This window comes from Nanorana parkeri, unplaced genomic scaffold (genome assembly GCF_000935625.1).
Source record: "Nanorana parkeri isolate BGI_ZX_2015 unplaced genomic scaffold, ASM93562v1 scaffold23, whole genome shotgun sequence".
NCBI lineage: Eukaryota > Metazoa > Chordata > Amphibia > Anura > Dicroglossidae > Nanorana > Nanorana parkeri.
In genome coordinates, this window is record NW_017306291.1 from 2,995,798 (window position 1) to 3,048,978 (window position 53,181).

The 53,181-nt window shown below is 45.1% G+C and overlaps 2 protein-coding genes across 4 annotated transcripts; both read right to left on the reverse strand.

The window, feature by feature from the left end:
- Positions 1-14,961: 14,961 nt before the first annotated feature.
- Positions 14,962-36,433, reverse strand: LOC108793292 (vimentin-4). 3 transcript variants are annotated; one of them, XM_018564211.1, is made up of 10 exons: positions 36,241-36,433; positions 35,770-36,180; positions 31,756-31,816; positions 20,771-20,866; positions 19,836-19,997; positions 18,224-18,349; positions 17,392-17,612; positions 15,988-16,031; positions 15,732-15,814; positions 14,962-15,450 (listed from the first exon to the last, which is right to left on the reverse strand). In XM_018564211.1, exons 1-10 carry the CDS (start codon positions 36,330-36,332, stop codon positions 15,406-15,408), a joined length of 1,341 nt encoding a protein of 446 aa, XP_018419713.1. In that variant the 5' UTR covers positions 36,333-36,433; the 3' UTR covers positions 14,962-15,405. The 3 variants fall into 3 exon arrangements, with proteins under 3 accessions (XP_018419713.1, XP_018419706.1, XP_018419722.1); XM_018564204.1 differs by having other exon boundaries at positions 35,770-36,432; XM_018564220.1 differs by lacking the exon at positions 15,732-15,814 and having other exon boundaries at positions 35,770-36,433.
- Positions 36,434-37,496: 1,063 nt separating this feature from the next.
- Positions 37,497-44,163, reverse strand: LOC108793074 (vimentin-4-like). The gene is made up of 3 exons (XM_018564008.1): positions 43,504-44,163; positions 39,387-39,550; positions 37,497-37,633 (listed from the first exon to the last, which is right to left on the reverse strand). The coding sequence occupies exons 1-3, from the start codon at positions 44,064-44,066 to the stop codon at positions 37,497-37,499; spliced, it is 864 nt and encodes a 287-aa protein (XP_018419510.1). The 5' UTR covers positions 44,067-44,163.
- Positions 44,164-53,181: the final 9,018 nt, after the last annotated feature.

The window sequence follows — 53,181 nt, forward strand, 5'->3', positions numbered from 1 at the left end:
AATCAGATCACTTGTATCAAATCAAGCGGCGGAGGCGATCGTATCTGGGCCCTCCCCCGCCGTGGTTTTCGAGGTCCCCCGCTCCTCTGGGGGAACTGTGACCACAGCGTAGGAGCTCACCATAGAGCCCGTAGAGCAGACGAATAACGACCGTTCTTCTTCTTCTCTGTGTGATCACTGAGACCGTGGAGCTGTAAGCACAGCGCCACCTGTCTCAGCTGTCACTAACTGCAGCTGTCACAGAACCCTCCCTGTGTCCTATGGCCAGGTGCCTTATTGAGCGCAAAATACGATACTTTTTTTTCTATTAAATAAACAGTATGTATCAAAATCAGGTTGTTTTTTTTTTGGGGGGGGGCCTTAATGGTTTCTTGCACCGGGCCCCTGGGGTTTCTAGTTACGCCACTGACACTACCATTACATGGATGGTAAAAGTGTTAGGTAGTGGCAGAGGGAGAGGCAGAGCGGGAGGGGGTCCAAGTCGCTGCACCGTGGGCCTCTGGGCTGTACTTGCCCCCTGGGCTAAAAGTTGCCAGTCAGCCCCTGGTTTGGACATCACCTGTGTGATGATCTGAAAGGCTCAGGTGGAAGTGTTGAATGCTGTGCCTGGCACTTGGAAGCTTCTCTGCCGCTGATTCCCCTTTACTGTGTCAACATTGGAGCCTCCTGAACACATTCTGCAGCTCGGCTGTAAGCCTCTTCAAATTCTAAAAGTCATTTAAAAAACAAAACACTTTTGAAAAGGTCTTTTGAAAGGGGCATGCTGTGAAATTAATGCTTTTGATCTTCTCTTTTGGCAATCACTACGTGGGCACTAAGGGTACTTGGGTACGACAGCAATTATTACAACGCTTGTCACTTTTTTTCTCTTCAAAGAAACATTTTGAGGTTGCAACGCAGTGGAGTTCTGCCGCCCCCCGCAGGAAATAACCGGATAATACATATTTGTGTTACCGTTATCTTGTAACAATTGAAGAACAAATAACATAAACATGACGGTGCTAGATAAATAACTATATATTGAGGCAATTTACAGTACTGTGCAAAAGTTTTATCAAGGATGCTTTAAAAATAATACATTGAATAGCTTGACAGCCGACAAAGTGCAAAAACTGAAGAAAACCTAAATCAAATCAATATTTGGTATGTTCTTCCTGTGAGCCAGCATCAATTCTAATGGGTGCATTTGCAGACAGGCTTTTCAGGAACCCAGAAAGTAGGTTGTTCTAAACATCTAAGAGAACTAACCACAGTTCTCCTGTGGATTTAAAGGATAAGTTCACCTTTTGCAAAAATTTAAAAAATGCATAATTAATAATATATAATAAATATGCATTTCTTTAGTGTTGTCATCACTGGGTCTGTTTGCTGCTCTTTGGTCAGAGGAGTCTGTAGGGCACTATAAATATCAGAGCATTCTGCCTCGGATCTTCTTTCAAAAGTGTTATCTGAAATAACACATCCCCGGCTTCCCTTTAGATGTGCTCGCTCCTCCCTTCTGGCCATAGGGTGCTGCACACTTTAGCTGTTCATTTCTGCTGATTGGTTGACTGGTTGAAAGCACATTTAAAGTGGCCCACGGGATGTGTTCTTTCATATAATGCTCAAGAACAAATTAATTGATGGCAGAGAAATAAATTAACTGTGAGAGGGGGGCCAATGACAGTGAAGATCAGGGGAAGAGGGGATTGATGAATGATGGAAATCATTCAGGCAGAAAATGAAGGTGGGGTTCACAGGGTTATATTGCAGCAATTCAAGATAGCAGGGGTGTCCTTACAATTTGCTGGGGGTGTGCGTTACCTGGGGGGGTGTTTGCGGTGCACCTTACTGAAGGCGGGTTGCATGATACCTCTGTCCAGCGTCCTCCTGCCCAGCTCATTAACATCACTGGTTGCCAGGAGCTGGGCATCCCTGCTCAACTCCTGGCAACCAGTGATGTCAGTGATTTGGGTGGGATGCCAGCTGGAGCATCACAGGTTGCTAAGAGCTGTTAACAACATGGGGTGCTCTGGCCAGAAAGGGGGGCAGCAGGCACACATGCCACCCCACTTGACCCACTGAGATACCACCTGAGGCAACCACCTCAAGCTGCCTCATTATTGGGATGGCCCTTGAATTAGGAGTAATCTGTTTCAACAGGACTACAGAAGTGTGGGATATAAAAGGTAAGACTGGAGTTCAGATTTAAGTGGATTGCATTCACATGTCCTGTAAATGTTACATACATAGTTACATAGTATTTGGGGTTGAATAAAGACATACGTCCATCAAGTCCAACCCATATAGGTCCACGCATCATCTCATTCTTAGGGATACTGGTATCCCTGGATATTACGGTCCCTCAAGAAATTGTCCAAACGTTTCTTGAACAAATCTACACTCTTGGCTGAAATCACTGCCGATGGCAGTGAGTTCCAGACCTTAAAGTGACATTAAACCCTCAGATTTTTTTACATAAACCAATACTGTAATGTGTGCCTTACTGTAATCCATGGTAGTTTCCCTTCTCTTTGCTGCTCTTCCTTTTAAATCCTCATGTCTTCTCATGCTGGGGAGAACTTCCCTTTGCAGCTCAGGGCCTCTTCCTGTAGTGCTGGCTCAGGTTACAAGCCTATACAAACGGATACACAGACACCGTGTATCCATTCCTGAGACAAGGCAGTCTGCTGCAAAACAGAAGTTCTGCCCAGCATGAGAACAGATACAGATTTAAAAGGAAGAGCAGCAAAGAGAAGGGAAACTACCATGGATTACAGTAAGGCGCACATTACAGTATTGGTTTATGTTAAAAAATCTGAGGGTTTAATGTCACTTTAACCGCTCTTACTGTAAAGAACTGTCACCATTGTTGCTGTCACCATTGAACATCTTGTACATGAAAATCATATCCCCCCTTAATCTCCTTAATTCCAGCGTAAACATGTTTAAGGTCAGAAGCCTAGTCTCATAGCTCTGGTCCTCCATTCCCCTAATGTATATTTCCCTTTTTATTTGCTCAGAAAGTACGGACGCTCGTTGAAAACCCCGACCCTGAGCTTCAGGGAAGTCAAAAATCGCCTAGATGATATATTGGTGAACGAGAAACTGACGGCGGTTCTGTCCGACACCCATGACCGCTTCCTACTGATTTGGCAACTAGTATTTTTAGAAGACGAGGTCCACAGTTGGTGCCTCCATGTCTCTCTGTAAAATGCAATATTCATTCCCCACCACGTGGTGGCAGTGTGTCCTAACTTTATCATTATAATAATTATAACAATAATATTTGCTCTCATTTTAATTCAGAAATGTAAAAAGAAGAGGCTCCACTTCCTAATCTAATGGAATTTGGTACTTTACTGGTTAGCAAAACTTTTCAAGACATTTATTATATCTTTGCTAAGATTTAACAGTTTTGTTCTCCCTGTGCTGGTGTGGGTTTCCTCCAGATACTCTAGTTTCCTCCCAAACCCCAAAGACATACTGGAAGGTTAATTGTCTCCTGTCTAAATTGGCCCTGTATGCGTGTACAGTAGGGACCTTAGATTGTAAGCTCCTTGAGGGCAGGGACTGATGTAATTGTGCACTATGTAAAGCGCTGGGGAATAAATAAATAAGTCCAGCTTTCCACTTAAAGCTGAACTTTACCCATAGCTTTAAAATAACAGCAAACACAACTTTAGAAATGTTTAGTAATGACAATCTACACACACATACTTCTAGATAATTGCCGGCTTTGCATTATTTCTCTTTTCTTCCCCAGTTTTCTGACAGCGGCCATGTTTACTAAGGGCAGATTACTAGCTCTCCTTTTGCTTCCTGGATTTCTGGCACATGTGACTAGGACATGTGACCATGCACATCATCTCAGGGGAGGAAATGCCTTTGCCAGAGATCTCGTGAGATTACAGATGAGATTTCCTCAGCTCTGCTGATGACAAGGCAATCCCAGTTTGCAGGGCTTTGGCAAACTGAAGTAATATGCCCTTTCAAAGCAGGAAGTGAATGCTCTGCAAGTGTAAGTATTTCATAATCACAGCATTTTACACCTGACTTGTCTATGTTATCATTAATCATCATACATAGAGGGATGCATTGGTAGAATTCGATTTTTGAGTGCAAAGATCCGCTTTAAACATAGATGCATCACATGTGCTCAAACAAGTAATTTAAAGCAAAAGTGTGGTATTTGTACATTTACATAACATCCCCGCTCCCCCAATCCCTCTCCTACCATGCAGTCTCACTTTCTCCTGCTGCATCCTAAACTCGTATCTTTTTTTTTTCAGGGCATGCTATGCATTCATGAAAAACATAATGAAATGTATATTCAGCCACTTGAGGGCCATGGCCATTCGGGGTATGCCCTGAAATAAAAAAGATACGAGTTTAGGATGAAAGTGAGACTGCATGGTAGGGGAGGGATTGGGGGAGCAGGGATGTTATGTCAATGAGCTTACATTAAGTTAAAAGAAATAAGTAAAGGAGTTGGCCCTGCGGAGTCCATCTGTAAATTAAATATTATTTTTATAGGGAAGCGACTCATTTAAATACTGCTTAATGTTATCAGTTGGATCTGACTGTCACCTCGAATTTAGAAAGTGGAGCACATGCCTTGGAGCTTCGCCAGCACTCTTTATCAGCCAGTAACAGATGGACTGGCAGGAATGTTTCTCCATCAGTAATAGTCGGTTTAGCGGGTTTGTTGAATTGGCAGAAAGCAGTTGTTTTATAAACTTTTTACACATACGCAGCCAGATGCTAAATGGCCAATGATGAACGCGAAACAGAATATCGAGTCTGACGTGCAAGAAAAACAAAGGCGAGCTCCAACCAGAACCAATGCTACAGTTACGTGTAGTTGCTTGCATACTGGCATTGCATACTGGCCTGACTCTTTCCAGCAACTACTGTTGTAAAACTGAATTATCTCCTTGGGGTCTATTTATAAACAATTTGCAGAGCCATTTTCTCTGTGAATGTTCTTTCTGTGCAAATTGGTGTACAAAACAACACCATCGGTGTTCTTATTTTTCTTATCTTTAAGAAAATTGGTTCTTATTTTTTCTTTTTAAGTTGAATGTATTTTAGAATGTCTTGTAATACTGCATTGTGGCCACTAGATGAAGCTGAAGAGCACAGGAAATACATACGTATTTCCTATGTTCCTCAGATCTAGTGGCCATAATGGGGACCCTCTAGTGGCCATTATGGACACTAGATAAAACGGAGACACTTCGGCAATAAATATTAATTTTCTATGCGCCTCAGCTCCATCTATTGGTCATAATGCAGTATTACAAAATGACATTCAAACATAAATTTGACTTAAAATATAACAAGAACATTTCTTTTGTGCTTCCATTCGCACAAAATAAACATCCCTGATCTAGATGACAATATTATATTCTCCTAGACCTTTGAAGCCCACCAACTGCATTTAGATCAAAATACAGAAAAAATAGAAAAAGATATAATTTTTTCTGTATTTTTTCTCTATTTTTTCTGTATTTTGGTTTCTGATTTTTTCATATATCCTAGCGCAACTACCTTGGTCACCATTTGCATTTAGATCAAGTCTTTACTCCACTGACTCAGTACAGACCTAAACTTAAGCCTAATAAAAGAATGAAGACATGGATACAGTACATAGAGCATGCGGTCTAAGCGTAGGGGGTATCCCCTGATTCTGCAAAGACTCAGGCTGCACAAAATTGGTCAACTTCTAAAACAGTGACTGAGCTGCGTGAATACAAAACAAGGCCTTTTGCCTTATCCATGTGTTGGGACTACATTGGCCAACACAGTATAACACATGTGGTGTGAACAAGAACTTAATATGGGCCTTCTGTATAGGGCTCGCAGAGGTTCAGGGCGGCATTTGAAAAATAACAGCCATATTGCAGGAAGTTTCCATATGAACCTCCAGAAGAGACTGAGGCCTCAGCTTCTGCAAGCTGACCATACAGCCAACATGGTTGTCAATTCCTGGATAATCTTATTGTTGACAAGAGTATCTCCATACTTGAGTTCTCAGGTCCATACAGCTGCTAAGGCAGGTATAAGAGAGTTACACTCTCCCTGTTGTATTCTAACTTATTTTATATGGATAAAACAACACCTATTTGGTAACAGGAAAGGTAAGACCCCAAAGTGGTTGAAGCAGTGGCGGAACTACCGCCGGTGCGGGCGGTGCGGGACGGTAGAAGGATATTACATGTATATAGGAATACAGCATTGTGCAGGAAACATATAGATAGGAAAACCTCCTGTGTATCATAGATAAGCATGCATATAGTGAGACTAACATTGCACTACACTGCCAACTACAGCTCAAAAGACATATTGCAGTCAGTACATTAGAATATGCTGTTTTTCCAATAGGGTCTACCTTGCGGGGACACAGACAACATTAAACAAATAACAGGGGTCTAATCTTTCCCTACACTATCCAAAACTAATTAAAAACAGCTTTACATACACTTTAAATGGTAGCACGTGTAAAGTCAAGATGGCACCATATGGATACTGTGTGTCTAATTACTAATGTGCCCATTGCATTACTTTAGTATTCATAATACGTCCATTTATATGAGAAGACCAGTAGAAGGACATCACTGACACATATCATGAAAGACATTTATTTCAGAGAATCTCACCCAGAGGCACTATCCCATACATTTTCCAAAGTGAGTTGGTGTGGAAGTGATGTATTGGAAATGACAAAATGTGACATGGAAAAAAGATCTTAAGAGTCATAGCATGCCTATCCGCTGAGAAATAAGAGAATAAACATGTGGGAAGAAGCATGACTATATCTGTGCACACCGAAGATCGAGATCCAGGGGACATCCAGCTCCTGTGAGAAAATCTCAGAGTTCCCAGGGCACAGCATGGTAATGCCAATATAGAGGGACTGCCAGTACCAGACTGGGAATATATGTCAGCACTGGTATACAGTATACAACTCACTACAATGACCCACATTTCTACCTTCATAATAAGCAAACTGTTAAAACGTGAACTCCGGCCTTACCTTCAGTCTTGCTCAGTTGTACAAGCTCCTCTCCTGTACTGAAATTGCTCACTTTTTTTCCACTACAAACTGTAAGCAACAAATGGAGGATGTCCAGGATCATCTAGTCGCAACACTTCTTAAAACTCAATCTTTCAAAAACTGAGCTCGTGATATTTCCTCCTGCCTGTGCACCTTCCCCCAACTTTTCCCTTGAGATTGATAACACAACTATCCAGCCCTCCCCCCATGCCAAGGTGCTAGGTGTCATCCGTGACTCGGACCTCACCTTTCTTCCCAACGTCCAATCACTATCCAAATCCTCCCGCCTTCACCTTCGTAACATCTACAAAATACGCCCCTTCCTCACCAATAACACCGCAAAATTACTCATACACTCACTTGTTATCTCTCGTCTTGACTAATGCAACTCCCTCCTCATTGGCCTTCCACTACACAGACTATCCCCCCTTCAGTCTATCATGAATGCACCTGCCAGACTCCTCCACCTAACCAACCGCTCAGTGTCTGCAACCCCCCTCTGCTAATCCCTGCACTGGCTTCCAATAGTCCAAAGGATAAAATTAAAAATATTAACAATCGGTTACAAAGACGTCCACAACTCCGCCCCCGGCTATATCTCCAACCTGGTCTCAAAGTATCACCCTACCCGTCGGCTCCGCTCATCCCAAGACCTCCTGCTTTCCAGCTCCCTTGTCAACTTCTCCCATGCTCGCCTCCAGGACTTCTCTAGAGTCTCTCCCATCCTCTGGAATTCTTTACCCCAACCTGTCTGTCGCCCACCTTGACTGCCTTTAGGCGATCCCTAAAGACTCCTCTCTTCAGGGAAGCCTATCCCACCTCAACCTAACCGCTCAACCATCACGTTCTCACACAATTCATCCCCACATAGCTCCCTCCTCATGTATCACTTCCCCCTCCCTTTTAGATAGTAAGCCCTCAGGGGCAGGGCCCTCCTTACCATCTTGTCTTAAATTGTATTGTGATTGTAATGTCCTCTTTATATTGTAAAGCACTGGGCAAACTGTTGGCGCTATATAAATCCTGTATAATAATAATAATCTAGCTCTTTCCTCCCCTTTCTAACTGTCCCTGGCCCACCCCTTTCATTCATTGGATTTCAGTTCTTTCAATCATTAAGGCTCAGCATCCGATGCGGGGGCTATCTAGGGTGGTCTCTGGACCTCTATAATTAGTGCAATACTTAACTACCAAAAGTATTACAATACACTAAGGGCTTAATTTATAAAGTTCTTACACTTGTTAGTAGGGATGCACAGATACCGTTTTTTTGGTATCGAGTACCGATATTTTGCTTTCAGTGCTCGGCGATACTACAAGGTCCACATAACTTGGGCCGTGGCCTTTGGCTATACATTTGTGCTGAAGGGTGTCCTTCTTTCCCATCTATGAAAGTTGAAAGGGATATCATTGCTTTGGACCAGCTCCCCGATAGTGACAATGGTGGACCATCTCTGTACAGTGTAAATTGTCAAGACCACTTGTAGTTTTAAACAATAGTACATGTGACAGGGTGCCACAGCTAGAGAGCAATCAACAGACAGTTGTCACCCCATAAGAAAAAAAGTTCCTGAAAAAGGACCCTTTGTGGCAGATTCATCAGATAATCTTTTAATGAAAGCTGAAAATGTAAAATGATTGAAAACTAATTTTGGGATAACATTAAGATGGCAACACCTGTATGAGATTTTAAAGATTATATTTACTGATACTGCAACTGAATGGTCACAGGACAAAACCACAAATTTACTGTATTCACGGTTCAAAGTGGTCTTTTGGGGTCATGCTCATGGGTGTAATGAGTGTACTCTAGATCTAGATTCTAGATCTACCTTCCAGTAGTTGGAGAAAAAATTCAGCATAAAAAAAATGGATGTAATGGCGTGTAAAATACTCGCACCTATGTGCAAAAAAAAAATATATATATAGCATTCAGAAGCATACATTTTTTTTTTTTAAATTAGAATAAATGTACTTACATATGCATGCATTTCTACGTGTATTTTACACTGGAATACTCATTCTGGAGGATGGGGATTTTTTTCATGCCACTGAATGCTGATCCAGCTCAGTGCAGTTGTGTGTACGGACACATGGCATATAATACAGTAGTATTCTTTCGGATATTGATCTAAATGCGGCACTTTTTGTGCCCATGTGATACCTAAAATATTATTGATGTGCAAAAAGCATATTTTAGGTATCAAAACGATTGTAGATGATTTTTTTTCTTCCTTATTGGATGCCTTCTGCTATTTTTAAAGCGAAGTCCAAACAGTATATGGACAATAGAAAAATGTCACCAGCACACCATAAGTTGAAAAAGCAAAATATTTTATTGCCAATAGCTGTATCTCATTGGCAAGCGCTTTCGGGGCCTCACAGGGTCCACTTCATCAGGCTTAGAGATAACAGTGAAGTGAAAGACATACAACAATATATACCAGTGTTGGTATTGGTATTTCTATTGTTCATGTGTGGCGGTGCCATCCGCAGTCATTTCGAGCACCCATCTTCATCAAGTGGGAATCCCGGTAAGGAGTGCGGTATGGTTCCAGTTTCTGTTCAAACAGTATATGGGGCGCTCCAAAAACCAAGGTTTAAAGGAAAACCGTACAAAATGGCAAAAAAAAAGAAGAAACTCAAAACTGCTGGAACAGAAACACCTCACCCCGGGGTGGGGAAGAGGGACAAGGTAGGTTATGTTAAGGTGCCCATACACTAGCCGAATTTCGGCCGGTTTTTATTGTACCGGCCGAAATTCGCACAGTGTGTGGGGCTGTCGCCTCCCTTTCAGCCAGTTTTCCTTAATCAGCTGATCGAAGGAGCCGGAAAATCTTCGTACTATCAGAGCCGGCAGCCAATGAGCTGCCTGCTCCTATCCGGTATTGGCACCTGTCAGAATACAACACAAACAGCGGCGATTCCTTTATCGACACACTGTTTGTGTTAATGGAGGAATCATGTCAATTTTTTTCGTTCAGCCCGCGGATTGCACGAAAATAATTGATAGGTGTAGTGCCGGTGAAGGCTTCATTCACATGAGAAACGTCTGGCACGTACAGCTCCGCGCTGGGTGCACGGCTGTATCGGGCAGCTCCTGAGAACAACAGGTGCTGCGTGTGATTAGTGCAGCCCCTGTCCTTCTATATGGGACTTCACCGCCGTACGCCGGCCTACACTCACCCGCCCTGCACGTCCGTCTGCGTCCGAGCCAGGAAACACGCACCCGTACGAACCTGCACTTGAGGTGAGCGTAGGGCGGCGTACTCCCTTAGAGAAAGACAGGGGCTGTGTACTAATCACACGCAGCAACTGTCCTTCCTTGCTTGCACTGACAAGCACTGGAGTGTGTAAGTCAAGCCTACAGATCAGTAGCCCAGAGACAGCGTCTGTGGCCCTCGGCCACCGGTCCAGTCCACAGCTGATGGAAAGGGACACTGCGGTATGTATTCCATTTGGCCAGTGGGGCTCGACTCCTCCACCGTCATGACATTGAGAAGTTCTCCTGATGGGATAGAGGGCCCAGCTGCAGGACTATGATGTAGAGCCTTGGTTCTCTACTGGTGGGTGGTGACCCAAAAGTGGGTCGCGACCCCGTTTCAGTGGGTCGCCGAATGCCCTTCACTTTTCTATGTGAGAGGCTCCTCAGCCTCCCCCTAGCATAGCAATATCAGTTCTTGCACTAATCAGCCATTCAGAATATGCTGCCTGGCACCAAGTGTCGGCTTGAGGTGGGGTGCTCGAGCAATGGCCGCGAGGGAGCTTTATCCATACATTAATTGCTTACAGCTCCCTCACGTGACCTGTAGAGGTGCCTGGATCGGAGTGACGTCACATTCTGGCTCCTAGCACCTCTACAGGGCGCAAGAGAGTTGTACAAGCAATGTATGTATGGATGGAGCTCTGTCACAGCACAGCAGCCCAGCACTGGACCCCAAGCTGAGGATCGCACGGTTCGCTCACACCGGAACCCATGGTACCGCAATGCCGTGCTTTCCATTGCACTGGGACTTGGGTGGCCACTTAATGTCCAGGGACAAATGTGGGTCCTGAGGTTACATAGGTTGAGAACCACTGATGTAGGGGGTTGGAGATAGGAACCAGTGCACAATGAGGAACACATGTATCCAACAATCCCAGCAGCATCAAAGACTGGCTTACAGTAGATTAATGGTTTGGTTTATTTAATAATACAATAAACTCCCCGTTATCCGGCATCCACAGGGATTGGTAGATTCCGGATAAATGTAGTTTCTGGTTGCTTCAGCGTTACTACTAAAAATAGGTCTAACTAATGCCGTACCCCATACTATACCATAAACTCTGTATTGACTTCATATTAATATTGAAATACAGCAATCAAAAACAAATTAAGACAAGTAGACACACGATCATTTCCAGGATAATACATGCCGCAGATCAGCAAAAAAGTGAGTACACAGGGGATTTTTTTTTCTGGTTAGATGAGAGTTCTGATTTGTTGAATTCCGGATAACAGGGAGTTTACTATACATAATATCTTAACTTCTTTTTTGTGCTTTCTATCCCTTTTCACTCTTTATGTTTTTTCCTCTGATCTTTTATAATGCTGGGAGAAAAATCAAATGTGGAAAAAGTAATGTTTAGGGGGCTGTAGGGAGCACAAATGTAGAAGCATTAAATTGTAAAGGAGCTGTAAAAGGAATGATCTCTAGCAGTCTGATGTAGTGCGTCTCCAGTCTATGGCTGTGTTTTGGAGACTTTCCCCAGTCTCCAACAACTCCTATATCATGTTTACATTCGCTGACCACCTCATGGAGCATACCTGCATTCTCTAACCAGATGCTGTAGCATACCTGCAGTCTCTGACCACCCCCTGTAGCATACCTGCAGTCTTTGACCACCTGCTGTAGCATACCTGCAGTCTCTGACCATCTCCTGTAGCATACCAGCAGTCTCTGACCATCTCCTGTAGCATGCCTGCAGTCTATGACCACCTCCTGTAGCATACCTGCAGTCTCTGACCATCTCCTGTAGCATACCTGCAGTCCCTGACCATCTCCTGTTCCATGTCTGTAGTCTCTGAATTATTTTTCTGTAACATTACATCACTGAATATTATGTGTGGCCCTATGGTGATGTCAGGGGTCGCACATGAGGCCCACTACTTCAAGGAAGTTCACCACCACTAGCATATGCTGTCTTCTACTGTAAGGACCTTCCGGATTTTAGAGACCTGACAGAGTCTCCTTAACTGTACAGAATGAACTAAGAGCCTCTTGGGAAGACACAAAAAAGAACGATGAATGCTCAGTAGTTCAGTAGTGTATTCCATACACAATGTGAGCGCACCTCGGGGAGATAGAGGGAGTGATGACTATGCTGGGCCTCATAACTCTATGGGCCCTGTCATAGTTGAACTCTTTTCACCCACTGTAATCAGAGAAATATGATGACCTCACCAGTCCCCAGGGCCATTTACTCAACGTCTTTATTAACTCAGCATCATGGGGTATGACATCATTCTATACATGATCCTTAACCGGAGCTATGACATCACTGACGCCTGTTATTCCATTACAGTGCAACAAAGCGTACACATACTCATAAAACAGACTGGAAAATATCAGGCCGACATATGTCCATCATTCCACAGGCATGGATTGTTTTTGGGAAATGGACTGGAAAACGCATAGCTTATATGGAAACTCTGGCACCTTGGATGTGTTAGTTTTAAGTTATACAGTGTATGAGGAAACTCGGCTAGTAAATTCTGGAAAGAATGACTGCAATATGATGTCAATATTCAGATCTGCTGTTCACCAGGCTATAAGCACGTATTTTCAGGGTCTCCATCTGGCACCAAAACTAGATGGAATCCACTAAATGAGAGCCATCAACCTGCGAGATGGAAAATGTCCATCATATTCAGTTTTTTAATCTGCTCTGATTCAGGGCAATTTGTATCTGTATTATGCAGAACGTAAAATATACATTGAAGCTGCTTGTGCTTAACACACAGTATTCCCAGGCTGTGCATTTGAATATGGACCCATGCAATTGATTTATGGGTATGTATTAACCAGATTCCTCGTTTTCTTTGAAAAACCTGATTGGTTATTGTGGACAGATGTTACTCTTTTGCTTCAGTCTTCCTTTTTATTATTATTATTATACAGGATTTATATAGCGCCAACAATTTGTGCAGCACTTCTTCAGTCCATGTTTTGGAATTCAGTCCCACCATGTCGTTGATTTATCATTGCTGGATGGATTCCAAATGCCCTAATGAAGGCACAACCAGTGATTGGTATGAGATGCATCCAAGGATCGTCCTAGGTCACATGACAAACTGCATAGAATTTTAGGGCAAAAAACTGAGTATTTCATGCTCCTCTCACCTCCCTTGCCACCGGAGTTGTCAAGGTAGATGGCACTGTGCATGGTACTCCTCCCCGACTTATTGTATCCTAATTACATTTTACATTATTTCCACTTTAATTGTATTTTAAAAAGTGGAGAGAGGATGGAGGGAGGTAACAGATATCCTCTTTTAAAATCTGGTAAGTCAATGCAGGTAGTATAAAGTGTAGGACTCCCCAGACATGGGGGCATTTGGCGCATATGGTGAGCATACAAATTTCCACCAAAATACAATTTGATCATCGAACAGTAAGGCTGATAACAGCTGCACTGGTAAATAATGTTTTGTCTCTGGACAACTCATGTCCCATACAGTTGCACCAGAACAACCGATTTTGGAGAAAGAAGTGATCACCTGGGAGAAAAACTGCCTCGCTATATACAAATGTGTTCAAAAGACAAGGCCAGCACCAGGGGTGTCATGTTGTTCCTGTGTGTACCTTAAAGGAGAACTATGAAGTGAGTGCTTTTCACTCACCTCATAGTTCTACCCGACAATGAGACTGTCACAGGTCGGCTCAGTAGATCGGGAGGTGAGCGAACACATACCGGCGTTCGCTCACCTCTCGATCCTGTCAAGGCTGGATTCCTCCCTCCCGCCATCGCTGACTGGCGAAACGGACGGGGGAGGGGGCGGGTACAGCTGGCTCTGCCTCTAGATAGGCAGAGCCAGCTGTCAGTCACGCAGCTGGGCGGATCCCGGCATATTTGTCGGGATCCGCTTCTGCTGCGCCGTCTCAGTATACCGCGAGCAGCAGCTCGTGGTATACTGCGGTGTCTCAGTATACCGCAAGCTACAGCTCGCGGTATACTGATCCTAGGGTGACGGGAGGACGCTAGTTTGTGTCCTCCCGTTACCCTAAGGAGAACTATGGTTAAAAGCCTTAACCCCATAGTTCTCCTTTAAAGACAATTCCAGCGCAATGGTTTATTTTGTTTTATATAGAGCGAGGGATGGTTAGAAATTCTGTTGGGTTTTTATTGCTCTTTGTGTCCCTATTGGGGAGATTTCCCCAAATACCTTTCAAAACAGGGAGTAATAGGAATTATCTCCAATGGGGATACAGACAAAAACATATTTTTGTAGAGTGGGTAAGAGTTAGAACACCTGCAAATGTTTATATTGCTATCTGTGCCTTTCTTTACCGCTGACAACTCTTGGACGATTTCCTTGGAGACCATAACATACAGGGGTACAGGTACTGCTAAGAACAAAATCACACATGGACTCATACACACGCACACACCAGCTCAACCATAAATGCATACACGCAATAGGTTGGACTTGATGGACTTGTGTCTTTATTCAACCTCAAATACTATGTAACTATGTAACTGCACCCTCCATTTCTAAGGGTCTCACAGGGGCAGGAAGTGACAGAAAATCTCTTGAATGACACTTCAATATAAAGAAAACTGTCAGATATTTACCTCTTCCCTACCCTTTCCAATACTAGGAAAACATTTGCTGGATTAAAGCATTAGACGTATTGTGATCAAATAAAGAGCAAAAACAGTTTATTCCTAAAGATTTATTAAAGCACTGACAGGTTGCTCGTAAGTAAAAAGCTTTCTTGGCACTTTTAAAAACAGTATTGCAGCACAACATATTGCTTTGATATTGTCTGTAAGCTAGACCACTGTCATTTAACATGGACTCCACTGTCTGGAAATACAGTGGCTAATTATTCTCTACAGCAGGCCGTGAAGACCTGCGGATCTCAAGGTGTGGTGAAACATTGAGTCCCAGAATGCACTTCCAGCCAGAGGCATGCTGGGACAATAAGTTCCTCCACAGCTGGAGAGTTTGCACTCTGCCAACCTCTGATCTACAGGATGTCTATCTCCTGCTCTTGAATTATCAGCAAAAGGCACTTGAAAGCTGGTTTTCTTCAAGGTTTAAACACAAGGGACAAGGATATGTTGCTGGTCACGGATTGCTAGGGTTCAAAAGGACGTCTTCACTCCTGATAGTCATCGTGGTGCTGGGAGCTCTCGTTAATAACCTGGCAAAATAAATTTACATCATTAGTAGGTATTTAATGGGAGATCTGTGTGTATTTCTAAAGTTACCTCTACTCAAAAGGTGAGGCTTGCCACCGTTATTAATGGCCAGAGCCCCATAGTTTATAAATCTATTATAAACCTTGAAATGTACTTTTAGTTTGTAAGAAGGGTAGGGAAGGCCATTGCTCTTGTTTTTGGTCAGTTATAAAGGATCTGGGGTGTTTTGGACGGATGAGTTGTATTTTTATCAGTAGCCCAATGCTACATTAACACCACCAACCTGTCCATCTCTGGTCTCCACAGTCTTGATCAGAAGTGTTCTTTTGGAATGGGATTCTACTGGGTGAGAGTCGAGGTTTGTTTCTGAAAGATACAAATATATTGTTTTAGAAAAATACATAGAAACATCGACACACATGAACTCTGATGCAGGTTTATGGGCATGTGCCCTTGGGAAAGCCCTCGTCATAAAGCACCCTGAGGATCCTTGATACCTTGATTTACAAATGTGTAAATTAATAAAATATGATATCTACCTCTCAAGCTCATGGTGGAAAAGGTGTTGACCGGGATGGTAATTCTGAAAACAAACAGAGAAATGTCATTTAGGTTAATCGAGCAATCATGATTGTTATCCCTGGCAATTTTGATGTTCTACACACACATTTTAAATGGTGGGCACAGACTGCAAGCAAGTTCCTCTTTTGGCAGCCAAAGGAGTGGATTGAGTCAAACAGCGTGCATCATAATAGTGTATTAGCAAAGTGAGCACTCGAAAAGTGTTTTTAATACTGCAGGACCCTTCAGGTTGCTTTCCCCAGCAGACTCCCCCTCTCACTTCTCTCGTGCACTAGCATGTGTGTATAAGAGAGCTGCAATATCATGTCTGGCAGATGCTGATGTTATTTATCAGAGATCATCAGGCTTTCATTAAAATGTTAATCACACATGCCAACAAGTAATAAAGATAAACATGCAGCGAAGCTGTCCAATTAACTGTTTCAAACCTTACTCTTTTTCTTCTGTTTTGCAACTTCGGTGTGTCAAGCAACACGGTCTCTGCAACTCACAGTTCCTCTACCCTACAGCATTCTCTTGCACTCTGCAAAACTCCTTCCCCAGCATTCTTTAAAAAACAGCATAGTTCCTCCCCTATAGCATTCTCTCACATATGAAAAAGCTCCTTCCCCATGCAATAGTGTCTCACACACAGCAGATCTCCCTCATGCGTCATGCTCTTGGAAATAGTATAGCTCCTCCCTCAAGCAACATTCTCTTGAAATCTGGACAGCACCTCCCCTGAGCAACATGCTCTTAAAAGCAGTATGGCACCTCCCCTAAGCATCATTCTCTTAAAAGCAGTATAGCACCTCACATGAGCAACATGCTCTTGAAAGCAGTATAGAACCTCCCCTAAGCAACATTCTCTTGAAAGCAGTATAGCACCTCCCCTGAGCAACATTTTCATGAAAGCAGTATAGAACCTCCCTCTTGCAGCTTTTTGACACACACAGAGAAGTTACTCCCACAGGCAGCATTCTCTCACACAACAAAGACCATTGCCCACACAACATTCTCTTGAAAAACAGCATAGCTCCCACCCCTGAAGCATTATTTTACACACATATCACAGCTCCTGCAACATGCAACTTTCTAACCTATGCAGCAAAGCTCCTCCCGCAAGCACAATTCTCTTGAAAACAGCATAGCTCCCCCTTGCCCCTGCAACACTCTCTAACACACAGCACCTCCCCAAAACATGAGCAGGAATTGAGCAGGAATCAGCTGAAATTCGACCTGTTTTTGGCCAGCTTACGTATCCTTATCTGGGTGTGTTAGCTTTGTAAATTGAGCCTATTGTCTTTATCATCATCTTATGTCACAGCCTGACAAATGGCAGATTTTGTGTTTGAGAAACAGACCAGCACTGCATCTCTTACCTGCTCTCTTCTCCCTCCAGCAATTTCCTGTAAGTGGCGATTTCAATGTCAAGAGCCATCTTTACGTTGAGCAGATCCTGGTACTCGCGCAGATGGCGGGACATCTCCTCCTTCATGTTTTGGACCTCTTCCTGGAGGCGGTTAATAGTGTCCTGGTAGTTAGCAGCTTCAATGGTGAAGTTCTCTTCCATCTCGCGCATCTGGCGGTCGTAAGACTCGTTCTGCAGGAGAGGACAATTCACTTGTAGATGGCAGTAGTGTTCAGGACATTAAACTAATATAACCAACAATTTAAGTCAAATGATATAATAAATAGATACATATGATCACTCTTGTTCGTGCACACAAGCTTCTCCACAGGATTCAGTTATAGAGTAAGCAAAAGATTGCCAAAGTTTGTACGCAGGACACAACCTTTCTTTACTTTCTTTTAGTGACCAAATGGAGCAACGCAGGAGCGAAGGTAAGTGCCAGGGGCTGCCATTAAAGGGCAAGTACAAGGTACATGTTCCCTTTAAGGCTAGCCCAGTGAACAATTAAAAGAAGGAGCTTACAGATCCACTTGTTGGGGGGAAATAGTAAATATTAAATATTTATATACAATATGTTATATTTAGCTAAAACAATGGAACATTTTTTTTTACTTTAGGTAATACCCAAAAACATATTGCACCTCCCAAGATAAGAAAAGGGACAATGAATGTAGGCAATAAACACAACCCATGTATGCATGCATGCGTGTATGCACATGTAGCAATGCCCTACACACAGATACACACACACGATTTATAAAGTATACCCAAGGCCCAAGGATATATCTGGTTTTACTTACAGATCCTTTCATTGCATCCACCTCACAGGTGAGAGCCTGGATCTGCCGGCGGTAGTCATTGGTCTCTTGCTTAGCCTGACGCAAGGCGTCATTGTTGCGGGTAGCAGCTTCAGACAGATCGGCAAACTGGAGAAAAACAGATGACTTAGCATACATAGTGACAGTCTACACAAGTTTCAAATAATAAGAAAAGATTGGGAAACCCAAAACTGATCCACCAGTTTTTGGTAAATACCAAACATGCAAACTATCTATCAGTTCTGGACACAGAAATAAATCATTTATTAGATCTACTCTTATTAAAGCCACCCTTTCCTTTATTAATGTTTATGGAAATCGCTGCCAAATTTTAACTATACATCTTACACGCAAATCACCGGTGTATAATCAATCAGTAAAAACTCTGCCCCAGTCTACCCCCCTTGAATTACATCCCTCATTGGATGCTACCATCTTGCCACAAAAAGGAGGTGAAACCAGGAACACTCACAAGTCAAAGACGCCTCTGCCCTTTTTGAAACAATAACATGTTGCTGATCTCTGCCTGCAAGCCATTGACTGGGGGAATGGTCAGAGATGGAGGTGAGGGCTTAGCTACGGACTGTTCACAAAAAGTTAAAATTTGCATACCCTTAACAGCGCGGTTTAGGCTGCACATTTTGGTGAAGAGGGGTGCATTGCAAACAGCTAATTGAGTAGATTATGAGAGCAGCACTATCTTTACATGCTCGGTAAGTGGAAAGGTTCCCTTTAAGCCGGCTAGATGTGCTTCAATTAGCAATTAAGAAACATGGAGCAGCTCCACCATCTTGTCTCCAATCCCGCTGCTTGAACCTCAGTGCCTGATAAAGCTTCCGCTACAGCTTTCACGCAGCCAGGGACGGTGCTGCCACTAGGCAAACTAGGCAGCTGCCTAGGGTGCACTGCTGCCTAGGGCGCAGCCTCGACCACTCACTCCCCCACGTTAAACCCCCCCCTGTCTATTTCAAATTGCAAACACCAATAGCAGGCTGGCTATTGCACCCTCCCACTAAGCAGATGAGTGGAACTGAGAGACAACTTTCTCTCTCAGGTCCACTCCCCCCCTGCTCAGTGGGTGGGGCTTCAATTGCCAGTCTGCTATTGGATATTTCAAATTAAAATAGTCAATAGCAGTCTAGCTTTTGCTCCCGGCTGCTTACATCCACCTTGCGTAAGCTAGCCGGCAAGAGAATGGGGCCGGGGGGGGGATTGGGGGTTACGCCACAGGCAGGGGGCAGGGGGGGGCAAGTAGCTTTTCTTGCCTCGGGTGCAAAACAGTCTAGCACCAGCCCTGCACGGAGCAATAGGTAAAAACCTATGTGTTTCAATAAGCTCGGGGTAAAGTTAGCTACACCCCTCTTTGCATTCTAGAAACCAAAAAAGTACACAAGCCCAGCCTTTTTAATTTCAGTTTTGGCCCTTTCACTGACAGGGTCCTCAACACTCCTGATAAATTTGGGATCTTTGGCAAGTCTACTGAAGATCATAATCATGTCTCGGATAAAAGTGAAACCAACAAGACACATGGTACAAATAATATGTTCTGCTGCTGTCTTCTTCTGCCTCATTGCTGTGCAGCCTAATGACGTACCTTAGACTTGTACCACTCCTCAGCATCCTGCAGGTTCTTAGAGGCAACATTTTCGTACTGCTGACGGACATCGCGCAGGGCTGCTGTGAGGTCGGGCTTGGCCACATCCATGTCTATATGAACGTGTTGTTCTTGGATTTGGGCTTGAAGTTCACGGATTTCCTATAAAAAAAAATACATTTAAGAATACGCAATTAAAACAGAACATGCATCAAAATACTATTATCTGGTAGACTGCAGCAATCAATCATATATTAGGACAGCTGAGTTGTAGGATGAGATGATGAACAATGGCAATCAGTTACATTTGTTCATAGTTTAGTGTTTTTTGCATACTGCATTCATAAAGTAAAACTAAGGCTTCCCCAAAATAATAATAATAATACAGTTTATGCTGCATCACTTAATATTTAGTGCACTTACAGCTTTCTCTTAGCCTCCCTGCAAAGTTTCACAAAATTGATCCTGCCAGTGAAGTCTCCCTCTTCCAGAGTGCTGTGATGGGGTGACAATGCTACTGTACTGATCCTGAATTCAGAGCAGCATTGTCACCCTCATGTAGTCTGCCCCTTCTTGCACTAAAGTGGGATGTAAAGATGTGCAACACTACCCCCTATGAATACATTTGCCCCTTGTGAATACTGGATGAACCCCACAAATTGGGTGCAGGAACGGTGTGCAGAGCCACTACTGGACATAAGTGAGCCCATGGCAAGATTAGTCCCCCACGACCCATCTAAAACAGGTTTTAATATTTGCATTCAGTTCAGATTTCATCCTGTCAGTGTACACAACATTAATACATATTTGATGGAATATAGGTTTTTTTAAATGTGAAGGATTAATCTTTGGTGAGATATAGGCTCTTTTACTGGCTTATGATCCACAAAAAAAAACAACAAAGACAAAACAACATGAATGGAACACAGACTCACCTCATCATGTAACTTCTTCAGGAAGATGATCTCCTCCTGGAGGGATTCCAGTTTGCGCTCCAAGTCGATACGTGCCAGAGATGCATTGTCCACATCCTGTGTGCAAAGTGGAACATGGGTCAGTTTATTGGAGTAACATACATGGCTACATATTCATACAGAATTCAAAACACCAGAGCAACCATTTTGTTTCATGTGCCAAACATTAGTCTATATCGAACTGAAGGAAACTCATATGAATATTGATCAGAAAGGGATTCATTTATCCAAGGCCGTGCCAAGAAACTGGTAAGATTGCTACCTTAATTTTTGAGCATGAGACACTGGGCCTAATTTATTACAGTAGAGGAGACAGTACACTTAGCAAAGTTACCCTTCCTTTAGCTTAGTTAAGCAATAGAAGAGCTTTTATATTCACCCCTCTGGTGGCCTGTGTCTCCTACCTCCCTTCCATACCAGCTCTGCAGCCTGTCTTTTCAGCATTGAACACTTGTGGACATGTTGGATGGCCGTGATCCCCTGCTGGGCTGTGGCTCTTTCTTCCAATCCCTATGTCACTAAAGGACCCAGCAGTGATATAATGGTCAGAGGATGGAGCCATAGAACATGGTGGGGAACACAGGTATCCAACATTCCTGGAAGTATCAAATGCTGAAGAGTCATACTGAGGATGGAATAGAGTGAAGGTAGAAGACGTAGTTGCTGGAGAGGTGAGTATAATAACTCTCTTTTGCACGAGAGTGCAACTAGGATTTTTTAAATGACTGACATGATCTCTTTAAGAAGATGTAGGCCACTTTGCACCGTGAGCAAGGTAGAGTACAGCTGAACTCCAGATATGATTTGTATATAATTACATTGGTCCAGCTAGGCCCAATCTAAGTATACATATTTTATACCTGGTAGGGCCACGAGGATGTTGTAAAACACTGTACCAGCCGGAGCTACAGTGCTTTAGAGCGATCTTCTGGGTCCCGTTACTGGGCTGTGCTGAGCGGCTTCTCTGCAACCAAGCAACCTGTGATGGTATGCGGCTGAGCCTGATTGTTTGCTAGGATGCCAGTGGCCCCAGGACTGGTGGCCTCCTAGCAAGCAATGGCGATGTGCAGCTAAGCCTGTTTGTTTGCTGGGATGCTGGTGACCTCCTAGCAACCAACGACGTTGTATGGTTAGTTGCTGGGTCGCTGGTGGCCTCAGGGCCACTGGCATCCTAGCAACCAATGACAAAGAGCGGCCGAGTGTAGTTGGTTGCTAGGATGCAATCGGCAACCAAAAATGTGGGGTGGACAAACTTCTCACTCCCGACACAAATTACTCCAATTTGACATTGGTCTTATTTACCGCCAGTTTCCTTATCTCCAAAACAGCCGAATTTCTTTATGAATTGGTTTCAGCCATTGAGACACAATGTAAAATGGTCACCATTAAGAACGACCTCAGTTTGTCTGTCACATGCGTCGGTAAGAGCATTAGAACTGTCACACTGCTCCTGAATTTGGTGCAGGACATTCTTAGACATCAGATATCAGAAAAGTGTCACCAAAGCAATATTGGAGGACCCCCCGGTATGCTGAAGAACCAATCAATGGCAGAGACTCTGTTCTCGGACTGCACTGCATGACTACTATACCGAGTTTGTACTTTGAGGCTACATTCACACTATGCATTTTGGGATCCCTGCATCAAGAATCCCAAATCTCCCATTTAGATGCGACCACTGTCACCCATTTAAGCTAATTACAGGGTGACAGTGGCCGCATTTGTAAGCGGCAGTCCACAGATAATCACATATGATATGATTACGTGCTTGGAATAGAACGCTATCCCTGGACGCATCTATCCTGCATTCAGGGGCAGTGATCTATTCCAAACTGCATGTAGTCTTATCACATACAATACATGCAGACTGCTGCTTACAGATGCGGCCGCTGTCACCTGGTCTTTAACTTGAACGGTCGACAGCAGCCACATCTAAACATCCGATCTGGGATCCCTGACAGTGTTGTCACAAGGGGGGTGTGAGGGGTTGTGGCCCGCCATTGGAGGGGTGACACCAAAATGACTGACAGTCTGACTGAAAAGTCAGGCACTCGGTCACGGACTGAGAGCCCGACAGTGTCAGGAGAGAGGAGGGGACCCGGCGGCATACCTCATCCCACCGGGTGAACGCCCCCTCCTCTCTCTGCCGGCATCCATTACCAAAATGGCCGCCGGCAGGCGTCAATGAGACGACCACGCATGCGCGATGACGTCATGGCGGTGTGTCACCCGGTCTCCGCTCTGGGTGACACCCAGCCTCGGGACGCCCCTGATCTCCTATGCAGGAATTTGTAGGTTCCTTCCACAGGAATCCCAAAACACATACCGTGAATGAGGCCTAAAACATTTTGACTCTGCAGATGACGGAGCGAAGCACTAAACAGCTGATCATTCTACATGTGACTGAGACCTCCATGAATGCTTCGCACATTCACTTTACATATGAAAGGGCAATGCACAAAGAGTCCTCTGTCCAGGGAATAATGGCGGATGCCAAATGTGTCAGCAGCTACTCTACCATTGTGTCACTGGCTGCTCTTCCCACAAGAGGCCTCAGTGTCAGAAATAAACATGTAGATCTATATAATAAGGACAATATAATAATAACGACGATGTGGTGCGGCCAGACTGGGCTTGTCCGTGGCTTTGCAAGAAACGATAAGGAAGCGGTAAAAGATATTAAATGAAGAATCAGGAACAGAGAACTTCTCCTTTATTTCTGATAAAGGGTTTGGGGTATGCTGGGTCCTATTAAAGGGGATCTATAGTTCTTGACATTATGCCTGCCCTGCATACACCGTGCATACACCGTACGTGTGGAAGAGTTTAACGCTGGGTTCACACCTAAGCGTATTGGAAACTCGCGCTTGCCGCGCATTTCGTACCGCGTGGTTTTACCGCGATTTGCGGTAAAAGAAACGCGCGTCAAACGCGAGTTTCCGAGGGGGTATCCGGCTGATAACAGCGGGATACGGGCATTAATACGCCCCAAAGAAGCTCATGTACTTCTTTGGGCGTATGGCGTTTTACCACGAGATCGAGCGGGCGGTAAAACGCGCAGGTGAGAACCATGCCCGTAGGCAAACATGGGTTTTCACCTGTTGCGCGTTTTACCGAGCGTAGGAACGCGCGGTAAAACGCTCAGGTGTGAACGGGGCCTAAGGGCCAACTCCAGAAAAACTTTATTTGTTTGCTGCCGTGTACAGAAGAGAAGAAGATAAACAAGTGTGATTTTTTTTTTTTTTTATCTATATGTGATACGCTATATGTGCAATTCCTGCCCCTGTGACACCCATCCATCAAATGGGAGGGGAATGATTGCCATCAAGACAAGAAGTCACAAAAATATCATTGCCAGAAGTTCTGACCCTTCCACTCAATTTTAAAGTGCGACTCTGGGCAGATATAAAACATACAATTCAATGCTGCTCTGTACTCATTATAAAATGTATATTTTAAATGGAAGCAGTGTAAGTACATGAATGTGACCTGGTGTTAAGTTCTTGCAGTCCTTGTACAGCAGGGCAGGAGTGTGAGAGGAAGGAGAATAAGGAGCTAATCAGTTCATGTGCTGACAAGGAGCATGCTCATAGGAGGAGAGAGCAGAGTGACAGATGAGCTCATCACTGTGCTGCTTCTCGTTTCAATGTTCAGTCACAAGCTGGGGGTGGGTCCAGGACGATGTGGGCTCAAAGGAAGTAGGTTAGATGATTCTGGCCATCAGACTGAGGACATCAAGTGGCAGAAAAAAGTACTGTGGTGGAAATCTCTGGATTGAAGGAGAATTTTACAGAAAAGCTGCTTCTGTTATTTTATCAAATGACAAAACCAGAGTGACAGAGAGATGAGCTCATCGCTGTGCTGCTTCTCCTTTCACTGCCCAATCACAGGCTGGGGGCGGATCCAGGGCGACACGGGCTCAGAGGAAGTAGGTTAGGTGATGCTGGCCATCAATGTGAGGACATCTAGTGGCTGAAAAAAGTAGTGCGGGGAAAATCTCTGGATTAAAGGAGAATTTTACAGAAAAGCTGCTTCTGTTATTTTATCAAATGACAAAACCAGAGTGACAGAGAGATGAGCTCATCGCTGTGCTGCTTCTCCTTTCTCTATCCATTCACCGTCGGAATGACCTGGATGACCTGGACTCAGAGGAAGAGGGTTGACTCATGCTGGCCATCAGACTGAGGTCTTCTGGTGGCAAACAAAAGTTTTGCAGGGAAAATCTCTGGATTGAAGGAGAATATTGCGGAAAAGCTGGTTCTGTCGTTTCTTGTAACTGGCTATTCATTTTTATCCTGCCAGTAGGAGGGGCTTCCATTCATTCGTTCACTGTGATTGGCTGCACAAGCATGACGTAATCGAGAGCTCACCCTTCCGGCTCCTGATCGTCAGTAGTGGACTATGCGCTGTCAATGACCGCTCGGTCACAGTTCTGGGGGTGCTGTTTGAGCATGCCCCAACATAACACAGCAACACATACTGTATATGCAGCAGCTGGGCATTAGGTGCCGTGCTGCATTACTCTGTCATAAAGAGGTCATAAAAACCATGTTTGTTACATTGTTGCGAGTGTTCATTCTTCAAGGAGAACTACATTCTGATTGCTGTAAACAGCAACAAGTTGTAATAATATAGGAGACCGTTGAAGTCACTTATAAATCCATGTATCAGCATTACCTCCTCCCTTATTTGCAGAGTCCAGCTGATTTTCAGACTTTTTGAGCAGGGGCGAGCAACTCCGGCCCTCCAGCTGTTGTGGAACTACAAGTCCCATGAGGCATTGCAAGACTAACAGTTACAGGCACAACTCCCAGAGGCAGAGGCATGCTGGGATTTGTGGTTAAAGCAAAGCTGGAGGGCCGGAGTTGCCCATCCCTGCTTTAGAGATTGCCAACGACCTCATATACAGTAAATACAAATAATCTCTCCAGCACAGTCATGTGACCTCGCAGGCCCGGCGGAGGGGGACAGGACAGCAGCACAGGGTGTGTCCAGCTGCCACATCAGCTCTCTCCAGATTGCACAACTTAATATTTTCTTCATCCACATTAGCTGCAGATTGGGGAGGTTATGTAATGCAGAGCGGCCCCCTCCCTTGTGCCCACAGAGGAGATGATCAGTAGTAGCAGGGGAAACGCTGCGGCGTATTTGGGCCCCGTGTGAAGCGTAGGGCTGTGCTGGAGCCGTAATGGCAGCAAATTGGAAATCACATTCTCTTGGCCAGCTAACATGCTGAAAGCTGATTTCCGGATGGTCGCCACTGCATACTACAGCTGCATGCACCGTGTTATACAAGCAGGACGCCAGTCTCATTTAAAGCAGACGTCCAAAAATGAATAGATCATTAAAAAAAATAAAGCTACAAAACCAGCTTTTGCTGCAATGCAGAGATTTCCCCCACTAGGTGTCCTCAGTCTGATCCCCAGCATCATTCAACTCCCGTCCTCTGAGCCCAGGTCGTCCTGGACCTGCCCCCAGCCTGTGATTGGACAGTGAAAGGAGAAGCAGTGCAACACTGAGCTCATCTCTTTGGTTTTGTTATTTGATGAAATAACGGAAGCAGCTTTTCTGCAATATTCACCTTCAATACAGAGATTTCCCCCACATTACCTTTTTTTGCGACTAGATGTCCTCCGTCTGATCACCAGCATCATTCAATCCACTTCCTCTGTGCCCAGGCCATCCTGGACTCGCCCCCCAGGCCTGTGACTGGACAGTTAAAGGTGAAGCAGCACACTGATAAGCTCATCTGTCCGTCAATCTGCTCTCTTTTCCTATCAGCATGCTTCTTATCAGCACATTTATTTATTATTGGTATTTATATAGTGCCAGCAATTTACACAACACTTGAACTAATTGACTCCTTGTGAAGTACAGAGAATGCAAGAGACCGATACCAGGTCAAATCCAGGTGCTTACACGGCTTGCATTTAAAGATATATTTAATGATGTATTATTGATTGATGAGCTGTATTAATTGTTGGCTTTATATCTGCCTGCAGTTCAGCTTTACAATCAGGCTGTTGCTTTACCAAGAGTACCTGTACTGAGACATGTAGTCTATCACCGATACGATACTAGTATCAGTGCCCATACCAAGTATTTGGGGCGAGTACTCGCCCAAATGCTGTGATATGCTGTGATACTTACCTCCGATACTGGAACTTCCGGTCAGAGGGAGATTTCCCTCTGACTGGCAGTGCCGACGGAGCATGGAGCCGGCTTCCTTTCCAATCTTATTGGCTAGGAAGCCGGCTTCACTTGTTGTTATGCAGCCTGGCTTCCTAACCATTCAGGAAGCTGGACGGCAAGGCAAGTAATGACCCTCCTCTCGGCTTCCTGATTGGTCAGGAAGCCAGGCTGCTTAGCAGTAAGTGAAGCCGGCTCCCTAGTCAATCAGGAAGCTGGGAGGCGGGTCATGACATGCCGCCCAGCTGCATGATTGGCTAGGAAGCCAGCTTCACTACTTGTTAGGCAGCCTGGCTTCCTAACCAATCAGGAAGTCGGACGGTATCTCATGACCCGCCGCCCAGATTCGTAATTGGTCAGGAAGCCAGGAAGCCTCGGCAAGTGAAGCCAGTGTTCTTTCAAAAGAAAACCGGGTTGCCAGGCAATCAGGAAGCCGGGCAGCGGGTCCTAATCTTATCATCAGGGCACACGGAGTACCGAAAAAAAATATATTGGTACTCCGAAAAACTGGTATGGGTGCATCCCTAAAGACATGCCATCCCTCTGCCCATGCAGGACAGGGTTATGTTGTGTCTGGAAAGGGCATCCCCCCAACCTGTCTATACCAAACAACATGGGTGGGGAAATCGCCCCTGCTGGGCCAATGTATTCTGACAGCGGCGGGTGTGCCTCAATAGGTACAGCAATGGTCTTGAAGCTCGGATAATTCAAACCCCCCACTCAGGCCCATCAATTGTAATAAAGTCTCACTGGTTAGGTCCATGATTAGAATTGATGGGCTTAGGGCGGAGGTCTGAATGCTGGACGGAAGTGCAAATGAAGCCCAAACTTTTTTTTTTAATCTTTGGACAGAATGGGATAAGAGGGACTAGAACCCGTGTCAGGTTTTTATTGCTGTCTCTGTCCCCGTTAGGGAGATTCGCCCTCTCTCTTTGTCCTGGTGACTGTTATCACTGAAAGTGAATGAAAATCGCCAGAACAGGAAAAGATGAGAAATCTTCCAATGGGGACACTAGTTCTGATGACCCCTGCTGTACGCTCAGGATTTCCCTCACTTTGGGAAAGTGAAAAAAAAAAATCTCCCTGAAGGGACACACATAAAAAAAAAAGCTGACAGGAGTTATATCCCTCCCTTACTGTATCCACAGCTAAAACAAGTTTTGGCTTCAGTTCTAATTTTAAAGAAGCAGTTTAGTAACCCTTGCAGTGGGGCTACCCCCGCACTGCAAGGGGTTAACTACTCGTTTTTGCCTAGGGTCCCCCCAAAAAATGTATATTCATCCGGCAGCAATCCCTCCAGCCTGTCTCCTCCTACACTGCAGTCATAGACTGTCCCTCAGCGACCTCACGTCCTATACGCTGTAGTGGATGTGATGACTGGAGAGGATTCCTAGACTGCTGCAAAGGAGGGGGAGAGAGGCTACAGGGACCGGTCTGTGGCCCCATTCACACCGGGGCGGATGTGTTTCAGCGCGGTTTCCGCACAAATTTTAAAAGGACGGTTTTAAGTAGTTTTTTTCCCAGCGCTGAAACGCAATTAAAAACGCCCAAGAACGCTTTTCCATTCAAATCTGTGTAGAATCCGGACTGATCAGCGTAGAAAAAAAAGCTCAGGGAGCATTTTGGGGGGCAGGTGGTTCGGGTTGCGCGATCACATGAACGCTCCCCATAACAATGTATGGGATCGTTCATGTCAGCGGTTCAGCGCAGACAAATCCGCGCTACTGAACCGCCCTGGTGTGAACGGGGGCCTAAGAGCCGGCCGGCTGAGAGAATCAGGTGAGTCTAACTTTCTTTTTTACTCTAGCCAGAAATTAGCAGTTAACCCTTGCAGTCCAGGGGTAGCCCCGCTACAAGGGTTAATAACAGTTCTGCCCGGAATTCTTCTTTTATATGTCTAGTATTTTTTATTAGATTATTTAGATTACTAGATTGATTCGATTACTAATATTATAAGTATCTGACGATTGCTGTACCCCTTTGGAATGTTTGTTTGTTGCTGTATATGCTTTTGGGGTGTGGTTCACCCTTAGGCCTCATTCACACGAGAAACGGCCGGCACGTACAGCTCGGTGCTGCGTGCCCGGCCGTGTCGGGGAGCTCCCGGGAAGGACAGGTGCTGCGTGTCATTAGTACGCAGCCCCTGTCTTTCTCTATAGGAGTACGCGGCCGTACGCCGCCCTATGCTCACCCGCCATGCACGTCCGTGCGGGTGTCCATACTCGTACGCTGACAGGATGGATCCTGGGCAGCGTACGGCCGTGTACTCCCATAGAGAAAGACAGGGGCTGTGTGTTAATCACACGCAGCACCTGTCCTTCCCGGGAGCTCCCCGATACGGCCGTGCACGCAGCACGGAGCTGTAAGTGCCGGCTTTTTCTCATGTGAATGAGGCCTTAAAACTCATGCAGATCTGGCCTGGATTTGGTGTGAACAAGCCCTCAAAGGGATGGATTTTCCAGACTCCACAACCACATATAACTAGGTATAATTAAAAAGTCATGGAAGCACAAGATCAGACACCTCCAGTCATGTTTAAATTAAAACATGGCTTCCTCTTTACATCAGTGTGCACAATACAATGCCGCTAGTGACAAATGGAATTGCATTACAAAGGGAGCCATTCTTTCCAGCTATTGCACTGAGTATAATTCCATGGTGGAAGCGTGAGAAAGCGGGAGTGCTTGTCAGGGGAGGAAACAGATGAGGCATCCCTCCCCGTCTCTCTCTCCCTCTCTCTCTCGGGATCTCTGTGCAGCTACTTTTATGCGTCTCTGTGCTGAGAAGCTCCTTTGTGTGGTGGAGCGGCCATGGGGTCGGGACGAAGTCCTTGTAAACCATTGAAGTATCGCACAAGTGGCTGCCTATTGTGCTCCATCCTAACAAAGCCATAAACTGGACCTAGGAGGGTCATGCACTCTTACAAATGAGATTTCTGTAGTTGGGTTTTACATAAAACGGTTTTGCGGACCAGGAAAAACAACTTGTGACTGTTACGCGTGCTCTGAGCAATAGCCAAAGGGAGGATGTTTTCCATTTTCAAATAATTACATCACCCCCATTAGATTTACTTTTTTTTATAGGAGGGTGGAGAGGAGCACATAAAGTCATCAGGTCCTTCAGATCAATCAACTATATAATTCATTCCAAATACATCTGTAAGCAGCATTCATGGCAGAGTCACATGACGCATTTAAAGGAAAAGTGCACTTTAAAACAAAAGTGCATTTTTCCTTTTTGCCTCAGATGGGCCAAAAAAGTATTGAAAAGAAAGTGACATCACTAGCCACACCTCGTCAATATTAGCCCAATAATCTTTTTTACTTTAAAGCAGGGGTAGGCAACCTTGACACACCAGCTGTGCAGAAACTGCAAATCCTATCATGCATCTGTCTCTGGGAGTCATGCCTGTGGCTGTTAGAATCCTGCAATGACTCATGGGACTTGTAGTCCCACAACAGTTGGAGCGCCGAGGTTGCCTAGCCATAAATTTAAGGATAAGTGCACTTTAAAACAAAGCACATTTATCCTTTTTGCTCCCCGTTCCCCTTACTTAACCTAACCCACCCTCCCCCCTCTATAATAATGCATACTCATCTGGATCTGATTGCCGCGGTTCCAGTGTTCGCTTACAATTGCAAGTCTTCACTGTCCTGGCCGCGCCTGTGCACGTCAGCCCCATAGACCCCAAGTGTGAATGGAAACCATCTGTCAGTGTACTGATACTGCCGATACACTCTTTGTCACAGTAAACTCTGATTTATGTATAAAATAGGAATTGACTGGTTGTGGTAGAAGGGGGCGGGGATTTAAAGATTTTATTTTTGGATGGAGTATGGAAGTGTTAAAACCCCTGTCTGTTTATTTTTTGCTGATTTCCCTTCACTTCCTGTCCTCAGGATGCAACAGGAAGATGAGAGGAAATGTCTACAAACTAAATGGACTTCGCCTCTTAAAACATCTGTCACTAGAACATGGATTCCCATTGCAAAATGTCACCTCCATCTCCTGTTCTGCAGTCCATCACGCCTCCCATGGAGTTACAGTCAGAGCTCTAGCTGTAAATCAGTGAGGGGCATGCAGGACTGCTGCAGAGAGACCACTGTTTTCACCCACATCGCAGCCGATCTATCTCATGCTACCTGTGCCTTGGATCAAGAGGTAACACTTTACTATGTATAGATCACCTCTGGCTGTTAGAGACAGTTCTTTCCTCGGACACATGACGACTGCTGTGTAGGTTATACTGCATGCTGATGCTATGATAGCACTGATCATGTCAATGTTCCTACACTGTACTGGCAGAGACTACCAATGGGAGGTGTGGGGATGAAGTACAGTGGGTGCCATTGCTGACCTTTCCTTCAGGAAATACTAGGTCCCGACTGTCATGCTGATCCAATGGCTTCATTAGGGCCCATTCAGAGCCATGCATAGAAGTAATACATGCCATATGCACATTCTGCTCTATGTTGTGGTGTAATTCATTTAGAATAGCGCCTAATGTACAACTAGAATATAGGGACTTTCCTGATTGGCATGCTTGTTCCAAATCAACATATCAATGTACTGAAGCCAGAAAGAGCCAGTCAGCTTGCATTTTGCTGCCACAGCAGGTTCCCTTTACCACCGTATGCTTCATTCTGTCACCTACAAATCGTCTCTGGGTGGAAGATGACAACCTGAGCCCACGGACGGGAAATGAAGGGGCGTTTCAGCATTTCCTGAGAGTAGATTGCATTTCCTAAACCACAAACCTGTCTGAATGACTGCAAGTTGCCTTCAGCCTCTTCCTTCTGAATCATTTCATCTTGAAGCCTGAAATCAGCAAAATAAAAAAAAAGATGGCGGTTAGTTCTCCTCGTACTACTGAGCTGAACGCAGATAACAGCAAGACATGACCGCAAGATAAGGCAGCAAAGCAAGATGAGACCATCCGAGGAACAGAGATCTGGACTGTTACTGTTGCCTGCAGCCACCGACCATATTCCAGATCTCAGTGTCACATACTATGCTGAATTGGGTTGCTATGGGCTCAATGGACTACTGGTGTGGTGACCACTGGCAGAACTACCAGGGTCACAGCAGTCACATGTGCGACTATGCCCTGGAATTCCTCCACTTGGGGGGGGTGGGGCCTGGAAAGGAAGAAGAGGGCCCGGCCCAGGTAACCGCCAAGGCACCAACATTGCCTCCTGGGACTTCACACATGCACTACCCCAGTAACTGCTGAGGCCCCGTCATTTTGTCATGGGGGTGTGGGGCCCTTTGTGGTTTCTTGCACCGGGGCCCTGAGGTTTCTTGTTACGCCTCTGGTGGTGACCTCACTTGTGTGGTGGTAGATGGGACTTGCAGTCTCTCCATTCACAGATCTTGTGAAAGGATCTGTGAATGGATAACGCTAAGCGGACAGAGCCACACACAGCCCCGCTAATCTCAAAAGATGTTTGCATGCTGCGGGGAGAACAAACCCCAGGATTCGGGTGAGCAGGGGGCCAGTTGAGGGCTGGGGATGTGACCATGTTTCATGTATAACCCTGAATAGGGGTGTAACATGAAACTTGGTCAGAAAGATGGAGTCACTCAACAGGAAATTAGCTTTAACAAACCCTCACTGACCTCTGTAGCTGCAGGCACTGTGGAGCAATTGATTCTCATAATTCACAGAAGCTGTGAAATCATTCAAGTCATCCCCTCGGTGGCTCAGCGCAACCTATTCTCCCCTCCCAGAGCTCCTGATTTGCATTTACATTAGATGTTAGAAGCATAGAAGGCTGCCAGCTATTCGCTGCCGAGACGGGGGAGCAGGTTGAGCTGAGTTCCTGAGAGAATGACTTGAGCAACTTGATTGCTTCTGTGTGGATCGTGAGCAACAAACACTATGTCCAAATGATAAAAACATACACCTAATACAGACATAAAAAAGGAAGACTGTGGTGTCCTCTCTCCCCAACTCCAGCCTGCTGAATGAACAATGAAAGAGCAGCCACAGGCTGATGAGGTCATCTGTCTGCTCACTCTGCTCGCGCCTTCTATCTGCATGTTCCTAATTAGAACATTTGCATGCAATATGCCTAATTGGCTCCCAGCCATGCCCCTCCCTCTTCCAGTCTGCTGAATAGTACTAATACCAAATTCAGGTACATATAATAGTTACATGTAAAAGATACATTTAATGATTTATGAATGAATACCTAGCTGCATTAATTGGTGTCTTTTATATCTGCTTGGAGCCCAGCTTGCCTGGAGCTGAAGTAGCCATAGCGGCAATACCAGAAAGTCAGATATTACTTCAGTAAACTGTAATAGTATAAGAATGACGTCTTACAAGGTGGACTATAAATATATTGTGGGAGGAATTTATCATAACTGAAGCAGACAGAATCTGGAGCAGTTGCCCATGGCAACCAATCAGCTTCTCTGTTCAGTTTTTTTCAGTTAAGCTTTGAAAAGGAAAGATAGAAGCTTATTGGTTGCCGTGGGCAACTGCTCCAGATTCTGTCTACTCCAGTTTTAATAAATTCCCCTCTACGCTTTGTATCAAATACTTCCTAAAATGTGTGGAAACATAAATGTGTTTGAAATAATTATAATAAATTTACTATAGAGCAAAAAGAATAAAAGTGATGCATCCCTCTAAAACAAAACCAAAAAAAATTAAAAATTGCGCCAGAGGTAATTAATTCCAGCGCACTTACTACCTGATCCCTGGTATTTGTCCAGCCGTGGCCTAGCATTAGTACAGATTACATGCTCAAGAGTTTTCCAACTCCCAACGCCTGTGCGCACGCCACATCACAGTCAGAGTTCCATTTGAATGGGCTGCCACACCCATCCAGACACAGAGAGAGATACCAGACGGTCTGGTAGCCAAAATGTTGGCCGGTGGTATGACCAGCACCTCTGGCTGCCCTCTCCGTCTCTCTTCCAATCCCTGCCCTTCTATTATCTTGCATGGCTGGACGTTTTCATCCTTTTTTTGCTGGAGCAGCAATCTAAACACTGGTGGATAAGCTGTCCCCTTGTTCCCAGCCAGAAATAATAACCCTAGTGATCTCCAGTAGGCTGACCTACATAGCTCTTTGGCAAAGAATTTTCCCCATTTCTTTTTTTTATTTGTTATGTGGGTTCAGTTAGATACTTCTCTAAAATGGATACAGAAGTTTCAACATCACTAAAGAATCAAAAACTTTTGCATAACAGGAAACAACATTTCATTTTTTTTCTAAACGTACAGCAGAGGATTTATAAAGTAACCAAGCTGAACACTAGCAGAACTTTCATGAAGGCATTGGGGAGTGTTGCTGCAGATAACTTATGGCTGATAAACACATTTTATATGTACCAGAGTATTTGGCACCAGTACAGTACTTTTTGGGACAAGAGGGTTAGAAACTATTTTTTAACCTAATTAAAGACTAAAAGCTCATACATTGGTCTTACCTAAGCCATCAATAATATGATATGATTGATTCTCTGTGCAGAGGGCTTCACTACAGCCAATTAGAATTAATCTTTCTTTGTTCTTAGTGCTCCCAATGCTCATAATTGAAACTCTTCTTTGGCTGCTATTGGTTACTACATCCCTTTGCTCTTTGAGTTCTCCAGTGCTCTTATTTACTACACCCCTTTGCTGTTTGAGTAATTGGGTGCTCTTATTTACTACACCCCTTTGCTGTTTGAGTCATTGGGTGCTCTTATTTACTACACCCCTTTGCTGTTTGAGTAATTGGGTACTCTTACTTACTACACCCCTTTGCTCTTTGAGTTCTTGGGTACTCTTAGTTACTACACCCCTTTGCTCTTTGCGTTCTCCAGTGCTCTTAGTTACTACACCCTTTTGTTCTTTTGAGTTATTGGCTGCTATTGGTTACTACACACCTACGCTCTTTGAGTTTGTGGTTGCCTTTGGTTACTACAACCCTTTGCTCTTTGAGTTCTTGGCTACTCTTAGTTACTACACCCCTTTGCTCTTTGAGTTCTTCAGTGCTCTTAGTTAGTACACCCCTTTGCTCTTTGCGTTCTCCAGTGCTCTTAGTTGCTACACCCTTTTGTTCTTTTGAGTTATTGGCTGCTATTGGCTACTACACCCCTATGCTCTTTGAGTTTGTGGTTGCTTCTGGTTACTACAACCCTTTTCTCTTTGAGTTCTTGGGTGCTTTTAGTTACTACACCCCTTTCCTCTTTGAGTTCTTGGGTGCCCTTAGTTACTATACCCCTTTGCTCTTTAGCAGCGTCCGTTAACTCGACTATAACTTTGTGGCCACTTTTTCAGTTCAAGTCTTCTGTGCACACTTATAGTTCTCTGTTGCAACATTAATTAACACTCTCATGGCATGGGTCATTGTCATTACAGTCATTAAGGGGTTAAATGATCAATCCACCCAAGTAAGACATTTCAGTTTTGCCTATAGGGTTGCAGTGGTGGGCATGTGGTCAACGTGGACTCTGGATCCCCATTTCTGAGGAACTATAAAGTGATCCAACTCATCACCCTCCACCCATAACATTCTCATTGCAGGGGTCATTGTGTGAAGGTGTATAACAGTCATGAAGGGGTTAAATGATCAATCCACCCATGCAGGACATTTCAGTTTTGGTTATAGGGTTGCAGTAGATGGGTGTGGTCAACATGGAACTTTACCAAAACGATCTGGACTCTGGATCCCTCTTATGAAGAATCAGTGATCCAACCCATCACCCTCCACCCATAAATAAAATACTACATTACAGTGGAATTTCATTCTTAATTTCAGAAGCTTTGTACTTACCTTTCTCTGAGTCGCTGGAGGTCATCATTCATGTTGTCCCTGTCCACTTCAACTCTGGCTTTCTCGTTGGTGAGGAGGTCCACTTGCCTGCGAAGGTCCCTCATCTCTTCTTCATACAGATCCCCGACCCTGGAGGTGCCCTTGCCCTTCAGCTGGTCCAGCTCAGCCAACAAGATCTTGTTCTGCTGCTCCAAGAAGCGGACCTTGTCAATGAAGTTGGCGAACCTGTCGTTGAGCTCCTGCATCTCAGCCTTCTCGTTGGTCCTGTTGGCTTTGAACTCGAGGTTGATGGCATCTGCCAGGGTGAAGTCTACGGAGTCATGCATCCTGGCTGGGGGAAGGCTGCTCCTCAGCCTGGCCGAGGAGGACTTGTAGATCGCTGGGGAGGAGGAGGTGAAGGACACCCTGCTGCTGGACAGACCGCCGCCGCCGCCACCACCACCGGAGCGCAGGGCGCTGCCCAAGGAGTACCTGTTGCTGGAGGTGACATAGCGGCTGCCGGAGGAGCTGGATCTGGGGTTACCCCCAAACAGCCTCTTGTAGGATGAAGACTTCACAGACATGTTTGTTAGCGGTGCTGTAGGATATTCTTGTAGCTGGAACGGTGCCCTTGTGCAGACCAGGCAGTGCTATAGCAGGAGAGAGGACTGGCATCCACAGTGGTTTATATACCCGGGTAGATAACGGTGCTGAAGGTGACCAATCCAACCACTGACATCGGAGGACCATCACTAATTCACCGCCAATAGGAAAGCGCAAGGCTTGGCCGCTCCCCTCCAGCTCTGAGCTCAGCATCCAAATTGCCTTTTTGGCAGCACAAGAAAACTTTTTGCAGCTGCTTCACTCTTCTGTCTGGTTTTGCACACAGAAACTTCCATGACTTACTACAAACCCCAAAAGTCTAATATGATTTTCCTGTTACTCCTGGCAATGAAGGAGCCTTTGCAGAGATGATCAGCCCATGACACTCTGCTCAAATATCATTTTCTTATTATCTTACCATGAGAAAAGTCACAAGATATGTGTTATCCTCTAAGGAGGGGAAGTGTGGCTTTCAGCCTGCAGAGGAGATATAAAATTGAGTTGGAGCTTAAAGTTCTACCCAGCTTTTTGTTTGGCAAAAGTTATATGGCAAATATTATTTCAGTGACAAAATGTTTGGACCACATATTGTGCAGTCCATACTCGTACGCTGACAGGATGGATCCTGGGCGGCGTACGGCCGCGTACTCCCATAGAGAAAGACAGGGGCTGTGTGTTAATCACACGCAGCACCTGTCCTTCCCGGGAGCTCCCCGATACGGCCGTGCACGCAGCACGGAGCTGTAAGTGCCGGCTTTTTCTCATGTGAATGAGGCCTTAAAACTCATGCAGATCTGGCCTGGATTTGGTGTGAACAAGCCCTCAAAGGGATGGATTTTCCAGACTCCACAACCACATATAACTAGGTATAATTAAAAAGTCATGGAAGCACAAGATCAGACACCTCCAGTCATGTTTAAATTAAAACATGGCTTCCTCTTTACATCAGTGTGCACAATACAATGCCGCTAGTGACAAATGGAATTGCATTACAAAGGGAGCCATTCTTTCCAGCTATTGCACTGAGTATAATTCCATGGTGGAAGCGTGAGAAAGCGGGAGTGCTTGTCAGGGGAGGAAACAGATGAGGCATCCCTCCCCGTCTCTCTCTCCCTCTCTCTCTCGGGATCTCTGTGCAGCTACTTTTATGCGTCTCTGTGCTGAGAAGCTCCTTTGTGTGGTGGAGCGGCCATGGGGTCGGGACGAAGTCCTTGTAAACCATTGAAGTATCGCACAAGTGGCTGCCTATTGTGCTCCATCCTAACAAAGCCATAAACTGGACCTAGGAGGGTCATGCACTCTTACAAATGAGATTTCTGTAGTTGGGTTTTACATAAAACGGTTTTGCGGACCAGGAAAAACAACTTGTGACTGTTACGCGTGCTCTGAGCAATAGCCAAAGGGAGGATGTTTTCCATTTTCAAATAATTACATCACCCCCATTAGATTTACTTTTTTTTATAGGAGGGTGGAGAGGAGCACATAAAGTCATCAGGTCCTTCAGATCAATCAACTATATAATTCATTCCAAATACATCTGTAAGCAGCATTCATGGCAGAGTCACATGACGCATTTAAAGGAAAAGTGCACTTTAAAACAAAAGTGCATTTTTCCTTTTTGCCTCAGATGGGCCAAAAAAGTATTGAAAAGAAAGTGACATCACTAGCCACACCTCGTCAATATTAGCCCAATAATCTTTTTTACTTTAAAGCAGGGGTAGGCAACCTTGACACACCAGCTGTGCAGAAACTGCAAATCCTATCATGCATCTGTCTCTGGGAGTCATGCCTGTGGCTGTTAGAATCCTGCAATGACTCATGGGACTTGTAGTCCCACAACAGTTGGAGCGCCGAGGTTGCCTAGCCATAAATTTAAGGATAAGTGCACTTTAAAACAAAGCACATTTATCCTTTTTGCTCCCCGTTCCCCTTACTTAACCTAACCCACCCTCCCCCCTCTATAATAATGCATACTCATCTGGATCTGATTGCCGCGGTTCCAGTGTTCGCTTACAATTGCAAGTCTTCACTGTCCTGGCCGCGCCTGTGCACGTCAGCCCCATAGACCCCAAGTGTGAATGGAAACCATCTGTCAGTGTACTGATACTGCCGATACACTCTTTGTCACAGTAAACTCTGATTTATGTATAAAATAGGAATTGACTGGTTGTGGTAGAAGGGGGCGGGGATTTAAAGATTTTATTTTTGGATGGAGTATGGAAGTGTTAAAACCCCTGTCTGTTTATTTTTTGCTGATTTCCCTTCACTTCCTGTCCTCAGGATGCAACAGGAAGATGAGAGGAAATGTCTACAAACTAAATGGACTTCGCCTCTTAAAACATCTGTCACTAGAACATGGATTCCCATTGCAAAATGTCACCTCCATCTCCTGTTCTGCAGTCCATCACGCCTCCCATGGAGTTACAGTCAGAGCTCTAGCTGTAAATCAGTGAGGGGCATGCAGGACTGCTGCAGAGAGACCACTGTTTTCACCCACATCGCAGCCGATCTATCTCATGCTACCTGTGCCTTGGATCAAGAGGTAACACTTTACTATGTATAGATCACCTCTGGCTGTTAGAGACAGTTCTTTCCTCGGACACATGACGACTGCTGTGTAGGTTATACTGCATGCTGATGCTATGATAGCACTGATCATGTCAATGTTCCTACACTGTACTGGCAGAGACTACCAATGGGAGGTGTGGGGATGAAGTACAGTGGGTGCCATTGCTGACCTTTCCTTCAGGAAATACTAGGTCCCGACTGTCATGCTGATCCAATGGCTTCATTAGGGCCCATTCAGAGCCATGCATAGAAGTAATACATGCCATATGCACATTCTGCTCTATGTTGTGGTGTAATTCATTTAGAATAGCGCCTAATGTACAACTAGAATATAGGGACTTTCCTGATTGGCATGCTTGTTCCAAATCAACATATCAATGTACTGAAGCCAGAAAGAGCCAGTCAGCTTGCATTTTGCTGCCACAGCAGGTTCCCTTTACCACCGTATGCTTCATTCTGTCACCTACAAATCGTCTCTGGGTGGAAGATGACAACCTGAGCCCACGGACGGGAAATGAAGGGGCGTTTCAGCATTTCCTGAGAGTAGATTGCATTTCCTAAACCACAAACCTGTCTGAATGACTGCAAGTTGCCTTCAGCCTCTTCCTTCTGAATCATTTCATCTTGAAGCCTGAAATCAGCAAAATAAAAAAAAAGATGGCGGTTAGTTCTCCTCGTACTACTGAGCTGAACGCAGATAACAGCAAGACATGACCGCAAGATAAGGCAGCAAAGCAAGATGAGACCATCCGAGGAACAGAGATCTGGACTGTTACTGTTGCCTGCAGCCACCGACCATATTCCAGATCTCAGTGTCACATACTATGCTGAATTGGGTTGCTATGGGCTCAATGGACTACTGGTGTGGTGACCACTGGCAGAACTACCAGGGTCACAGCAGTCACATGTGCGACTATGCCCTGGAATTCCTCCACTTGGGGGGGGTGGGGCCTGGAAAGGAAGAAGAGGGCCCGGCCCAGGTAACCGCCAAGGCACCAACATTGCCTCCTGGGACTTCACACATGCACTACCCCAGTAACTGCTGAGGCCCCGTCATTTTGTCATGGGGGTGTGGGGCCCTTTGTGGTTTCTTGCACCGGGGCCCTGAGGTTTCTTGTTACGCCTCTGGTGGTGACCTCACTTGTGTGGTGGTAGATGGGACTTGCAGTCTCTCCATTCACAGATCTTGTGAAAGGATCTGTGAATGGATAACGCTAAGCGGACAGAGCCACACACAGCCCCGCTAATCTCAAAAGATGTTTGCATGCTGCGGGGAGAACAAACCCCAGGATTCGGGTGAGCAGGGGGCCAGTTGAGGGCTGGGGATGTGACCATGTTTCATGTATAACCCTGAATAGGGGTGTAACATGAAACTTGGTCAGAAAGATGGAGTCACTCAACAGGAAATTAGCTTTAACAAACCCTCACTGACCTCTGTAGCTGCAGGCACTGTGGAGCAATTGATTCTCATAATTCACAGAAGCTGTGAAATCATTCAAGTCATCCCCTCGGTGGCTCAGCGCAACCTATTCTCCCCTCCCAGAGCTCCTGATTTGCATTTACATTAGATGTTAGAAGCATAGAAGGCTGCCAGCTATTCGCTGCCGAGACGGGGGAGCAGGTTGAGCTGAGTTCCTGAGAGAATGACTTGAGCAACTTGATTGCTTCTGTGTGGATCGTGAGCAACAAACACTATGTCCAAATGATAAAAACATACACCTAATACAGACATAAAAAAGGAAGACTGTGGTGTCCTCTCTCCCCAACTCCAGCCTGCTGAATGAACAATGAAAGAGCAGCCACAGGCTGATGAGGTCATCTGTCTGCTCACTCTGCTCGCGCCTTCTATCTGCATGTTCCTAATTAGAACATTTGCATGCAATATGCCTAATTGGCTCCCAGCCATGCCCCTCCCTCTTCCAGTCTGCTGAATAGTACTAATACCAAATTCAGGTACATATAATAGTTACATGTAAAAGATACATTTAATGATTTATGAATGAATACCTAGCTGCATTAATTGGTGTCTTTTATATCTGCTTGGAGCCCAGCTTGCCTGGAGCTGAAGTAGCCATAGCGGCAATACCAGAAAGTCAGATATTACTTCAGTAAACTGTAATAGTATAAGAATGACGTCTTACAAGGTGGACTATAAATATATTGTGGGAGGAATTTATCATAACTGAAGCAGACAGAATCTGGAGCAGTTGCCCATGGCAACCAATCAGCTTCTCTGTTCAGTTTTTTTCAGTTAAGCTTTGAAAAGGAAAGATAGAAGCTTATTGGTTGCCGTGGGCAACTGCTCCAGATTCTGTCTACTCCAGTTTTAATAAATTCCCCTCTACGCTTTGTATCAAATACTTCCTAAAATGTGTGGAAACATAAATGTGTTTGAAATAATTATAATAAATTTACTATAGAGCAAAAAGAATAAAAGTGATGCATCCCTCTAAAACAAAACCAAAAAAAATTAAAAATTGCGCCAGAGGTAATTAATTCCAGCGCACTTACTACCTGATCCCTGGTATTTGTCCAGCCGTGGCCTAGCATTAGTACAGATTACATGCTCAAGAGTTTTCCAACTCCCAACGCCTGTGCGCACGCCACATCACAGTCAGAGTTCCATTTGAATGGGCTGCCACACCCATCCAGACACAGAGAGAGATACCAGACGGTCTGGTAGCCAAAATGTTGGCCGGTGGTATGACCAGCACCTCTGGCTGCCCTCTCCGTCTCTCTTCCAATCCCTGCCCTTCTATTATCTTGCATGGCTGGACGTTTTCATCCTTTTTTTGCTGGAGCAGCAATCTAAACACTGGTGGATAAGCTGTCCCCTTGTTCCCAGCCAGAAATAATAACCCTAGTGATCTCCAGTAGGCTGACCTACATAGCTCTTTGGCAAAGAATTTTCCCCATTTCTTTTTTTTATTTGTTATGTGGGTTCAGTTAGATACTTCTCTAAAATGGATACAGAAGTTTCAACATCACTAAAGAATCAAAAACTTTTGCATAACAGGAAACAACATTTCATTTTTTTTCTAAACGTACAGCAGAGGATTTATAAAGTAACCAAGCTGAACACTAGCAGAACTTTCATGAAGGCATTGGGGAGTGTTGCTGCAGATAACTTATGGCTGATAAACACATTTTATATGTACCAGAGTATTTGGCACCAGTACAGTACTTTTTGGGACAAGAGGGTTAGAAACTATTTTTTAACCTAATTAAAGACTAAAAGCTCATACATTGGTCTTACCTAAGCCATCAATAATATGATATGATTGATTCTCTGTGCAGAGGGCTTCACTACAGCCAATTAGAATTAATCTTTCTTTGTTCTTAGTGCTCCCAATGCTCATAATTGAAACTCTTCTTTGGCTGCTATTGGTTACTACATCCCTTTGCTCTTTGAGTTCTCCAGTGCTCTTATTTACTACACCCCTTTGCTGTTTGAGTAATTGGGTGCTCTTATTTACTACACCCCTTTGCTGTTTGAGTCATTGGGTGCTCTTATTTACTACACCCCTTTGCTGTTTGAGTAATTGGGTACTCTTACTTACTACACCCCTTTGCTCTTTGAGTTCTTGGGTACTCTTAGTTACTACACCCCTTTGCTCTTTGCGTTCTCCAGTGCTCTTAGTTACTACACCCTTTTGTTCTTTTGAGTTATTGGCTGCTATTGGTTACTACACACCTACGCTCTTTGAGTTTGTGGTTGCCTTTGGTTACTACAACCCTTTGCTCTTTGAGTTCTTGGCTACTCTTAGTTACTACACCCCTTTGCTCTTTGAGTTCTTCAGTGCTCTTAGTTAGTACACCCCTTTGCTCTTTGCGTTCTCCAGTGCTCTTAGTTGCTACACCCTTTTGTTCTTTTGAGTTATTGGCTGCTATTGGCTACTACACCCCTATGCTCTTTGAGTTTGTGGTTGCTTCTGGTTACTACAACCCTTTTCTCTTTGAGTTCTTGGGTGCTTTTAGTTACTACACCCCTTTCCTCTTTGAGTTCTTGGGTGCCCTTAGTTACTATACCCCTTTGCTCTTTAGCAGCGTCCGTTAACTCGACTATAACTTTGTGGCCACTTTTTCAGTTCAAGTCTTCTGTGCACACTTATAGTTCTCTGTTGCAACATTAATTAACACTCTCATGGCATGGGTCATTGTCATTACAGTCATTAAGGGGTTAAATGATCAATCCACCCAAGTAAGACATTTCAGTTTTGCCTATAGGGTTGCAGTGGTGGGCATGTGGTCAACGTGGACTCTGGATCCCCATTTCTGAGGAACTATAAAGTGATCCAACTCATCACCCTCCACCCATAACATTCTCATTGCAGGGGTCATTGTGTGAAGGTGTATAACAGTCATGAAGGGGTTAAATGATCAATCCACCCATGCAGGACATTTCAGTTTTGGTTATAGGGTTGCAGTAGATGGGTGTGGTCAACATGGAACTTTACCAAAACGATCTGGACTCTGGATCCCTCTTATGAAGAATCAGTGATCCAACCCATCACCCTCCACCCATAAATAAAATACTACATTACAGTGGAATTTCATTCTTAATTTCAGAAGCTTTGTACTTACCTTTCTCTGAGTCGCTGGAGGTCATCATTCATGTTGTCCCTGTCCACTTCAACTCTGGCTTTCTCGTTGGTGAGGAGGTCCACTTGCCTGCGAAGGTCCCTCATCTCTTCTTCATACAGATCCCCGACCCTGGAGGTGCCCTTGCCCTTCAGCTGGTCCAGCTCAGCCAACAAGATCTTGTTCTGCTGCTCCAAGAAGCGGACCTTGTCAATGAAGTTGGCGAACCTGTCGTTGAGCTCCTGCATCTCAGCCTTCTCGTTGGTCCTGTTGGCTTTGAACTCGAGGTTGATGGCATCTGCCAGGGTGAAGTCTACGGAGTCATGCATCCTGGCTGGGGGAAGGCTGCTCCTCAGCCTGGCCGAGGAGGACTTGTAGATCGCTGGGGAGGAGGAGGTGAAGGACACCCTGCTGCTGGACAGACCGCCGCCGCCGCCACCACCACCGGAGCGCAGGGCGCTGCCCAAGGAGTACCTGTTGCTGGAGGTGACATAGCGGCTGCCGGAGGAGCTGGATCTGGGGTTACCCCCAAACAGCCTCTTGTAGGATGAAGACTTCACAGACATGTTTGTTAGCGGTGCTGTAGGATATTCTTGTAGCTGGAACGGTGCCCTTGTGCAGACCAGGCAGTGCTATAGCAGGAGAGAGGACTGGCATCCACAGTGGTTTATATACCCGGGTAGATAACGGTGCTGAAGGTGACCAATCCAACCACTGACATCGGAGGACCATCACTAATTCACCGCCAATAGGAAAGCGCAAGGCTTGGCCGCTCCCCTCCAGCTCTGAGCTCAGCATCCAAATTGCCTTTTTGGCAGCACAAGAAAACTTTTTGCAGCTGCTTCACTCTTCTGTCTGGTTTTGCACACAGAAACTTCCATGACTTACTACAAACCCCAAAAGTCTAATATGATTTTCCTGTTACTCCTGGCAATGAAGGAGCCTTTGCAGAGATGATCAGCCCATGACACTCTGCTCAAATATCATTTTCTTATTATCTTACCATGAGAAAAGTCACAAGATATGTGTTATCCTCTAAGGAGGGGAAGTGTGGCTTTCAGCCTGCAGAGGAGATATAAAATTGAGTTGGAGCTTAAAGTTCTACCCAGCTTTTTGTTTGGCAAAAGTTATATGGCAAATATTATTTCAGTGACAAAATGTTTGGACCACATATTGTGCCATTAACCTGAGCATCTTTGTAGCCAAAGTAATATTGGATTTAGGATTGTGGCTATGGGGTTGGTCTCTAAAAACTAGAGTTCTTTTGGCCATACAATCTTCATATGAGTAACAATTCGATCCAACTGATTTGATCAGTCGGATGTCCGGATTGATTATTTATTTATTACAGGTAGTTATATAGCGCCGACAATTTACGTAGCGCTTTACACAGTGCACATTCACATCAGTCGCTGCTCTCAAGCAATTTACAATCAAAGGTCCCTATCTCACATGCATACATATGAGGGCCAATTAAAGGTGCCCATACACTGCACGATTCTCGTACAAGAATCACGGGAAATCCCGCGATTGTACGAGAATCGTGCAGTGTGAATGAAGACGTGCGACAGTTTCTACTGTACGATCGCACGTCTTTTGTCTAAAGGTGCCCATACACTGCACGATTCTCGTACGAGAATCACGGGAAATCCCGCGATCGTACGAGAATCGTGCAGTGTGAATGAAGACGTGCGACCGTTTCTACTGTACGGTCGCACGTCTTTTGTCTAAGGAGCATGCTAGAAAACCAGCCGAGAATCGTACGATTTTCGGCTGGTTTTTAGCATGATCGTAAGATCAATGCCGCACGGGCCGGTGTGCGCACACTGGCCTCAGGGGGGTGGTCTTGTGATGATCGCAAGTACGATCTGCCTGTCCAAGATGGGCAGATCGTACGTTTTTAAAATTATTTTACAACTATTGCAAGACTAAGATCTTGCGATGGTTGTAAAGTGTATGGCCACCTTTAGACTGGAGCTAATTAACTAGCAATTAATTAATTCAATTAATTAATTAATTAGCAGGTTTTTAGAATGTGGGAGGAAACCGGAGTATCCAGAGGAAATCCACACAAGCACAACATGCAAGCTCCTTGTAGATAGTGACCTGGCCAGGATTCGGACCAGGGACCCCCAGTGCTCCAAGGCAGACGTGCTATCTTCCCCTAGTCCAGATGGAATGATTGTGTGCAGCACAACTGGCTATACATTGGTCGAATTACAGCGCAGTCCTGCTGATTTGGACGAAATTTGATGAGTGTGTGGCCCAATCGGCACCTCTGGATTTGACAGTCGATTTTTAAAATTTACTTTTGTCGAAAAAGTTGGTCTGAAAATCATGGTCCTAACAGAGACTGCAGCCAATAAGTCGGGCTATGATTGACTAAGCTCATTGGTAGCAGTTGATTAACTGCATGCTGCAACTACAAACTCTATTCAATGCCAATGACTGGATGAGGAGCTGGATATGCGTGAGAAGCTGTTGTAGGTTATTAGGCACCAAACAGCCTGAAAATGTTTAGGTGCCAGTAAGGTATGTATTTAGAGTGTCATGGGCTTCGTCACTTGTGGTTCTAAAGGTGCCCATACACTGTACGATTCTCGTACGAGAATCGCGGGAAATTCCGCGATCGTACGAGAATCGTACAGTGTATGGAAGGCGTGGAACCGTTTCTACTGTACGGTCACACGTCTTCCGTCGAACAAGCAGGCTTGAAAACCCGCCTAGAATCATACGATTCTCGGCGGGTTAGTGGCCTGCTTGTTCGACAACTGCCGAACGGGCCGGTGTGAGCACGCGCACACTGCCCGTTTGCAGTAATCTTTCCTATATGTTGGACTGGATATTGATACTTTTGGAGTACTGTTGAAGTATCAGCATACACCAGCCTTTCTCATTGTATTTACCGTAGAAGAACCCCTGAAAAAAATTCAGGTCCAGGGGAACCCCTGCTAAAAATTAAAAGAGGGGTCAATGGGAAAAATGCAACAAATATTGTTGGTCAGTGGGAAGAATGTCCCTTACGGTGGTAGTCAAAATGCCACCCCTACAGACAGCAAAAAAGATCATTGGTATCATACAGTTGGTTCTTCCAAGTGGCATTGACCCCAAAACTTTGCAGGCACCATCAAATGGGAGGTCAATCAGCCACAGCTTAATGAACACTTAGGAGCCTGTGGAGGAATCCTGGGGTTCCTTGGAACCCTGGTTGAGAATAGCTGGCATACACTGGAACCATTGAAAGCACTCTAAAAATTGTGGCTCCTCAAAGGTTAGGTTGGTGACTAGAATGCAGATATGGGGGTTCATTTTCCACTTTTTGCTTAAAATTAAAAATGTTGCTTAAAAATTAAAATTAAATGAACAGCACTACAATTTGAGATCCAATACAGATCCAAAGCTTTGCAATGAACTCATGCATACTGAGACATGCAGCTAAAGTTTTCACACTTCCATTGTGCGTAAAAAGATTTACACTGTCTCCCTCCAAGACGACTGTGATGAGGTCATCGTCACAGTCCCAGTGTGCATTACCATGGCAACATTACAGAACAAGACAAAGTTTCCTCTTTGAGATGAATAAGTTTGCCCACACCTAGTGACATCCACTGTGACTGTGTGTCATGCTACAAACTTTCTAAAGTACATCATTTTTCTGCATCTGTGTAATTCCTAAATTCAGAGGGCTTAACTCTAAATTGTGTAGGGGATGGATGTTAGAATCCAAGCAATATCCTGTCCTGAAACTCTAGACAAAGGATCCACAGGGAAACCGCTAGACTCAGTGTGGGAAGGGTTTGGGAGGTGCAGCAGGGACCAGGCAACTGGCCCAGCCCATGTGTGAGGCTCCCTTACCTCAGCCCATCCTCCATGCATCCCAATTCACCCTCCCCCTCCTTAATCCATTCTTTCTCTTTACAGTCCATCCTCCTCCATCCATGCCAATTCGCCCTCCCTCCTGCTCAACCCAACCTCTCTACTTCCAATCCATACTCCTCAATCCATCCTCCATCCTTCCCAATTGACCCACCCTCCTCCTCACTCCATCCCCCTCCCTGCCAAACCATTCTTTCTTTCACATAAGAATGTCATTACATGTAATCCGCATGTGCACCCATGGCTGGAACAAAACAAAAAAAAAACCCACATGGTTTATGACTTTGAGCAAGCAGGCAACAGATGAAAAGTTTTCTTAGTAAAAGCGTTATCAGCAGGAAACAGAGAGAAGCATGTAAGCGTTTCATTACTTTTTATATACAGAAAAATTCATTATTTTTTTTTTCAAAAACATTTTATTGAGTTGACAATTTCAAGGAATGTTTACAACATGTTTTGCATGGCATCATCAACAGTTTTCCATTTTTCTTTTTTCCAACAACTTCGCATATACATAATCCTGCTGGATCTATTGAACATTGCATATCCTATCCTAAGGTACATTTTGTAGTGCGACCCCGTGGTAGGGTTTATACTGCGTGGTATCTCCATCATTGTATTTAATAGAGGAGTGTTCTAGGGTGGTTCGGGCAAGAGCAAGTGGCCCATCTTGGCGCCCACTCGCTCTCCCTCCCCCCTTTTCTTTGCTGTACTGTCTTCCCCTCCATCCTTCTCTATATCTTACGGTGCTTTCCCCTAAGGAACATCTACCGCTTGGTCGCCACCTAACTTATCCAAGGAGACAATGAGACAGTCAACTAGTTTCTATTTGAACATTTTACCTAGATTCATTGTTATCATCATAAACTCACCGACTTCCTCAGCTTCTCCTCTCCCTGGGCGCCCCATATGTTCCTCTGGCATCCTCTCCACTTGATCACTCCATTCCAGCAGATCACCACTCAGTCGAATATTTTCCATACATTTTTACTCGTACTGAGCCTGCCCATTCCCTCAGAGTGGGCTCACTTTATTACCTTCTTCCCTAGCCCCTGGAAAAATTCATTATTGAAGGGGATCTAGCATCAGACAGATTTCTCATGTTAAAGCAGAACTCCAGGAATGATATCTATTGGAAACCTACATTGGTCCAGCATGGCTTGATATAAGTATCTAATATCTGGAAGGATGCTTTAGTATACTGTAGTATTCTTTGCTCTATACAGTGATAGCGGTGACCTTCTGGGTGCTGCTCCACCAGGTTCACTTTTGCACACTAAATACAGGGAGTCACTTGGCACCTCCACTATTTAGGGGAACACCTTGCATTGTTTTCATTAAATACATTGGGGAGAATGTATCAAAACTGGAGCAAACTGAATCTGGAGCAGTTGCCCATGGCAACCAATCAACATCTCTTTTCAGTTTGACCAGGTAAGATTTGAGAATGAGACAGAGAAGCTGATTGGCTGCAGTGCAAATCTGCTCCAGATTTTGTCTGCTCCAGTTTTTATAAATTCCCCCCAAGGCTTTTTATGAATGGACAAGGTGGAGAGGAGGGGCAGATGACATAACAATCTCCAACTCGTCCAATGTCAGATTGCCCTGTATTCATTGAAAAAACTACAAGGCATTCTCTGAATGGCGGCAGTGCCAAACGAGTGACTACCTGTGTTCAGTGTGCAGAAGTGCCTGAAGCCACAACTGGAAAATCCTGACTATCATTGTATGTAGTACAGCATCCCCGGCAGCTTTCCATGGATCCGATATAGATATACATTTCCAAAAAAGTTCATTCCTGGAGTTCCACTTTAAGTGCATGCATGCTATGTAATGTGTAAGTGTAACTCTTCCAGGTATTTATTACCTCTCACAGGTATCACAGTACAACCCCTACACAGTACAATGCCTCCATCTGCTTTTGCCTTCATCAGATAGAAGCTGATTGGTTATGATGTGCAACTCTTCCAACTGCGGTCTGCTACAGTTTTTATAAATTCCTGCTACGTGCTCACCTCCACATGTGCCCAGAATCACAGAAATAGTGCTCCATGGTAGCCTTTCTCAACCAGACTGTAGTCCTAAAACACTTCTCGTCCTAGGGTGACAACGCTGCTCCTCCATAGATGCTGTATGGTGAGTCAGTGTTGTCACCCTAGAACAGGAAGTGTGTGCTACTGGCAGGATCACCTGTTGAGAATAAAGAGAAAAAAAGCCAAACAATAAAATTACAACCACTACATCTGTGGATTGGTATTCCGGAATATATTACAATGATGTTCTTGGGTGTAGATAGAGCAACCCTTTCCTTTGCTGATATTTCCCGAAACTATCATCATATATGAACTATTTAGCTTATAGCCCACTCACTGCATAATCAGTGACCAACTATTCTGCTCCAGTCTGTCTTGCAAGACTTCCATGCCAGGCATCACCACAACACAATGCTCAGAAGATGGAGCCAAGCTGCCGATTGGCCTGCACCTCAGACACGTCAGCTCTTTCTGTGATAGCCAAGTGTCCCTGCTCTCTGCATATGTCAGCCACTAGGACACAGATGGCCTTGGGTGCAGCACGCTTGGAATCGTAGAACTGAGATTTCTGGCTAAGTTCGACAAACCCAGGCCAGTTCACTCATTGCTACTCACAATATAAAGCAACAGTATCATTTTTCAGAATAGCCGTCTCCTTTATTTTTAGAAAGCCCCCCTTGAGCTCAGGTCATGTGGTTTTACCTAGCCTGAAATGAAGCTGCAGAAGTTTGCTGCAGGCAGAAGGAAGCATTTACTCAGTCTCCCTCCCACTATCATCAGACTGCACCATTGTAACTTTGTATGAAGTCACAAGGTGGGAGGTTGCAGCAGAGGCTGATCTGTCTCACACATTTCTGAACACAGCCATAACTGCACAGGCACCAGGATTATCTCATCTCCGAGCTGGCATCTGAGTAGATAAGGACCTTAGATGAGCAGAGATGGTGCTGTCCTTCTGGAGGGAAAATCAGATAAGGGCATTGTCATGGGAGCACTGTGATCTCTGTGGGAGGTAATAAATACTTGAAAGTGTTACAATTAGGGATGCACTGATACTGGTTTTTCGGTATCGAGTACGAGTACTGATATTTTTTTTCAGTGCACTCGCCGATACCGAATACCGATACCGGAAGTCCCATTAAGGAAGCCAGGCGGCATGTAAAGACTTGCCACCCGGCTTCCCGGTCAGCAGGGAAGCCGTTTTCTATGCTTCCTCATCACCAGGTGGCGAGAAAGCATGGGGCCGGGCTTCTGTCCAATTAGGAAGCCGGGTGGGGGATGGGTGATGACTTGCCTCCTGTTTGGCCAGCTTCTCGACCAATCAGTAAGCCGGGCAGAAAGTAATTACATGGCGCTCAGCTCCCTGATTGGCCGGAAAGCCAACTCCATGCTACCTCGTCACCAGGTGATGAGGAAGCATGAAGCCAGCTTTCTGGCTAATCAGTAAGCTGAGGGGTGAGTAATGACTCGCCGTCTGGCTTGTTGATTGGCCAGCTTCCCAACCAGGAAACGAGGCGGTGAGTCACTACACAGTACATTACAAGTAACGAGGCAGCATGGAGCTGTCTTTCCGGCCAATCAGGAAGTTGGGCAGCATGTATTGACTCGCTGCCCGGCTTCCTGATACCGCACCGGCTAGGCACCGGAGCAGTTGGGCGAGTACGAGTACTTGCCCAAATACTCGGTATCGGCACCGATACTGATACTAGTATCAGTATTGGTGCATCCGTAGTTACAATGAAACATTATTTAGCATGCATGTACCTAACATGAAGAATATAACTGATGGTAGGTCCACTTTAAGCCTTTTGAAAAGCAGCCTAAAATAATACATTTATTCAACCGTTATAGTGACAACACACTTCCTGTGTTCAGGCTCGAAAGAAACCGGACTGAACAGTTTACATCATTAATCTCCTTAAGAAATAAAAGGGATCTTTTAACTCTTCACGTTCGATGTAGAAGAAGACAATCATGTTATATCACTATCTCCTCTAAACTGTAGAGAAGTCCAATCTGATTGGTTCCTGAGGCTTCTCCATCCATCAATATGTATATTTCAGAAGACAGGAGGTGTTGGTATTCTGCAGAGACTACAAATGGTTATACCACAACTGTCAGACAGAGGCGTGGTGCGAGGAGTTTTGGGGGATGTCCCATCTCTGAGACATTTCCTTCCTAACCACAGCGCGGGAAATCTCTGGATTAAAGCCAAAAAAAAAAAAAAGAAGCTCAAGCCTGCCTAAATTCACCATAGTTGGGGCGATTAACCCCTCCGCCCACAGTTATTCATGGCCTGGAAGTTTCCATGACTAATAACTTGGGGCCATACAGTTCTAGTTAGTAATACCAACAAAGAAAACAGAGAGCAGGAAAAGCTTTGATTGAATATCACACATATTGTATTTATGTATACCGTTGTTGTAGTCCACGGCAACCAGCCATCAACTTTCAGTAGCCAACCTCCATTGCTATGAGCTGACTCGTTGGCAATGTCTACTTTGGCTTTGGCACATACTATGGTACTAACTGGAGCTTGTTGATAAAGGGTCAGTCCACCCAACACTGATATATCTGTTTTACATGAGAATGTCAAGGATTTGTCTATGGAGGAGAATCTAGGAGTGCGCCATCTGCCTTGGGAGCAGTGGCTGCCTATGGGGCCCGGGGCACAGGGGGTCCCAGCCAGGATGAAGAACAAAGGGGTCCCCCTGATGTCGTGCGGTGCCGCCTGGGTCGCTATGGCATCTCAGGCTTCTGGCTGCCACTGGCGGCTGTAAAGAGCAATGCGCCACTGTCCATAACCTGTCAGTGATCTGTGCAGCGGCACGTTCCTCCTCACAGCCGCTGCTGAGCCAATGACAGCCAGCAGCTGCAGCGGAGGAGGCTGGGCCCCTGCGGTGGCAGTGGAGGAGGAGGCGGGGCCCAGCTGCGGTGGAGGCAGAGGAAGAGGCGGGGCCCAGCAGTGGAGACCGCTGACAGCAGATCGGGGCTGACAGGTAAGAGGTATGCATTGATGTGACCAGCCCACCTGAGACCCTGCAGAGCCCATCATAAAGAGTCTATGGTGGGTTCTGCAGGGTCATTCTCAGGTGTGCTGTGTGGGATCTCAGGTGGGCTCTGCAAGGGGCGGAACTAGCATTCACATACAAAATGTTGCTATGGGGCCCTGTGATTTCTAGTTTCGCCCCTGCAAGGGAGTAAGGAATAAGATACACATTTCTTCTTATTCTTCTATCCCTGGATAAGGCTGGCCATACAATGTTAGAATTTAGGCCAAAAAAATGTGTCCCTGCGGACTCGACAAAATTTGATTACTCAATCAACTGTTATGGAAGGAGCTGGGCCAGCAGTGACTACAGACAATCAGCTGCATTCACTGTCCATGTATTCCGACAGCGGTGAGCAGCGGCTGCCACAATGCAATCACCTCAGCAAAAAGCTGAACGACAGAAAAGTATTAGTGTACAGCCAGCATAAAGAACTCTATAAATTAACAAAGTTAACCCTTGCAGTGGGTCTACCCCCGCTCTGCCAGGGTTAACTGCTCAGTTTTCTCTAGGGGTCAGAATATAGAAGATATGCTCACCCGATCCTCAGTCCTGCGGAGGTCAGCGCTCACCTCTCTCCCCCTCAACTCTGGCTTTGGTATATCCCTCGATGTCCTCACATTTAATACAGGTGAATGAACTGTATTAAACGTGATGAATTCGGCAGGGCTTATACCACCGGAGAACGGGGGAGGGGGGGGGGGGGGGGGGGGGGTTTTTTT

Excerpts from the sequence above, each read along its gene's own strand:
- LOC108793292 (XM_018564204.1), bottom strand. The coding sequence starts at position 36,332 with ATGTCTGTGAAGTCTTCATCCTACAAGAGGCTGTTTGGGGGTAACCCC. Across the intron at positions 16,032-17,391 it reads CTGGAGGGAGAAGAGAGCAG|AATTACCATCCCGGTCAACA; the intron begins GTAAGAGATGCA and ends GTTTGTTTTCAG. Across the intron at positions 15,451-15,731 it reads TGGAGACCAGAGATGGACAG|GTTATTAACGAGAGCTCCCA; the intron begins GTTGGTGGTGTT and ends TTATTTTGCCAG.
- LOC108793074 (XM_018564008.1), bottom strand. The coding sequence starts at position 44,066 with ATGTCTGTGAAGTCTTCATCCTACAAGAGGCTGTTTGGGGGTAACCCC. Across the intron at positions 39,551-43,503 it reads CTCCAGCGACTCAGAGAAAG|GCTTCAAGATGAAATGATTC; the intron begins GTAAGTACAAAG and ends TGCTGATTTCAG. Across the intron at positions 37,634-39,386 it reads CTTCCACCCAGAGACGATTT|GTCCAGTTTATGGCTTTGTT; the intron begins GTAGGTGACAGA and ends TGACCCTCCTAG.